This window comes from Puccinia triticina, chromosome 18A, assembly GCF_026914185.1.
Source record: "Puccinia triticina chromosome 18A, complete sequence".
NCBI lineage: Eukaryota > Fungi > Basidiomycota > Pucciniomycetes > Pucciniales > Pucciniaceae > Puccinia > Puccinia triticina.
Genome location: NC_070575.1, coordinates 3,643,878 through 3,707,500, shown reverse-complemented (window position 1 = coordinate 3,707,500; position 63,623 = coordinate 3,643,878). Strand labels below are relative to the sequence as shown.

Here is a 63,623-nt window from a genome sequence, read left to right as displayed (position 1 = left end):
ATCTTGATCTCATCATATATACAACCATAGCCCTGTCTGGTAGCCTTTGCTCAAACAGATAGAAAATAGAATTATTATTGCAAATTTCATACCACAAACTCTACAAACTCAACACAGTCTACATCAGCAACGCCTACCAATCATCAATCAACAGTCATTCCTGTTCCTTTGTCCACGGTTAAAGGCTACGCCTATGTCCTGGCCTTTGACAAGGCTCCAAACGACATAAACTCTTCCATCAATGCCTCAAACATTCCTCAAAATAGTCGTCGTCCTCGAGCTCTGGTTATCATGCGTCATCAAGCTAACCTTGTGGTTGGGGAGCCTGCTTCAATCAAGGATCCAAAAACTTATGGTGAAATACTAGGTCGGCTGGATAAAGAACACTGGCTAATGGCTGTAGAAGTTGAACTCAACAATATCATGCGTCACGAAGTCTGGGTAGTCGCTCCACTCATTCCAGGCTGTAAACCTTTGGATACAACCTGGTTTTTCAAACGTAAATTTGATGCCAACGGAGAGCTACTCAAATACAAGGCAAGGCTCTGTGTTTGTGTTTTTTGACAGATCGATGGTATCAACTACGATGCAACCTTTGCTCCAACGGGAAGACCAACGACACTCCGAATAGTACTTGGTCTTGGCACCATCTTTGATCTTCAAATTCATCAGATGGATGTTAAATGCGCATTCCTAAACAGTATTCCTGAAAAAGACCTTTTCATTAAAGTTCCTTCCAGAGTTGGAATAGAATTGCCTCCAGGTCATGGACTAAAACTTCAAAAATCACTCTACGGCTTGAAACAAAGCCCTCGGTGCTGGTATCAAGCCTTAAGCGATTTCTTTGTGTCTATCAACTTTCTGCCCTCCACCGTTGATCCTTTTCTGTTTGTTCATCAAGACAAATCAAGTTTCTGCTGTGTCTTCATTCACGTTGATGATCTAGTCATCATCAGAACCAACGTTCAATTCTTCAAGGACAAAATCACTTCGCGTTTTGAAATGGAGGATCTAGGAGAATGTAAATGGGTTCTGGGAATGAGGGTCACTTGAAATCTTTCAAACCACACCATCACTCTTTCTCAAGACCGGTACATTTGCAAGATCCTTGAAGAATTTGGAATGATGGATTGCAGACCAGTCACTTCCCCCCTTCCTACCAACGCCACTACCTGCCCTATCGACTCATTGCCACCCGCCGACTACTTTAACTACAGGAGAGCTGTGGGACTACTTAACTACAGCAATATCGAGAAAGCTTGCGTTTCCAGCGGTCCGAATTTGGACCGCCAACTTGACTTCAGCCACAGCTGACTTCAGCCAACAGAAGAATACAGCTTCTGTATCTCTCTGTCCCCCTCCTCTCTCTCTCTCCTCTCTCCATGCCCCCCCCCCCCCCCAAATCCGGTCAGCCGCTGTGCCTCCCCCCCCCCCCAAGCCACCAACCCACATTCCGGCCGCCGGAGTTTTTATCCAGCAACCGCCGAGTTTTTTTTCCAGCAGCCCCCGCCCGCCTGCCGTCCATCAATCGGCCTCACTAATCGACCCAAAATCTTTTGACCGGCCGATCGTGAGCTCCATTTCTCTTCCCCCTCCCCCATCGGCATCCTCTCCAGACTATCAGATCTGACAGTCCCCTCTCCCATCACAGGAGCCGCGACACCTAGCCGCCATTTGATTACCCAACAGAATCAACGGAACCCCCCTGTGGGTTCTCCGTTGGCCAGTACTCATTAGATATCATTTCCGCAACACCAAGGATACTGACCAGTCTCCAACTACACCCGCTGAATGCAGTAACCAGAATGGTATTTGTGAAACACTCGCAAGACGTCAAAGTGATCGTGGTAAAGCTTAGCCTCCGAGGACTCATGCTCGACGAGATCAACAGCACCATTGACCACAAGGTGTCTCCAGACTTGCTTGGCCGTTGGAATCGGCTGTACCGGACCACCCGGGATGTTGTGCGCGACCCCGCCTTATACGCCGACCGCGGCCGTCCCCTATCTTTCACCGCGGAGGAAAGAGATTTTATATTAGCCGCGCTGGACTTAGAACCAACGCTGTACTTGGATGAGATCCAATCCCACCTTGCAGCCATGACCGGGGAACTGCACCCGCTTTCTTCTATATCGGACGAATTGAGGAACCGGCTCAACTTTACAAAGAAAGTAGCCCGGACGGTTCACCCAAAGCAATGTCCTCACAAAAGGGCGGTATTTACGGCCACTATCGGCCCATACCCGTCAAACTACTTTGTTTTCATCGGTGCGTCTGTTATTTTCTGATGCTCACATATTCCCCACCAACGCAGCTGAAATTCCTGTTTGTTCCCAGATGAGTGTGGTGTGTCTCTTGGCACACACTCCCGCAACAAGGCGTGGGCTACCCGCGGACGTCGGACAAGTCGGATTCATCAAGAACACGATGCCACGCGCGTGTCGGTGTTGCCTGCGGTATCCCTTGATGGGATGCTCTGTGTGATGGCTCAAGAGGGGTCCATACGGCGAATAGACATTGAATATTTCCTGGAGGACGTCCTGGTAGGCCATATCATTCGAATGTCCCCTTATGCGCATCCGCACAAGCTAAACATTTGTCAATTTCTCGGGTTTTAGATGCCTGTCATGAATCCGTTCCCCGGCCGCAACAGTGTCCTTATCATGGACAACGCGGCGATCCATCACCGGGGTAGGATCGCCGACAAATGTATGGACAATCAGGTGTTGTTGGTGTACTTACCGCCTTATTCTCCGGATATGAATCCGATTGAGAAGGTTTTTTCGGCCCTCAAATCTCAACTGAAACGACAGCGATTACTCACGGGTACCAAGATTGACGCCGACATCATCAAGGCGTTCCTCCCCACGCTGGTGAACCCTGGCATGATGAGCAACCTCTTCAGGGGCAGTGGGTATCAACCCTAGATCCCAACGGCGGGGAACTGCACCTCCTTTGCTTGCTTCCTAATCTGCTACCCCCCTTGTTCAATGGTCAATTATTGCCTTGTATCCCATATCATTGAGTTGTCACATTAGTCTCAATAAATTTGGTAATCCACGGGCCCGAGGGGCCAGAACTCTCAACACATACTCTTACCCTGTTTTCCAGCGGCCTGGACCGCGCCGACGGCGCTGTGAACCAGCTCTAAGTGATGAGTGCACCAATGTGAATTTGCTTTCCCCCGCATGAGGGAGTGAGGGACTTGTCCGTTTTTGACAGGCCCCTTGGGAGTGAGGGACTTGTCCGTTTTTGCCTCGTTTATGAGGGGCCTGTCTGCCAGTCAAAAACGCGGGACTTACCCCAAATTCGCTTTCGCCCGCATGTGGGAGTGTGGGACTTGTCTGTTTTGCAGACATGCACTCGTAACTTCCGCGGGTGCAGTGCATGACAACATAAGAGAGAATTATGCGTGTATTCCCGATATCATCAATATATAAAAACAAGTCAATCATTGTTAAGCAAAAACAATCCGAGATATGATAAACTACTAGTAGTGAAGCAAGAAAATTCCAAGGCATCAAAAGAAATCAATCATGGGATCAAGATAAATATAAGAAAGAGCGTGTGTTGTGGCTGCTATGGGGCTGATCCGCAAGGAAAAAAAGGGCACATGCCTCCAAAAAAAACCTTGGGATACTCAGCAGCTCACAAATGCCCGGTGAGTTATTCATACCGACTCATTCGTTGTAGTGAGTAGGAATCAGGTCTTGAGCCCCAGATAGAAGCTGTCGCGCAATCGGGATTGGGAAGTTCATGGTTCTCAACTCGCGCAAGTCGGTCTCTGCGAAAAAACTCCAGTGGCTGACCAGCGCGATGTTGATTAAACCACGTGGGTTGGGGTTAGTTCGGCTGAAGTTGCAGTGATCGAGGAACTCCTCCATTCCAAGCGCGCGGCCGGCTGCATTAAGTCGTCCGGGTCCGTGCTTGCGAATCACCCTCGGCGGACTAGAATCAGATACCCAGCCGTCCAGAGAGTCAACTGGTGCGGCCGTATCGCCACGGGCGGGGGGGGCGGCCAGCTTCGCTGAGGTAGAACCTGAACCAGGGGCTTTACGAGTCGGAGATAAGCCACTGGGGCGAGGCGGGGACCGGCGATTGTTGAATTTGAGCCGGCTCATGGTGTGTGCCATGCCGTCTGTGGCAGGGCTCCGCGGAAGTTTGCAAACAGGTGATCGGTCTTGACCGCCTGAGATGTATTCTATATCTGTGCTCGCTTAAGAGCGCAGGCCCGAGGCCGAGGCGGAGTGAGAGCTTTCGAGCTCATCGGGTTCTGGGCCGAGATCCGCAGGGAACATGTCACTGACGGACAGGGAGGGGCCCTTTGACGGGAGGGAATTGAGGGGAGGCACAAGTTGATCCAATTCAGGGAGATCTTCGCGGCCAAGGGATGTGGGTGAGGCCAGGGGGATCCCCACGGGGCCCGAGGAGAGGACCCGTGGTTGAGATATAGGTGCCATATCTCCACTGTAAGGCTCGCCCCAATGAGTAGTCGAAGCAGGCGGGGCACACGTCGCTCTCTTTGTGTTCAGGGAAGGCGAGTCATCGGCGGTGAGTCGATCCGAGGGTGGAGCGTCAGTTCCTGAACCTGAGGGTGTTGCAGCGTGACTGGCAGGCATCACACGGGTTGGCAAAATGCGACCAGAAGATGAAACCCGCTTGGGGGTGACCTTCACAGGGTGCTCGTTTGTCTGGCCGGTATTTGTGGCCCCCTTCGCCGTGCGTGCATTAATAGGCATCCGGTTGGCGAGCTCTTCAAGGGTATATACTGGCTTTTTGGTTGTTGGGAAATCTTTGGTCGCCGGGGGAGTATCCATGTCAACGTGGGGGGCAGAGAAATAGAGCGCTCGGGCCCAAATCCAGAGGTTATTGGTGTATATCCCGATCAAGTTATGCATCGGATTCATCGGATCTTTGATGAATTTAGTCTCGCCATTCGCGCCATACTTCGTCACGATGTGTGCGGTTATTGCCCAACAAGCTTGATAATTTCGGCCAAGTCCACGTCTGACTTGGGCTGAATGTGTGGCCAAACATATCAGCTTCGGAGAAGGTTAGAATAAAACAAACCAAAGGTAAAAATAAACATACATTCATGACCAACCAATTGGCCTTGCGTTGCAGTGCTAACCGGGTCTCTTCTGGGGCATAATTCAGAGCCAGGTTTTCATCCTGAGCTCTTGCCTAGAATCCAAAAGAAAAACAAAAAACACATTAGCTTTGAAGCAATCAACGTAAAAATATGTTGGCGCAGGGACAAACCGCTGCAGCTTGCTTCTGCTGGGCCCCGGGATCATCCATAGTGATCCTAATGACCACATCGTTTGAAGGGTTGCGGACTACCTCGGCGACAAAAGCCTTGAATTCCTTCTCGGTCGAAATCGCCACGTTGGCCTTGACACCAAAAACTCGGTTGTTGCGGATGATGCACCTCCACTGCAGGGTACCTCCTTGTGCCTCCATAGTACGGAGGTGCAACGCAACGTAGGCGCGTTCGCCACCGACGCGGTTCATGACCTCCGACTTGAAGTTGGTCCACGAATGCGAGGTGATGCTGGTCGTCCAAGTAGGCCGATCCGTGGCGCTGTGGCCCAACTTGGACCATTCCGGGGTCGACGCCGCCGCCTTTCCCTTATGAGCCACCGCAAGCTGGTGGGCCACCGCGGGGGCAAATACCGCACATTCAAGGGCGATCGTTCTGACATTTTCTACCTTTTTCGGCGCAGTTGGTACGGGTTGGTTTGGCTGGGACTGAGGCACGGGTTGGTTTGGCTGGGACTGAGGCACGGGTTGGTTTGGCTGGGACTGAGAGGGGGCTTGCGAATCCCCAAACAAGACATACGATCGCGAGTCGCCGACATCGCCGAGGGACGGCCCCAAGTAGGATTCCTGTGATCCATTTGGATCATTAGGGAAAGGGAGGGGCGGAATGGTTGAGCTTTGGTGGGTATACATGGGTCCCTGCCGTGTACAACATGGCCGGATCAGCATGTGAAGGCGCAGGGAACACAAGTGTGAAAAATAAAAACATACAATAGATTTCTTTGCCGGGTCTGGATTTTGGGGCGGGCGGGTCCAAAACTTGGGTTGGTGGGAGACGGTTAGGCTGGATTGAAGATGTGGGACTGTCAGATCTGATAGTCTGGAGAGGATGCCGATGGGGGAGGGGGAAGAGAAATGGAGCTCACGATCGGCCGGTCAAAAGATTTTGGGTCAATTAGTGAGGCCGATTGATGGACGGCAGGCGGGCGGGGGCTGCTGGAAAAAAAACTTGGCGGTTGCTGGATAAAAACTCCGGCGGCCGGAATGTGGGTCGGTGGCTTGGGGGGGGGGGAGGCACAGCGGCTGACCGGATTCGGGGGGGGGGCATGGAGAGAGGAGAGAGAGAGAGGAGGGGGACAGAGAGATACAGAAGCTGTATTCTTCTGTTGGCTGAAGTCAAGTTGGCGGTCCAAAGTCGGACCGCTGGAAACGCAAGCTTTCTCGATATTGCTGTACACATTGCTGATCTTGCAAGTGTGGTTCCATCTAGGCCTAGCTTGCCTCAGCCTTTGAAACGCGGGGTCCGGGGGACCTGGCATGCAGGGCTCTTGGTAGGAGAGGTTTGTGTATACTAGGGGGTTCTAAACCACCTCCAGCAAGTCTTCCAGGTTGGAATGTCCAGGAAAAAATCCCCTTGCCAATAAAAACCTCCTGGGACCTGGAGTTTGAGTTCCCTCAAAAGGTTAAAAACATGAAATGGGACCCAGGATCACTCCCAGGAAATGGGAGTGGTTTATTTCATAACATTCTGTTGCGGCCAGGGTGCCAAAGTGCCATCAAGGCCCACAATAGTGCACCACCTTGCCGCACTTTTCATTCAGACCAAGAGTCCTAACTCTGCTGATAACCCCCACCGCTGGTTTGTACGCTTGATAACCAGTACAAAGCTGCCATTGAGAAGCTGTTGACAAAGAAGAGGAAGAAGCCCAAGTCCACATTTGTGTAGCAGCAGCCGCACAACACACCAAAGAGCGCAGGGGACATACAGACTATGTTGCACAGCAGCGTTAGTTCCATCCCTCCAAACTCCAGCTCAAACTAAGCCACAGGAGCAGTTGCTAACTCCGACTTGTCTCATCTCCATTATAGCAGTCAAAACAAGCAACAAGATCCCAAGGGCGCAAGCCACCATGGGAAGAGCTAACAGAGTGTAATGGCAAGGATAAGTATGACTATGGACATGGAAAGCCAAAAATGCGCGCAGAGGACAAGTGGAAATCTAAACAGATAAAATTCAATTTTTTCAGAGCTATGGGATTCTGTTTGTGATTGAATCTGTTCAAATATGTGGGTATTTGATAGAAAAGAGATTGAAGTATTTTTTTAAACACGTTGGATAGGATGATCTTTATAATAGGGACCCAACCGTCTTCCTCGAGTTGAATTTATAGTCTCAATCAGGTCATGGGAAGCGGCCCAGTCTTCTGCTTTGAGAAGTACCTTCAATTGCGTATTAAAGTATAGCTTCGACTGCGATTTTTCCAAAAAAAAACTTGTTTCGGCGTATGTCTTGGAGCCATGAGCCCAGTATAAGGCTCGTATTACTTTTTTTTTCGTCTTCTCTGACATTTGATCAACCACTTTCGACGCTGCGTTCGAAAGTTGTATCATCCTCGTTCGAAAAAGCCACTGTTTTCCGTAAATGTTGGTGTCGGCTTGATCCAATAAGAAGAGAGGTATCGGTTTTAAACGCGAGGCGCCGATAACATAATAGTCAAAAACGCGTGCAAGTTCGTGGAGCGTATCGGATACCTCATTGGCGCTGAGCTTGTTGTAAGCAAATTCTGGATTTCCGAATTGAAGGATATCACCAATTTCCATTAGGTCCAGGTCTTCACCATTCCTCAGAAGATTAGCTTGCCTCCCCTTCAGGTCGACAAGGGGCTGTTTCCACCAAATCGTGTCCTGGTTAACGCGCGTCATGTACCGTTGGAGACGATGGAGAAGAAGTAGTTTTTGGTCGAAATTTTCTCCGACGACGTTGTTTAATAAGTATTCTGTGACTTCGTTTTTCTCTAGGTGATTGAGACTATTCCAAAGCCCGCCCATTGATTGCCATTCCGCCATGGTTTCGGAGCATAGAGCGCTCGGGTGATTGGGGCTGAGGAGCCATACCGCTAGTTGGGTTGCCACTCTGTCCTGAGAAGTACTGCCGGGAAAGCGCTCGTGAGGCTGTTGACCGTGCACGAGTTGGCTTCTTGGTAGCTCCGGTGGTCCTCTGGGGGGCTTAGCTCGAGTCGGATGGACATGTTGAGAGTCTTGCATGTCTTTGAAGCCAACCACTTCACCTCAAAGCTGGCGATACGGAACTGTCCTAGAAGTAGGCGTGTCCGCGAAATTTGCTAGAGTGCCATGAGAGCTAAATGTACCGATGACATGGTGATACGAGGCGGCGATAATAATGCATGAAAGAAGCTTTGACGCCATTCTTAGAATGACGTCTTTGAAATCAAGGCAGGAGGGATTGTCAGTTTGTGACTGGGGATATGCTCGCTCCCATGTCGCGTATGTAGCCAAATGAACGTGGCAAGGAATGTAATTAGGGTGTTCAAAGTTGACTTGCATAAAATCATAACACCATAAAATCATAAAATTCTAAGCTGAAAAAAATATGTACACCCAAACACTCAAATTAGAGCAACCTTTCTAAAATGGTCCATGTAAAATCATCATTTGAAAGTTTTATGATTTTATAATTTTATGTAATGAAAATTTTATGATTTCAACTTTGAACACCTTACATTGCACTGCCAGCATAATTGGCTGGGTTGAAGTTATCCCAGTTAAACTGGGATGAACTCAACCAATTTAAACCCAGTTGATCTCAACTGATGAAATATAAATCCAAGGTACCCCCCTTGGGTTTATATTTCATCGGATGAGATCAACCCATTTTAAATTGGTTGAGTGCATCCCAGTTAAACTGGGATGACTTCATCTTAGCCAAATATGCTGGCAGTGTTGGTATGTCAGATTGATTTGCTGGAAAAGCGTCTCAAACGGCCCGTCATGGATGTGATCCAGTTGGGATAGGGTCAAAATCAAGGGCTGTAACCCACACTCCTCAAGCCCATTTTTTCCTTGTATTGTTTCTCGTCTAGTAAGCCCCATTTCATCTATCCTTTATCTTCTCCTTTTATCCCGTACAACTTGTCTCACCGGTTTCCCCTTTTGCCGTGGCGCGTCTTCTCCTGCGCCTCTACTCTTTCTACAGATCGCAGAGCATGTTACGGACTGTTGCGCGGCGTGAGATCAACATGCAGCAGATATCAGCAGATGTTTTTGCACAAATTGCATGGGCGGGCGGAGGATGCGGGGGTCGTCCATAGCCTCACGTGCCTCCATGCCCAGCGGGACAACTCCCAGGTTGAATTCTGCTGTAAATATTTACTGGAAAGTGTTAGCCGGCATGCAACCAGCAGGGTCCAAAGTTTCATCGATTTGAATATCATTTACCAACACAGTCTTTCCTGTTCGTCAAGCAAACAACTGCCAACTGGCAAGTCGGAGGACGCGTCGTGAGGGCGACTCTGATGGGCTGCAGACCAGCTCCACATATCTATCATTGTGCGTCTGCAGCATTCCATCCGGCGCACAAGCGATGTGTCTGGCTTGGCCCAGGAATGTGCGAGCCGCCCGGCATCCGGCGGGCGGCGATGGGCGCGTCGCAAAGCTCAAGCGCACCTCTTCTTCCACAGCTGCAAGATACATTGCATCTGTGAGCGGCACCGGCTAGCAGAAGAACCAAGCCCCCTGATCTCTTGTGCATCCCTCCCAAACCAGACGGTTCTGAGAGAGCAGTCCAGCCACCGTCGCGCCCGACGCAGCGGGACCCTGCTGAGCAGGGTCCCGCGGAAGAGGGCCGCTGTACGCCGGGCCCAGTCCAAGGCTGTGCCGACAGGTGGGGCCGGCGCCAGCCACGTCCTGAGAGACACGTGCTGGGTGCGTCGCCTCCCCCCTACGCCTCCCGAACCCCATTACGATTGCACCCGAGCACGAAGAGAGAGAGGGGATAAATACAGAAGGCTGTTGCGAGACAGCGCGTATACAACATTGCCATGGGCCCGGAACCACTCCACCCATCGTCTACATATTTACATCCTTCGCCTATAGACCCAAGACGCATACACCCGGGCAAGGCCCGGCCCACACCCCACAACCCAAAAAAAAAACCAAAGAACCAAAAACAGAAAACCAGAAACAGAAAACCAAAAACCAAAAACCAAAAACAGAAAACCAAAAACCAAAAACCAAAAACAGAAAACCAAAACAGAAAACCAAAACAGAAAACCAGAAAGAAAAGAAGAAAGAGGGGAAAGGCCATTGCAAGAAGAAGAGCATCTCAAGACCGAGCGGCGGAGTTCTTGCGGATGATCTTATTGATCCTAGTGCTCCAGGTAGCGGACGAGCTGGCATTAGCAGGAGGGATGTCAGCGGGAAGCGAGGGGCGACTGAGCGAGGAGTCGGACGAGGATAGGCGGGGAGGCAGGGTTGGATGATGCTGCTGGTGCTGCTGGTGCTGCTGATGTTGCTGTTGCTGCTGCTGTTGCTGTTGCTGCTGTTGCTGTTGCTGCTGCTGTTGCTGCTGCTGCTGCTGCTGTTGCTGTTGCTGCAACGACTGCAGCTGCAGCGGCTGGTAGTGTTGTTGCTGGTGGGAGTGGCGCAGCCTGGGGAGCCCAGCGAGTGCAGAAGCGATGCCCGCGGGGTCGCCGACGGCGGCCTCGGGCAGCGCGTCGGCAGCGCCAGCGGGAGCGATGGGGTCTGAAGACGCCGGGCCGGATGCGCCGCTGTTGGCGCTGCTCCTCGAGAGCGCGGAGGCGGGGTAGCGGGAGGTCGGCGTGGCGCGGTCCTCGCCCTCTTCGCCCTCTTCGCCCTCTTCGCCTGCAAAGCCGGCTCCCTGGAAGCGGGCGGGGAAGCGCGGGGCGTGCACGCGTCCCGGGCCCGGCGAGGCCTCGAAGGCCGACGAGCCGCGCGAGCTGAGCGAGACCGACGAGTCCGAGCGCGCGGCCCCGGCCCTCCTGCGCATCGGCGGCCGCGCCAGGCTCCTTCCGCTCCGGCCCTCCCCGTCGTCGTCGTCGTCGTCGATTCCGCTCTCGCCCGACCCCCCGCTCGGCACTGTGTCTCCTCTCGCACCGACGATCAGCCTCCGCGGCCCACAAAAGAAGAAAACAAGCTGGACTGACGGTCACTGACGGCCACGACGAGCGAGCCCGAGGCGTGAGATCTCGCGAGAAGGCGGCCGGCGTCAGCCTGGTTCAGCCGGACGGAAGGCGGCGGCAATGCGGGCAGAGCGGGCGCGTCGGAGGGGCCCGGGAGTCTGCCGGGCGTGCTGGCCGGGGCCTCAGCCGTGACGGTGTGGGAGCGTTTCCAGCGCGTGGGGGGCTTGTTGGCCAGCTCGGCGGGGATCGGGGTGGGCAGGCCCTCGACGCTGGCCCTCCATGTGCGCGAGTTGATGTTCCCAGCGGGCGGGTCGGCGAGGGTGGGTGGCGAGGGCACAGGCGGGGGGCCGGGGGGCAGGGCGGGCGGCTTGTTGTCTTCGGCCTGCAGGATCTTGAGGGCCCGGCGCTCGGCCTTGCAGTACAGCTCGGCACAGAGCTTGAGGAACTGGTCTGTCGTCGAGCTCTTGGGGCCGTTTTTGGCGAGGGAGGGGGGGACGAGGATGTCGGTGTATCGACGGGGGCGAGCGGAGTCGGAGGCGGAGGACTTGGTGGGGAGGAGGGAGGAGCGGAGGGTGGGAGGGGCGTCTCCGGAGGGTTTGCGGTGGATGAGCGTGACGAGACTGGCGAGGAGTGCGCAGTCGCGGACGGGGTCGAGCAGGTGCGGCAAGGTGGGGATGCCGTCCCTGGACGCGGGGGGCAAGGAGGCGCGCAGGGCGTAGGGCAGGCCGTACGCCTCGAACTGGTTGGAGGTCCATTCGGGCTTCGCGGAGCCGTCGGAGTCGCTGGCGATGAAGGAGATGTAGTCGCGGAAGGAGTCCAACTGGGTGCTGATGAACTCGTTCATCGCGCTCATCCAGGGCTCCTTGACCCCGAACAACGTCAGGTTCCCGAGGCCTTGTAGGGTCTTGGCCACCAGCGTCAGCGTCCGTTGCGACTTGCTGTCCGGCTGGAACTGGATCAGGTTGAATAGCCGCGGGTTGAGGATCGCGGGGACGAAGAAGCGCAGGAAGACGAAGGCGGAGATCGAGGTGAGGCGCATGTCCTGGTCGGCGTAGGCGTTGCCGACGAGCTCCTGGATCTTGACGAAGATCTTCCGGAGCCGGCCGGGACACTTGGAGCGGTTGATGTACATGGACTGCCAGATCTCGTTGGCGATCTTCGTCAGCTCCCGCGCGTTCTCGCCCACCATCTTCTCCTTCTGGTGCGCGGAGAGGGAGCCCTTGAGCTTGGCAGGGTCGATCTCCAGCTCGACCTTGGCCCCGCAGATCCGCCGGATCACCGCGCCCAGACTCGCCTCCAGGAACGTCCGGCCCACCAGGCGCATGTACGCCTCCAGCATCTTCGTCAGCAGCGTGTTCGCCCGGAAGAGGATGCTGGCGGTAGACTGGTCGCCGTTGATCTCGAGCGCCGCCAGCTGCGAGATCCGCTCGACCAGCCGCTCGTTCGCCTCGTAGATCCGGATCAGCAGCTCCGACAGCCGGTCGAGTTCGCCGACCGCCATGTGCGCGAGGTTGAGCACCAGCTCGATGTCGTTGTCGTTGTTCAAAAACTGGGCACCAGCAGTCCCAAGATCAGACTCCCCCCTCCATCCAGCACACAAAGAGAGAGAAAGAACACCAACATTCATCATCTTGGCGTACTCGGCCTCCGCCAAGACGACCTGCTCGATGACGGTGATCGACAGATTGAGCTCGCCGACGATCTGGGTCAGGTTGGCCGGAGGAGGCTCGGCGAGAGTGTCGTCGGCGTAGATGGGCAGCCAGAGCTGGAGCGGGGCGTTCTTGGCCAGGGCCCTGCAGTCCAGAGCCCTCCGGCCGACGAGGGAGATCTGGGCGGCGAGCCCGGGGGCCCGGCTGATCTGGTAGACATTCAGGACCAGCGGCGTCTTGAACGAGCCGATCTCACTGTCAGACCGCGCCCAATCAGCCTCACACACACACACATCAAACGAGAGGAGAAAGAGAGACCGACGCGAAGCGGAACGGCTCGCTCCAGAACGGGCTCGGGGTCCGCTTGACAGTCGAGCGGCCAAACACGTCGCCGTCCCACTGCAGCTCGACGAAGAAGAAGCAATCGGCAGCCGGCTGGCTGCCAGCGGGCGGGGCAGATTTCGCCGGCTCGAGATGTGGGGCAGCGGCAGCCGGGGTCGAGGAGGCTGGGGATTTGTCGTCGAGGGAGGACATGGAGGGGGGCGCCTGCAAGCTCTGGCGGTTGAGGCCCGGGCCGGAGGTGGGGGGTTGGTCGACAGGCTTGGGCGGGTTTCGGAGCGTCTGGGCGCGCAAGAAGGCGCCGGTGGAGTTGCGCCGCTCGTCCTTCGTCGGCCGGCCGGCTGCCGATGCGGTTTCAGAAGTGACGGAGGAGACGAGCCGGGGCTCGCCGAGCTTGCGGCCCTCGAGCAGCAGCACGTCGACGGCACGCCAGATGCGGACGCGCTCGGGCGCGCCTGTCGACCTGGCCGAGCCCACCGAGCCACGCTTGGTGCCAGGCGTCGAGGGGGAGCCCGGCCCGCTGGGGACTCTCCCTTTGCTCTTGGGTGCACGCGGATACAGGTGGCGGAAGTCGGCGGGTCTGCAGAAGCATTTGCAGATCACCAGCCAGGCCTCGAGCATGATGGAGGAGGGCATGCAGATGTAGATCGAGGTCTCCGGGGCCGTTGTTGCTGTCTCTGTGGTGGAGGCGCCGGCGAGGGACGCGGAGGCGTGGGGAGCGGTGCTGCACGCGCTGCTGGGGGCGAGAGAGGCCAGCGAGCCGTTGGTCGATGGCCGGAACAGCGAGGCCGTCGCGGGCAGCGAGGTGGAGGACGGGCACGTCGCCCCGGGCCCATGCGTGCTGTTCGCCACGCTTGCCCGGCGACCGGCGATGACGCCGCAGTGGGGGCGGCCGAAGATCGACTGATGGACGATCCGGACATCCGTCCGTCGGTAAGAAGGGAGATAGATCCGACTCACCACCACATCGGTCTGGATGAAGAGAGGGCCGGTTTGAGTGTGTGTGTGTGTGGGAGAGAGAGAGGGAGGGAAACTCACGTCGGTGTACAGCGTGAAATGGCCGTCCTCGGTGATCACTCCTTGCACCAGCTTCCATTCGCCCGAGCCGATGCCCGCCGAGTTCATAGCCGGGCCGGGGCCCAAGGCCAGCTGGCCGGAGACCGGGCCGGCTGAGGAGGGGCTCGGATCGCGGGGTTTCCTCTCTGGGGCGGCGGTTTTCTTGCGGGTGAGCTTGGCGGCCTCGGCGGCGAAGGGCAGTTTTTTGGGGGGCTTGGAGGTGGGGTCGGGGGGAGGGGCGAAGCGGGCCTGGTTGAGGGCGGAGATCTTGGCGGAGTCGATTGCGCTGCGGTCGGCGGCGAGGGCGTCGAGATGCTCGGCGAGGCTGTGGGGGTCCAGGTTAGGTCTGCGGGTGGTGAGGATGGAGGATGCGGATGCGGCGGCGGGCGACTCGAGCTGAGACGGCGCTCCTCCCGGGGGCTCTCTCTGCTTGGTGAGCCCGCTGATGAGCCCGAGCTTGCGGCGCTCCTTCTTGCCGAGCGAGAGCTTGGCCGGCTTGGGCTCGGGCGCAGGGTTCCGGGGGTGTGGGGCGAAGAAGTGCTTGGAGAGGCCGGCGATGCGGGTGGATGGGGGGACCGGCGTGCTGGGGGTGGGGTGGTCCTGGGTTTGGGCGGTGTGGTAGAGCCAGAGGTAGAAGGTGCCGGCCCATTTCCGGGGGGAGGGCGGGTCGGACTGGCTGGAGGCCGAGGTGCGGCTGGCGGTGGGGCTGCTGCTGCTGTGCTCGGTGATCGAGTGGAGCCGGGCGGCGGGGTCGGCGGCGAAGGGGGCGGAGACGGCGCGGCGGTCGGCTGGGTTTGGGACGGTGAGGGGCTTCGGCCGGGTGGTGCTGTGGGCTGGCTCTGGGCTCGGCGGGGCTGAGTTTGGGGTGGCCGGGGTCATCTGGAAGGGCCGGTCATGGGGAGTGGCTGGCTGTGTCTGCTCGGCGGGGCCCAGAACTTAGAAGTCAGTCTCGGTTCAGTCAGAGTCAGCCACGCCAGCCAGCCAGCGGCTCACTCACTGCCACTGCCACTGCCATCGACGGGTCGTCCTCGCCGAGCGTCTGACTGCAGGCCTGCCGGCGGAGTCGCTTGAGCCTCGCCCGGTGCCCCTCGAAGCCGTTGAGAGCACTCAGCTCCTGCATGTTCCTGCTAACAAAAGATCAGCATCCTCTTCGCCAGGAGTTGGATTTGAGGAGTGGGCGAAATTCAAATTGTACAAAATCAAATCAAATCAAATCCACCCGAGAGAGCACTCGCAAAACCGAAAACATCCAAATCGAGCACTCAGCGCCCATCACCCCATACATACACAACCCTCCCAGCCGCCAGCTGACACCCATCCAGCGCATTCCAAGCCTACATACACAAATGTACGCTGGATACTCAGCCCCACATATTCTCGCAACGAACACCCCACCATCGGCCAGCGTGTTTCGAGTGCCCACCAGGCCAACGCACCCCAGGCTGCACAGCGACCATGTCCCAATCCATCCCTGGTGGCAACACCGCGGCCCAAGCGATGTCTGCCAGAGGCCTGCCCGGCCCCACTGCGGCGACGGCCGGCACAGAGGCCAGGCCTCAGCCCGCGCGGAGAAAGCGGCCCGGCTGCGTCACACACATCTCTGGGAGTGCGGGTCGCGCTTGTCCTCAGGCGGGGTATGGCACACGGGGTTGAAGACAGACATACTCCTTCTGGAGTGATAGCAAGCTTGGCGTGGTCTATTTACCTCTCCGGTGGGCTCCTTGTACATACTACCATCATTGTCCAAACACAGTGGGCCGTGGTGGGGGCTGTTCAGAGCGACGGCGGGGGTTAGAGAGTCGCCCAACAACACTTGCATGGAAGAGAGACGTCCCTCCCGGTATCAGCCCCCGCGGCTGGCCCTTTCCCAGCCGCACATCTTCAGGTCGCAAGAGAGCAAGAAACGAAGGAGGCCGGGAGACTGCGCCCGATCCGTCGTCTCTGTCCAACGCGCCAAAAAAGACCGCTTACGCAGCCAAGGGGCGTCGAGATCCTCCGCTCGCGGGTCTCGAGGACGTCGGGATCGCCACATGAGCGTCTGCGCTTGCTCAGCTGGAGGAAGCGATCAACATTCGCACGCGCCCTTCTTGTTTCGGGGTCTTGTTCTGATCCGTGGGAGGGCGTGCATGGCCTACTCGAGCCGAGGCCCCACACCCCCGCTCTCCCTTAGTCTGGTCGATGGGGAGGGATGGACGCGGCTGGTCAGCGGCCAGAGCCCCGGCGAGGACACGGTCCGAGCAAGGCCATCGTTCGCCGCTGCGGGTTCAAGCCGCCCGGAACGCTCTAAGCCTCGCGATCGGACGGGCGGGGGCCCGACCCGGACCCATGGCGATTGGAATTCTGGCACGGAAACAATAAAAAATCAACTGATTGCGCACTTAAAATAACTAGGGAACTCGCGGCTGCGCCGCGGGAAATGAAATTGGATACAAACCCTCTGAAATAAATAGGACGGTTCACGTAGGGATTTTTTAACCCTGCTGATGTTATAAATCAGCAAGCCTTCCCAGCCCAATTGGCTGGGACCGTGGGATAAACTTTATTTTGGTCTTGCTGATTTTGGCCCTATGTGAACCGTCCTAATACCAGATCACCTCTTGCTTGAGAAATAATTAACAACACTAACTCAACAGTTTTTTTGTTCGCAATTATCATTGCAACAAATGATGTGAAAACTTGTGCAAGTACAATAGCAGCAGCAGCCAAGCACTGTTTTCAGCGCCCGCACAGCAGAAAACCGCGACGTGTGCTTTGAACTTCGCGCAGCGCAGTGATTTTATTGCGCTTATGCTGTAAAATAACGCAACAAAAGTGGTGCAGCAATTGGCGGCACATCTCTTCACTTTTCGCGGCTTTTGCTGTGAACAGTGGCTATAGCTTGGCGGGCTGCTGCGCTCTTTTGCGCTGAGACATAATTGCTGGAAGTAGCGGTATTGGCCCGGAGTTTTTTTCATCATTCCAACCACAGACCACAAGAAAAGGCCCATTTCATCCCAGAATTTGATCCAACCCAGCTTTCTCAGCAGAATCTGAGGCTTTTCAGTGCTCATTGCAACACATTTCCCCGCTGCTTTAGTGCTCATTTCATTGATCAAAATGATATTACTATTTCAGGGAGAGTTTCCTCTTTTGAGCACCCAGCGCAGCCGGTTTTCGCCATTTCAGCGCTTAGCGCAGCAAAAGAGTGCTACTGATCAGTGGTATTGAAGAGTTTTTTTGCTGCTAGAAAAATCAGCAAAAAGCGCAGCAGGCCAACCACTGTCAGATACGCTAGCAAAGCTGAAGGCTTTGGATGAGCAATAAGATTCAGCTATTCAACATTGTCTTACATTCCACAAGAATTGCCAACAAAATGTTGCCCAAAGTAAACACTTTAAACCCTCTGTTCCATTGCGGGTCAAGGCTAGGTTGCCCTGTTTCCAACTTTCCATGCAGATTCAGTCTATTTGACCCCTGATGCATCACCAATTATGGAAAATCCAGAGCAGCCTTTGGGCATTGAGCGCAACACCCAATACTTGTCTCTAATGACAATTGAACCAAGCTTTTGGTTATGGTAAAAGCTGTTCAGCGGTGATTCCTGGTCAAGATACTTTGTCATAGGCCTGTGAAGCAAATATATCATCTTTTTTTTGGATAATTGGATTCTCCTCTTTTTTGTCCTTCCTGCCCCTCGCTGCATCAATAAAAAAATCAGTCACTTTGGTTCTGATTATTTGGCTATGGTTATGTAGGCTCACCAAGAATTTGAAGGAGTACCTACCAATCAAAGACCAAGTGATTCAGGTTCTGAAAACTGATTGGGATCAAGCATGCAAGAATCATGATGAACCAGAACAGAATATGAAGGGAGCAACATAAAAATTACAGGAAGCAGTAATGAAACAAAAAAGCAAGACCAGCATGTTCAGAAATTGACATAGATTATAGAAAGCATGTCCTGTGAAATCAAAAATATGAGGATGAAGTGTGAAATCAATTGTGTTGAAGAGCAGATTTTTTTCCCCTGAGGACGTGTATCAATTTCTTGGGGGAAAGCATACACAAGCTGAGCTGCACCAAAATTGCCAAGCAGCATAGGAACTTACAGTAGAATATTAAAAACACCGCTTGTTTCCTTTGCAGGGCATGCGAGTGAAAAGCACCAACTTTTTCCCGCATTTGGGTATGCAGATGAAAAGCGCCTGACAGCTGAGAGGTGTGATGTCCCGGGTCTTGGAGCCTACATGTGTATGCCGGAATAGGCACCAGCCTTTTCCCTGCCTTTGCCGCTGTTGGAATTCTGCCCCGCGCACACCGCAGCAAGTGCGCACTCTCAATCGTGCCTCAGTTCATCCATTGACCCTCAACCCACTCTTTCTCTTCTTGTTTCCAATCTCTACAACTTGTTTCAACTCCTAGTTTCCGATCAAGCGTCTCAACCTCCTCCTCCGCCTCAAAACATGAAACAATCATCCCAACCACAACTCAGCCCGCAACAATCATCCTCACAACCACAACTCAACCGCTCATCTATTGAATATAAATAGCGCCGCTTTGTGCTCTTGAAATTGGTCCTCAGCAGATTCTCCCACTCAACAAAAAACCAACTACCCTCTCAGCTCAGCTTCCGCACCGCTCAAAAAACCGCCATCATTCCCGTCCTCAAAGTCTCCATCAGACTTCGCTTGCTACCTTCCCTTGTCCTATTTCTCTTGTCTCTCATCAACCTTCTCATCAAGTCTCACCAGCGTCGACATCAACTCAAATTCTATCCAAGCTCATCTGCGATCATTCTCGCTGCGCCAACGCTCTCACTCGACTTCATCAATTGGATTTTTCCAATTTGGTGAGAAAATATCACAATATCCACATTGCTCACTCCTCAAGTCCCTCGCTCAAGATTTCCTTATTGACCTTATCTTTTCCTCCGTCTCACCGCAGTGTCTACTACTTGTCCATCTTTGATCTTATTTACTTGAGTCTGTCTGCTCTTCTTCCACCAAAATCATCCTCTCATCGCGGTATGCTTTCTTCTCTTATTTGTTTGTTATCTTGGCTTAAATATTATTTCCTCCTCTGACAAATATTGTTCTTAGTTCTGGTTTTAGTCTCAGTAATCAATCCTGTTTTTCTTCAGCCGCTCTTGGCCACTTTGTTGCTTATCTTTACCTTTCCACATCCTTCTTATCACGGACCTCTGGCCCACTCACGTATTACTATTACAAGCCATCTAATGGCCTCTCTCGTGCCCGCTCTCGGGTTCTCATATTATTTCCAGCCGCTCTTGGCCATTGGTCTTTGTGTACCTACCTTACCGGTCTTATCGCAGCCGCTCTCGGCTGCCTACATATATATCATATCACTATAACCGGGCCCCCGCCCACTCAATAGGAAAGAGGAGCGAGAGAAGTGATTTTATGAACAATGGACACAAAGAGGAGAGATTGTAGCGCTTCAAATGGCGCAGAGAACAAAGCAAATGTGAGAGACAAAGAGAACAGAATAGAAAAAAGCTGAAGGTGCTGGGAGAGATGAGGTTTTAGGGAGCGAGAGAAGGGTATAAATAGAGCACTTCGGGCAGAGGACGGAGGTCAAGGCGCCGGAGTTTCAGACTCATTATGGTAGCCTTCAGGAGGCGAAATGCTGGAGTTTTTTTTTTGAAAACTGGGAAATCTCTGTAGGAGATCCACACCTTCTTCACATGGTATGAATGGGCTTTTTTGGCCTCACTGGTAAGCACTTCAAGTGTAGGAAATTGTTCCTGGGTGGGGGAGGGTAGTAACTAACATGTATGAAATTCCTGAGAGTGCACCAGAAGAGCCCCCCCCCCCCCCCCCCTCAGTAGCACACGTTGGCTTACTTTTGGTGCCGCCGGTTTTTTGTTTTTGCACCACCACCGCCCCCCCCCCCCCCCCCAGAGCAATGATAGACACTAAAAATATATGAAAAAATGGGAAATCACCTGAGTTTAGGCACAAAATGTATATGAATAGAGTCAAAAAAATGCATGAATTTTGGCGAAATTCTGGATTCTACATTACCCCCATTCATAGGGGGTTTCCTGGGTCCTATTCTGCTTTTTTCGCATCCAGGAGATTCTCACGGGTTTTGAAGATTCTCATATTTAGACTGGCAGCTATCATCATCACATATATACAAGTTTTGTGGATCAACTGGCAAGAACCGTGTGGGGAAATCAAAAAATAAGGCAGGTGGCCCGTGGATGAATGAGTGGCAGTGCGGTGGCAATGTAAATATGTACATGGAAAGTTAGGAATGCGGATGGCAAGTGGAAACCTAAGCATAGATAACATCCATTTTTGCAGAGCTATTTGATTTGGTTTGTGATGGAAAAGAATGTTTTTGAGACCTATTTGATTTGGTTTTTGATGGAAAAGAATGTGTTGAACTAGTTCGCTGCTGGATGGGAGAGAGCGTATGTATCTGAAAGAGCTACAGGTTTTTGGGAATTCAATTCAATGGTGGAGGTGGAGGTGAGCGGCCGAAAAAAGATTGAAATATTGATATGAATTTATTTTTCAATCCGTTGATTATTTTCTTGGAAGCATACCAATCTTCGGCGTTGAGAAGTTGGTCCCATTTCCCCGTGTTGTCCAGTTCCTCTCGAGCTCGTAGGGCGAACTGCTCAGCGTCTTGGGGTGCGAATCCATGGCCCCAGTACATGACTTTTAATATTTTTTTTTTCTGCTCGGGTGTCATTGTAGAAACCTTGCCCGACGCCCCCTTCCTCAATTCCGTAAGCCTCTTTTTAAACAAACCCTTCTTTCCTTTAACAATGCATTCGGGATCATCCAAAAAGCCGATATTGATCGCTGGGAGACGTGGTTGCTTTTTGAGAAGTTCGGTAGCAAGATGATCCAGTTCTTTGAACTTCGTGTTGGTGTTGTCGGATAGCGGGTCATTATTTCCAAATTTAAGGAGGTCGCCCATCTTGATCAGATAGATGTCTTCATTAGCCGGCAGATACGACTGTAAGGTGAGCTTTTTGGTCCACCACATCGGCTTGGTAGCGCGCCACAGGGACCACTCGAATCGAACTCGGGATTCTACTGACACTCTGAGGACGTCGTTTGCTATGTAATCTCTCAGTTCTCTTCGGGCATCTTTGCTAAGACCTGCGTAAATCCTGCCGTAATGTTCCCATCCCGCCTTGTTATCTTCGGATAAAGGTGTGCGATCCGCTTTGATAAGCCAGACCAATTCGTGAGTCGCCAATTGGTCCAGTTTAGTGCCCGCTTCAAACACGTCGTGAGGCATTTGCGTCACTTCCAGTTCCCCTTTCGGCGTCCCTAGTGGTCTGAAGTCAGCTGGATCAGGAAGCCGCTCAGGGTGTTTGAAGTCGATTAATCCAGAAAGGTGATGGAATACACTGGGCGTATAAAATTGAGGATTGTGCGCCACAGGTGCTGGAACTGGATGAAGGAAAGGTCTCCCGATTACATGATGATAAGACGCGGCAATGATAATGAAGGAAAGAAGCTTTAGTGCCATTTTGAGAATGCGATGTTCGAACGCAAGGAGGGTGGGGGTGGTGGTCAAGCCTGATGCGAGCCGCCCACGCTATTTATAATGCCAAATCAGGGCGCGTGCCGGGCGGAAACACCTTCGTGGTGATAGCTTGTATAACCCCCACATTCCGATAGATGCACACCAGACAAGTCTCAGGTTGGATTCAGCGTACGGAGGCTTAGCCGCCGCGACCTTGCGGGGTCTAGTTTCTTCCTCACACCTCATGCAACTCAGTACCGCATCATCTTCCTCGCGACTAGCTTGCAGTCGGTTAAATAGTTTCTCTCGATTGGAGTGCTGATGAGTTACACGATTTTTGCATGACTTTCGGCAATCAGAATTTCCGAAGCCCATACCACCCTAGCTTCACACTAGCCCCTCGTTTCAGAGTGAGGCGGGTGAAACATCGTCGGGCGCCTTTCGCGGACCGAACCCTGAAAGGAAAGCGGCGCTTTCAGGGGAATAAAATTGCCTCAACCCATCAGAATTTCTTGTTGACATGTGGAATTTAACAAAGGTCCCTCACTTCGGAGGGCTGTGGTAGGATGGCGCAGCCCGGGCTGATGGAAGTGCCCCTTGGGCGGAAAGCAAGCTTCCGCTCTGCAGGAAGAATCCACCAGGAAAAAAAAGTAGTCACTTGATGGCAAGTGACATGATTCAGCTTTGCTTTCAGCTCCAACACTGCTCCAATGCTGCTCCTCTCCACCAGCACATCTGGGGCTCACATGATAGGTGTCAGGATCAAAGCACTCAATGTGAAAAAACCAGATGATGCTCAGCTTTGGCCCTGGCCCAGCTGATGCTCAGCTTTTACCCTGGCTCAGCTGATGCTCAGTTTTTCCCCTGGCCCAGCTGATACTCAGCTTTGGAACTGGCGACCTGATAATTATCTTTGGCCCTGGCACAGCTGATGCTCAGCCTTGTCCATGGCTCAGCTGATGCTCAGCTTTGGCCCTAGCCTAGCTAGTTTTCAGCTCTGGTCCTGTCCAAGCTGATTCCCATCTTTTTCCCCAGCCAGGCTCAGCTGATACTCAGCAAGCTGAGCATCAGCTGGCCAGCTGGCCCAGGACTGGGCCAAAGCCAAGCATCATCTGGGACAGGACTAGGAGAAGGCTGAGCAAGGACTGGTACAAAGCTGAGCATCAGCTGCACCAGGACTAGTACAAAGCTGAGCATCACCTGGGCAAGGAATGGTCAAACGGCTTTATTCCAATTCTGAGAGTGAGCTGCGTGAAAAAGCTGAGTATGAGCTGGGCAGAAAAGCTGAGTATGAGCTGGGTACCAAAGCTGAGTATCAGCTGGACAGAACTGAGGATCAATTGGGCTCATCAAAAACTGAACAGGACCTCCTTGGTAAATTTTGGAAGTTGAGGAGATGGTTGGGAGATTGGGGTAGATAGTGGATAGATATTGGATAGATGGTGGGTAGCTGGCTGGAGCTGGTGTAATGTCACTTGTCATCAACTGACTATTTTATTTTCCTGGTGAATCTGAGAATACAAAATAGTGACTTTTTGGGGTGAGCAATAGGAGATTACGTGTAGTGAGCAATTGGAGAGTGTGTGGGTGGTGGGGATTTTTTGTCATTCCGACTTTGATTGTGCACCCAAATTAGGAGCCCACGCATGTGGGCATGCAGCATGACCAAAGGGGTCCACACATGCCATTTAGACACTGTCACTTGTCTCATCCATCCCAAATTCCAATCTTCTTCTACATATGTAGGAGCTTGGAAACCCTCTATAGATGTGGGTACATGAACAAAAATCCAAGATTTTCTCAAGCCATGCATACACGTTTCTTGCATATGCTGAGAGGTTTTTCTCCCATAGGCGGCTGGTTCACAATTGAAATTTGTAAAACTTAACCCGTTTTGAGGTGGTTATGTATGGAGGCCCGAAGCACCAATCTGGTCATTTGTTTTGATAACTTGTGATTTTTGAATCCCTCTGCCAAAAGGGACAGTTTTTCACTCCATGAATTACTGGAGTAAGCATATGGCTACTCCAAAAAATGTTCAATTCTTGGAGTGCGCAATCCTTGCACTGCTCACTGCAAAAAAAACTGTGTCAACTGTGAGCAGTTGACATGTGGTAACTCTAAGGAAGCTTGTGGTGTTACACCAGCCTTACTCAAGGTTTGAATCAACCCAAGCTTCAATGCACAGTCACTGTGCACCTTGCACAGTGACTGTGCCAACAAAGACACTTGTGCATTCAGGTGGAGTTAAAATGGCAGCTTGGCTTGAGTATCCTGCATGTCAACTGAAAGCAGTCGACCAAGTTTTTTTTGCAGTGACTAACATTTTGGAGTGCAATATATTGTGCACTCCTTTTTCAACTTCTTTGCTCTGGGAAAGCACTCCTATTTGGTTTGGTTTCCTTATCAGTACAGAATAATTTTGATTTTTTGGTTATTTTCTTGTTTTAGTTCTTCGCTGATTTGTCAAAGAAATTCATTTTCAAATATTTCTGGATCTTATTTGATGAACTCCAAGTTCTTGAGATGCAAAGTTGTGCACTCCAAAAATTTTGGAGTGCACAGGATCAACATTGGAGTGCATAAATTGTGCACTCCAACATTTTTGGAGTGCACAGGTGGTCCACTCCAACATTTACCACATTTCTGGAGTGAGCATTGGTCTACTCCAATATTTTGGAGTACATGTAGTAAAAGATGGTAGTGCATTTAGCCTGCCCCAAACTGTAAAACAACTGGGGCTTTTGAATATCACCCCTTTTTCTGATCTTCTTATTGAACCTAACCTAAAACTCTCAGGCTCTTATTTTACTTCCCTTAATTCTTCTACCTACTGACCTGGTTTACCTTGACCATCCTTGGTCTCTGGTAATCTCACTTCTTTCTCAGTTATCAGCTATTTTGCGCTCTCCTAGTCCTCCAATTTTAACCAAGTGGTCTGTCAGACCTGATAGTTTTTCTCTACCAGCACCCCATTCCACAATGAACAATTGTAGCACATTGTAGTGTAATATTTAGATTAGGGGTTTTCAAATTTGGCCAGATGTGACTTGCATGCACTTTTGCAATCTTGAACACCAATTTTCAAAAGTTCATGCAAGCCACACTGTACTACACCTCCTAAGCCTGCTTGAATGTTTTTTTGAAATTTGGTTTTCAATGAAAGCCTTTGACACCAACTTGCAAAAGTGCATGCAAGTTGTGCATGGCCAACTTTGAATCCCTTTACATTATCTGTATTTTTCAGAGCATTCTTCAGACAATTTTGCTCTTGAAGTATCCAAACTGCCAACCTCAGGTATGTGGCTCTGCATGGGGAGGAAGGGGCATGATGAGGATGAAGCCATCCATCTTAGCTCTCATATGCATGTATTTTTCTAGCTGCAGAAAATAGAATAACATCTGATCCAATTCATCAGGACAAATCTATTTTTCAAGTGCCTTGGCCAACAAAGGGTAGTTACATTACTCTATGTTATCCGACATTTTTGGGTATTGCAGGACAGCTGAAATATCATGCAGCTGCCTAGGAGTCCCAATGTCAAAACAGAATTTTGAGCCTGTGTCTCTAATGTGACAAAAGGACACAAGGAAAATGGGTGGGCAAATTTTGTATTTATTGGGATAAAGAACTACAAACAGAGAGAAGGGAAGAGAGAGAGGGAAAGAAGGAAAGAGAAAGATATGATCAGGAGGTGGTCTTTCTACTCTTTGTAAGAGGATCCTCAAAGTCAACTTGAACAACCTGGAAGAGTTGTAAGGACAGCTGTGCCATACCAAGAAGGGCTGCAGCCTTTCTGCGCACCAAGGAGACGTTGGGGGGACACAGAATAGTAGAACTAATCTGCTCTGATTTGTAGACTAAGTCTAGGTTTAACAGAGGAACCTTTGATCTTGGTGGAGTTGAGTCAAAACAGAAGGAAAAGGAGCAGTTAAGAGACACATAGTTTCACTCTGAGATAATCAAGGTTCAAGTAAAAGGTATACTTACTGTCAATATCCTTGGCGCCTGTGACAGTAGGTGTACGGGGAGCATGGTATCCTCTTGGGGGTTATCCTGGGTTATCTGTAGAGCTGGACGCTTTGCACCCGGGTACCTGCAGGCTATTTTGACCCAAACCAAACATCGGCACCCACACCCGCACCCGTTGGCAGGTACCAGCTCAATTGGGCAGGTACCCGCGCGGATACCCTTCAGCCAAAATGTACTTAGAAATCAAGAATCACATTATATTGCATCATATCATAGTTTTGGTGATAGTAGAGTGGTAGATCACTCCACTATCACCACATTGCCATCAGTGACACCCTTCTCCTTTCTCAGCGGTGGGCCAGCTATGCTAACCGTAGTGTTAGCGTGGCGTAGTGTAGTGGAATTCCGCTAAATTTTAGCGTAGCGTTAGCAAATTGCGCCTTCTCTGCGCTAACGCTACGCGCAAAGGGTGCGCAGCTAATTTAGCTGTTAGCGTAGCGTTAGCGCAGATGCGCGCAATTGTGCTAACGCTACACACGCAGGGCGCAAAAGAGCGCGCGCTACGGTGCGCCACAGTGCTTTTAGCTGAAAAAAGGTTCTTTTTTCCGCTAAAAGCGCTGTAGCGTAGTGACTGTAGCGGCGCGCTAACACTAACAAACAATTGGCGCGCTGTTAGCGCCGCTGAAAATCAGCACAGCGTAGCGTTGCTAACAGCAACACTGGGTCGCTACGCTACGCTACGCTATTTGAGCGCTACGCGTTAGCGTAGCGGCAAAAAGCGCCCCTCTATTTTGCATAGCGTTAGCGCGCTGTTAGCGCCGCTACGCTGCGCTAATTTTCAGCGGCGCTAACGGCGCGCCAATTCTTTGTTAGCGTTAGCGCGCCGCTACAGTCGCTACGCTACGCTGCGCTGCGCTACAGCGCTTTTAGCGGAAAAAAGCCATTTTTTCCCGCTAAAGGCGCTGTAGCGCAGCGTAGCGCGCGCTCTTTTGCGCCCTGCATGTGTAGCGTTAGCGCAATTGCGCCCATCTGCGCTAACGCTACGCTATCAGCTAAAATAGCTGCGCACCGCGTGCGCGTAGCGTTAGCGCATATGCGTGCAATTGCGCTAACGCTACGCTAAAAAATAGCGCATTTGCGCTGCGCTGCGCTACACTAACCGCTATGGTTAGCGTAGCGACCCAGTGTTGCTAACAGCGTGCTAACGCTGCTCAAAATGGGTGGGCGCTTTTTGCCGCTACACTAACGCTAAGTGGCCCACTGTTGCCTTTCTTCTGCTCTTATTCTTATTCTTCATCTTTTTGTTGTATTTGTTTAGCCACAGAGGTTGGATGTTGTTATGCTTTGAATAGAACACCACATTCCTCGACTCACTGACTTTGCATGTAGGCTGTGTCTCCTTGTTGAGACGTAATCTTGGCCAAAGCTGAATGTACACGCCGGGGGTACTTCCTGGCGAGGCGGTTCGTGGATACAACGGGTGACACCGGATTGGTGAAACCCATGCGGAATTCACCTCGCCCCCCGTCAGTATCACTATCACGTCGAATATGGGTGGACACGCCGGGATACCCAGTCGTCTCCACCCGCCAGGGATCTCCTCGTCATTCCGATGGGGAAACAGGTGAGATCCCCGTGGAGCCGACAGGAACACGGCGAGAGTGTTCCACTTGATTTTCTCGTCGTTTCCACCGACGAGGAATCCACAGCACCCATTGAATTCCCGGTGGTGCCGAAAAGAACACAACATCTGTGTTTGTCTTGAATTCCTCGTCGCTCCTTTGAGAAGAAACATGAGGAATCCACGGGTCCCTGGTGGAGCCAATGGGAAAACGCCCGTCGCCATTGTGTGATGCATGGGTGTTTCCGGATCTCTCCGCTAATCGTCCTCCACCTCCGAAGAGGCAGAATACCGGTCTTGGAACTAGCATGCCGGCTCCTCCTTTCTCCATGCCTCAATTTCTCTCGATGTGCCATATCCCCCTGGACTACCAACCGGTCCAGGACATGATTGCAAACCACAATATATTTCACTGGACATTGTTTGAAGGTACAAGCAACTGTGAGCTGCGTGACCTTGGCTTGAAGTGGGGTCCGGCGCAGGCAATCTTGAGAGGTATAAAGATAGCCTCTGCTATTTGTGAAGCTCAAGAAACTCAATTCTAGCCATATCTCTTGTTATATACTACATTTCTTATTTGTAGTAGATTTCTTTTTATTCCTGCAACTCCAAAATTGTCAAATCCTCTTCCTGAATGACTGGTTGAATTCCTCAGCTCCTTTTCCTGAATGAAGAATCTTCTCTGATTAGTAGATTTCCCTCATCTCATCACAATATTCTGCCCCTCTTCCTGAGTGATTGTTTGGATTTCAGTGCCAAATCTTATTTACATTAAATGTAACCAAGAGCACAAATGATGTGCTGCACTGGGGAGAGCCACCAATGAATGATAAGAGAAACAAATCATCAAAGAAAAGAATAAACTCAAAGAAAAATAAAACAGCCAAACATGCACATATAGATATTGAAAACAAAAACCAATGTAAAATTTTAATAAGAACAATGTGTGAATCCTAAACAATTTGATTGCAAGGCATGTCCCATGCGGTAAGAAGTACCATACAGCGGTAAAATCCAACCTTTATTTTTTCCAACACCTCATCTCTTGCTTTTACACAATGATATTCTTTTTACAGTACTCGGCCTGTGATTTTTGCATATTCTTTCTCATTCTTGGTTATTTCGTAAATGTTGAAGTACTTTTGATACTTGTACCGCCAGGCCATATGATGTTGTGAAAATGACTCTCCCACAAATCCAACTGGTTTGGGAACTGGGAATTTAGTAACATACTTGATTTTCAAAGCAACAAAATGTTGCTTTGATGCAATGAATGCAAAAGTAATAGGCCGGTTGTCATTTGGACCAACAAAGTCTGGGAAAAATGATTGGCACTCATGTATGGAGTAAAAAAATACTGGTCTCTGAAAGGCATTGGCAATAAGCCTTCCCATCCCAGGCATCCCCATCCAATAGTCTGGGCAACATGGATCAGAGGATGGCGCATCCAACATTTTTAGATGCTCTTCAACAGTATAATAAGGGTTTGCTTTTCTATAGAACTCTTGCCTTTGTGTCAATTCATGAATTAGCTCTTTGCGGATATTCATGTAATCCCCTTCTCCTCTTTCCAGACAGAATGACACTGCCCTGAACCCGCAGTGTCCATCTCCTTCAACATCAAAAATTTCCTCCACAAATGCTTGTATTGATAGAGGTAATTTCCATATGTAGTCATGCCACCTTGTGGGTTGATAAGGAGGAGGTCCAAATGTCTTGGTCTCTACCTTATTTCTTGCATTTGGAATAGATAAAAATTTTTGTGATGATGCCTCAGATAGTCTGGGGTCAATAGAGACGGAATCAGAGATGCTTTTTCTTCTCTTAGTTGAGCCTGATTGGATGTACTGCATAGACAAATTTGGATGATGTGATATGTATGGGCTTGCTGGATTTTTTCTAGGATCTTGGTAGAACATTTGATTGTTATACTGGGATCCACAAGGGCTATACTGCATATCAGATTTTGGATAAAGTGATCCATTATAGCATGGTGCATTTGACATGCTTGCGCTCATTCTTCTTTGGGCCAGGTTTGAGCCAAGTTCCTCATGGTACAGTGGAAAGCTGGGTGCATTTGACATGCTTGCACCCATTCTTCTTTGGGCCTGGGTTGAGCCAGGTTCCTGGGACAGTGGCAAGCTGGGTGCATTTGAAATGCTTGGACTCATTCTCCTTTGGGCCAGGGTTGAGCCAGGGTCCTGGTACAGTGACACATTGTGTGAATAGTTGCCCTGCGGGATATATTTATGGTGTTCAAAGTTGGTTTGCATAATTTTATGCATGCATAAATCATAAAATCATAAAAATATTTTGGTGAGGAAATTTTGTATCACATAATCAGACAGTCATATCCCCTGCAAAAAAGATTTTATGATTTTATGATTTATGCATGCATAAAATTGTGCAAACCAACTTTGAACACCATAATTGCATATGACTACCTGGATAATTTGAGTCATGCCTACTTGTTGTGGGTGCAGCGGGGGGAGCTTGGGGTTGCGGATAATGTGGATTCATTTTTGTTTGTGCTTTAGTAGGATCCACATTGAATTGATGGATTTGAGTGGCCGGTACTGAATATGATTTTTTCTCCTGAGGCTTGGGGAACTGATGAGTTAGGTTTGGTGTCACAATACTTTGGCCAGGTATTTGGGTGGGCTTCAGGGGTACTTGATGAGGTAAGCTAGGGGTCTTTTTTTTCTTGGCAGCTATTTTGGGTTTTGGATTTGGATGATGTGGTCTATGGAGCCATGTTTCCATTCCTTTTATAGTGGCTTCTTCCCAATCCTTGGATGTGATAGGCGCAAATGTCAACCTGGACTCAGTCCTGTGCTCCATTATTGATCTTAATGAGCAGGCATTGAGGATGTAGCCGTCATTTGAACTGTGCTGATGATTGACAACATATTTAGAGGTCTGGCCCTCTTGTCTACCTACTCTGGCTGATTTCTCAAGGGTCACCTGACACAGGGCATCATGGCAGTTATGTTGGAAATTGAGGCAACAAATTACATTCTGTGAGAAAACATAGTTTGGTCAGTTGTGTACAATATTTGATTTCAAGAACACTCATATTGGTTCCCTCACCTCAGCTCTTGCGTAAATAAATTTATTTGTGTCTCTGTATTCCCGCATTTGATAAAATACATTGACCCCAACAGACTGGTAAGCTTTTAGTTCTATGTAAAATGTTTTGGATGAATGTGCTGCTTGCCAAATTGATGCAACAGATGCAACAATTGGGTAAATCTTGCGCCTAGCAATCTACATGTGGCGCAGGGTTTGTAAATATGTGTTTGAAACCTTCATACTAAAAAATTCAAACTCACCAAGACAAAGCTTCCTTTCTGAACTATATCATGTTCATCTGTTTTAATACTTGAAACCAATATCCACTTTGTTGAGGGGTGATTTTCCAACAGGAACTTTGGTGGGGTAACTCCATTCTCTCCAGGCACCACACCATTGTACAATATTGGATATCTTATTGGTTCAGAAAGGTCTATTCCCATGAGTTTTTGTACTTCCTTGTTGAATTTGAATACATCTGTGACATGTTTTGAAGGCCTGAAATGGTAGTTTTTTGTGTGATTGTAGAGAAAAACTCCGGATAAGATAAGTCGCATTGCTTGATAATTGGAGAAAGTGTTTGCTATGTCCCTCCCTGGGGCTTGCCTATTTGAATGAATTGAAGCATTCCTCATTATACCATTGTAAGATTCAATTTTTTCAGATGAAAACAAGCTAGGCGGGCCAAACCTCCTGACTGATTCTGGTAGATGGAGGAGCATATGGAATTTTGCTTTATTGACCCACTGAGCAGTCATGCTCAACACATGATACAAGAATATATCAATGTGTTTTTGAAGATCTTCAATGTATTGTTCCATGTTGTCAATTTTTGTTTGGTAAACAAATGTACACAGGTAACACAAGGACATCCATAGATCCCTCTGCTGTCTGTTCATGAATGGGAAGAATACAAACGGGGCGGCTTGAATAACTATTTTCATGTGTTTTCCAATGAAACTTTTGTAGTGGGTGACCATGAAAACTGCTCTTAAGGAGGGAATATTGAGTGCATCTTGGTTGAAAGACTGCCAATTTCCTTCATAAGCAAAATGCCCATTCACACTCATATCACTGGTAGCAATATTAATTAAATGACCTAATTTTAACATTGTGTACAATGAGAACATTCAATAGTGAAAAAAACTTACTTAATTTCCTCAATGATTGGGTCTGCTAACTCCAAGCAACTAGCCACATTGGAGGTTGCCACAAATTGACAATTGTATTCCTGATTGGACCAGTGTGGAGGTAGGCCAGATAAAGTGAAATAGTAAGATATATGTTTGTTCCATTGTTTTGAACAATTACCAGAGGTGTCATCTGCATAGAGGGTAATGGGTACATGGCGTATTATGCAATTTTCGGCCTTTTCCCTCCATGGGTTGGGAAGATCAATTGGTAATTTTTGACCACTCTTGTCTTCTTCTATAAATAGAAATCAGTCATAGATAAAATGGTTCAAATTGGCATCTCATGCTTGTGATGGTGAATGATTTACTCACCATACAGATTCTTGCCACATTTTATTGGCCACTTTCTACCATCTTCCGCAACAATTTCAGATATTTCGGAATAGAACTTGTCAAAATCCAAAATATCCACAACCCGCTGGTTATCAGTGTCATTAAATTTAACATCTGCTGGAATAATTATATCAAAGCCTTCTCCTGTTTCATTGGGCTCATATTCAGGAACGCAACATTTTGCATATAATTTCCCCTTAGCCTTGTAAAAATAAGTGGGGATCACAACTTCGCCAGATTTCAGCTGTGTGGGCTCATATATGTAATAATGCTTTGGTCCATTGTAGACCATCTGTACCCGCACATCCCGCGGTAGATCTTCTCTCCACTTGTAGCTCTGACAAAGTCTATCAATTGGTTCCCCACATGGGTCATGTGGATAAAACTCCAGATGCTTGGTTACATATGGATTCAACAATTCCTAATAAAAGGGAAAACATGATTTCAGCATAATAATCAAGTATTTTAATGATAATTAATCACCCACATTGGCCAAGATTCCTTTTACACTAATGGTGAATATCTTATTATCCCACACGCTGATGGACTCCTGATTGACAAAATTCAGCAGGGTTCTTATTCTCTCTCTTGATTTCCGTACCGCATCCCAATATGGCAGAACCAACTTCTTCATCTTAAGGACAATCCTGAGTTGGAGGTATGTCACACGTGAAATGAGATTGTGCAAATATCCCATAATAAGGCATGCCATGAAATCCTGAAAAGTCAGATTGAGCAATTCAATGAGTCCTATGAAGCAATACCATGCACAATTAACTGGTCATACCTCTTCGTTTTTCAAAGGATCCCAATCAACAGCAGGTATTTGACCTGCCTGAGGGGTATTTTGTGCATCTGCACGATGTGCAATTATTGAATCTCCAAACATATCCCAAGAGAGAAATTCTTCTGAATAATCAGAAGGGGGATCATGGACTCCTGAAGATTCTGAGCCAAAACCAACATCATCATCATCTCTGATGTTGTACTCTGGCTGCATGACTTCTGGGATTTGCATTTCAGTGTTGAGTGAATCTTGAGCAGGCCAGGCATTGTCCCAATCCATATCTGGAGGCCTACACTGTGCCAAAGGACCAGTGTTTACCATATTTGACTGCCCAATTTTCAATTGGCTCAACAGCACATTCTGTCTGACAGCATTGAGGTGTGAAGCTGAGTTCAGGTGTTCTGTGACAAATTTCATTCTACGTCCATGACAGTAATGACATTGGTAGCTTGAAGTCCCTTGAGAATCTACAAATCTGGTGAAACCTGCAATTCCATTGAAAGAGATCAGAACCAATACAAGAAAAATGCATTAAAGTAGGCAGGCCTCACCTGCTATTTCGGCCATTTGGATTTTAATTTGTTACTGAAACTGATAAGAATGAAGATAATCCGAACAGAAGATCAAAAATTGATCTATTGTATGGGATTGCAAGTTGGATACAAATATTTTTGGATGTCTTATATATATTTCAGACCAATTTGGTGTGTTTGGGGATTGGATGTTACTCAGATAATATGAAATAAATAGATCAGATAAAAAGATTAAATAGATATGTTTTGTCTCTTTGGTATAGAGTGATAGAGACCTGTTTTGTCTATTTGGTATAGAGTGATAGAGACCCAAAAGTTATGGGTGATAGGTTGGATTCCAGGTGAAATTTCCTCGGCAGGAATATGTATTTGCAAAGGTAATAATTCTCAATCCAAGTCCGGCATAAGCAGGCTAAAGTGAGTGGAAACAATCTAATATTTGATCGGTCAACACGTACAATAAATCTAGCCCAGGGGAGGCATTTCAAGGCAACAGCGCGAGGATTGGTGATCCGTCGAAATCACGGGATTTTTAGATATGTCGAGATCGCAAGATGAAATTCAAATATTGTGAGACACCATCAGAAATTTTCATCGGGGATCAGTCTGACCATCATCACCCTCACCCACCAGAGTCCTCCTCCCACCAAACGACATCACCTCCAAAGAGACCAGCCAATCACCATAAAATCACAAAATCTGTGACTTGCAGTAAGTCCTTTCCCCCAATCCACGTCTTTGCCCCATCTAAAACCCTACTCATTTGACAAAAGTCTCTCAAATACCGAGCTGAAACATCATTTCATTTTTGATATCATGTCTGGGACGGCCTTGCCAATGAATGTTACTACTCGATTCCGTGCACGTTCCATCCCTTCTGCAGGTACAGGTAAGTCCCCACCCCCTTGAACACCACCGCAAACTTTCAGTATCCTGTATCAACTCCAAATTGATGTGGAAATCTGCAGGAGTAGTCGGCTCGATACGCCATTCAGCAGCAGTCAGCCCAGAAGGAAGTGCTGCGGCCCCTTACGGAGGCAGGAGTCCGAATCAAGTCGCATCAACCCCAAGAATCCATCCTGACCTGGATGGTGCGGCACGACTCGCTGAGCTAGCCCCTATGATTCACAGCGAAGATGAGGGTCGCAACGACGGGAATGATGAAGATTCAGCTGAACCCAAAACTGAACCTAACCCCACCAACCTTGGTACTGAGCATGCTCCAGAGGGCATGACAACTGACCAACTTGCGGATGATTTAGGCCTCTCCGTGATTCAGATCAAGCGGGTCAGAAGGGTAGCAAGTGTAATGCCTCCTCCAATTTTTAACCCAAGATTTATCGTTGGTCTGATATTTCATCTCTGCCCTTGCCCAGCTCCCAGAGTCCGATCTGGTGATGGCTACCCTGATGTACCTCGAATCGATCCAAGACCGACTAGAACCATCTGTAACCCAGAATGCAACTGGAAATGTCTCAGCCGCCCCTCCTGCTGATTGTGTTAATGCAATCAGGGGCTTTGTTTACCACCGAGATGTTTGAGTAAGTCCAATCAGTTACTTACACAAGTTGGACCAAATCTGATGCTCGGATTGAATGATTCAGGCTCTGATTCGCACTAAAACCCGCCAAAAGCTTCTCATGCCAGCTCTCCATTCATATGGTCGAACCCATACTGTCACGACCCGCGCGCTCATCCCCAATACCCCACTGGTATTAGTAAAGGTATGTATTTCGCTGCTTTTGTCCATGTCATTGCTAGTTGACATGTAAAATCAACTGTAGGCTGAAATAGACGCAATGGACAACAAATGGAAAGAGACCCACTTGCCACCGGGATATCTTGCTGAAGACGACAATGCCACAATAAGTGTCGCACTCCTACTCCGCGAATTGCTATGTCATTGCTAGTTGACATGTAAAATCAACTGTAGGCTGAAATAGACGCAATGGACAACGAATGGAAAGAGACCCACTTGCCACCGGGATATCTTGCTGAAGACAACAATGCCACAATAAGTGTCGCACTCCTAATCCGCGAATTGCTCAAGTACGAGAGAAGTGCACTGGCAAAGTTGGTACGTACCTAACCAAACATCAAATGTTGCACACAATGAATGATTAATCATTCTTCTGAATTTAGATTATGACTGGAGCCAGGCCAGGTCCCCGAGCCAACCCCGTAGCCATCCCACAAATCACCGATGTGGTTGTCAGTGTCAGTGCCATGAAATCCTTCATGCTGGTTGTATGCAGGCCAGTTTTAAGCTTATGGTCTAATTGTAACTGAATCAATCCACAGGTGTTGCGAGATTTTTCCCCCAGGCATGCACTCATGACCCGCGCCGATGTAGCACACTCAATCCACATCAGCTTGTTAGTGCACATGGCGTATCTTTGCCTGCACATGTTTATGCAGCGTCAACAAGATCGAACTACAACCGTGGCTCGATCACCTTGGGAGGTGATAGATCGACATCTGGAGAGCATGCGCCGCAAGTCGCACGACTACAAAGTAGCGTGAGTTCATACAAATTGCTTTGTTTGTGGGAACACATTCTGATCAAGCATTACTTATCAGGTATGGGCGGCTCATTTTGGCATACGACTCCCAACTTTTTGATGGCACAAAGACTGCGAGTGATCTTGCTGCAATCTCAGTTGCGCTCCCATCTGAGGATGAAGTGCAGGCCATCTTGGTGAGGAGAGGCCAGGAGGCCCCCCTCGACGAGGACGAAGAAGGCGCTATCCACACCTTTTAATTTTCCTCTTTCTTGTTACATTTATTATTAGTTTTTTTTCTTATTTCTTTTATCTGCTAGTTTTCTCTCTCTATCACGGCCATTAGATTTGCAATGCAGCGCGTGGTACCCCGGCGGTACCACATGCGGTGACATGTATGCCCAGCGGATTTAATCCGCTCCGCCAAGGCGAACTGGCCTAACCGAGCCACAGGCCGGCGAAAGGTGGATGCGATGGACTGATTAGCCACGTGGACTCCACCCTTCAAGCCATCGCTGCCATCCGTGGGCTCGACCCGCCCGTCGGGATCACGATGATTCCTCGGGGAGGCGACCACCTGGGGCTTGGTGATTGATCCGTCAGCCCAACCCTGCCGTCGCTATCACGAGGAGTCCTCGGGGATTCCACGGACAGCCAAAGGCTCTCGTGGAATCCTCGGGGCCATCACGAGGTGCCCCCGTGATCCACTTGGTGGAGAGCACGTGAACGTGTGGACCAGCAGCCGCTGGTCCAGCCTCGCGCGGGGGCACTACGGGGAATCCACGAGGATTCCTCGAGATATCCTCGTCGATCAAGGACTCCCCGGGTGTACGCTTGACATCAACTGTTGTGGCTAATTATTTTATGACAACAGGTCAGTTTTTTGTTTTCTGTATTTGCAAAAGATTGAGTTTTTCCTACCTGGGCAACACAGGAAATGAAGAGCCATCTGTAAGAGGCCATGGTGGGTATTTTGGCTTTGCTTCTGCTCAACCCACCACTGGAGCCCATTGATTGGTTTGCCATTGTTCAAATACAGGCCACCAGAGAGACGTGTGTCATGGCGCTTCAGCGGACCTTGCTATTGCAGCACCGAGTCCTGCTAGGACACCTGCTTGGGGCTGAAAGAGGATTTGGTTAGTTAACTTGGTGATTTTTAGAAATCAAGAGATGTTTTTACCTTTGCTGGTACTTTATTTGGATGTTTTGGGACTTTGGTCGGGTTTTGAGGTACCACTTGCGGCACATCTTGTGAGTGAGTTTGATTGCCTCATCAATCCAAGCCTTAGACCATCCGCACCGGGCACTAAGTTAGCCCGGATTAGGGCACTTAGTTCGACCCCGCAACCGCATTGGGTTGGATCAACCAGGGATCAACTTGACCCAGAGCTTGGTTTGGAGCTAGTGGGGTATAAATCTAGCCCCCACTAGTCCTTGGACTAACCTCTGAAATGCATATGCATCATGCTCAATGGCATGAACTCTATGTGTTTAGGTGCCAAACACATACCATACAGGCACCTAATCACATAATCTCCCACAGCCTCGGACCTCCCAATCTACACTGATGCGGCCGGCCACTCGGATTAGCCTACTCTGCCCGTAATCTGAGCTAGTTAGTCCAGACTAACTTAGCAACAGATGCGGATGCTCTTAGCCTGCTTAGGCCATTTGGCCAGCTTGAAGTATTCGTCCTTGAAATAGGGATGGAGAACTGAAAGTTTTGAAAAGATTACTGTGATGAAAGCAAAAAGATTAGATTGGAAGGAGAAAAACAACTCACCCATTGCTATTCTGTAAATGGGTGAACAGTTGGTGAGGGAATAGTACTTATTTGTAATGCAAAGCCCAGCCCGGCATGTGTTTTGTAATGCAGGAGGGTAAACTGGATCTTCTCTTGCAATTACAGCTGAAAGGCCCACTGTGATTTGAACAATGAAGATTACCACTTCGGCCACCCAAGGTGAGGCTTTTGTTGATACTTGAAGCATCATTTCATAAAACGGTTTAAGGACCTGCACCAGGTCCGCCGCCAAGTCAAAGTCTTGCTGGCTCACATGGTTTTTGCGAGGTTAAAAAAACTGTTTATAACACTGCCACATAATACTGCAATAAAACATATTTCAGTCTGCTTCATCCCTGCGGCATTGGTAAATAGACTTACATAGCATTCTTGCATCCGACATTGCTTGACAGCTGCAGGTATGTGGAGTTCCACCAAGTCAGGACATCCTGCTCAACGTTTTGAGGCTTCTGGCATCTATGTTCTTGACAAAGCTGAACAAATTTGGCCTTTGAGTTTGACGACTTCCTCAATTTGGTTGCAATGGCGCAGAACTGGATAAAATAAAAAAACATTCAGTTGGGGAGAACTTATCTGGGGTGTGGTTCTGGTTGTCTGAAGTCTGTGGATCTTCCAGCTGCATGTGAGATCCTGGCTTTGAAAATTTTCAAAGTTGGCTGACATAATCACACATTTTGTCAGGCTCGGTGATGCCAAGAGTATGAATACTCCTCTAGCTACGCCGGCGACAGAGCACGGTGCGATGTAGCGCGCGGCTAAAGCGCGGTAAAGTGCAAAATAACTTTAAAGTTATTTTTAATATACCCAAAAATGGGGTTAACAGAGGGGCCAGTGTTTGGACAGGAGAGGTCTAGCGTTCTATTACTCGCATCTCTCCTGTCCTTGTTAATCAACTGCGAGTAGAGTCCTTCCTCGGTCCAAGGGAGAGTTCTACTCTATGTATTGCGTTCAATTAGTTCTTCTTTGGCCGGGGGAGAAGCAGTAGTTGTTAGATGAAATGTCTGTCACATGTCACATGAAGAAATGAAACCTGAGTTCGAGCACATTCTAAGCGGCAGAAAAAACTAGAACCGAACCAACAAGAGCCAAAAAGTCAAAGTCCTGCAAGAACATCATCATACAGTCGAACCTCCTCAACCGCATACTTGTCTAAGGGCATAACCTCCTGTACCGCATACTGATTTTGGTCCACCGTAGTTGGTGCGGGCCAAATTTGCAAATTTCTGGGGAATACCGCATAACGGCATACCACATACTTTTTTTTGCAAAAAATAAGGAACATTATCTGTCTAAGTGCATATATTCTCACACAAAAAAAATTGTATCATGAGATATTTGATGGCTTCCCTTCATGCCTGTGACCCTAATGGATGGCAATTATACAAGAAAGCATTCATTTTGAAAGGGAAAGCAAGCCGTCACGGCTCTTGTATGTATGTACATAATGAAATTCCACATGGTCTCCAGTCGAGCCTGAGTCACCCTGAGTCACTTTATTCTGCCAAAGACCTCAGATCAAGCATTAAGCACTCCGTAAATAATCAAGTACCACATCATGCCTACCGAATCTGTTGATAGCTTTTTAGAGCTCTTGAAAGACAGTCCAGCTTTGATTCATCTTTCCTGCGTTGGCAATACACTCTATGCCCACGACTTGCCTCAACGACCAAGCGTGAACGATGCAACAAAGAACTTGGAAGACATTCGGTTAGACTTCATTGAAGCAAGCTTCAAAACAATGAAGGCTCAATACAAACAGAAACAGGATAAACTACGTTCAAAACTCAAGAATGGCGAACTGATAACAGAAGAGGAGGAGAAATGGATGGACGGTGAAGGGAACCTGGTCGATGGCGAGTTACTAATCAATAAGATATCTTCACTTCCGACATCCATTAGCAATTCTACTGCTCTTGAGTCGACCGAAGTCAGCACGTTTGTCAAAATACTTGATTTCTGCTGCAAGAACTTAGCTGCGATGGAAGAAAAGAAAGATAAAAATAAAAAGGACGAAAAACAAGAAGCAAAGAAGCAGAAGACAAATAACACCGCGGAAAAGCGATCCGGAAAGAATAAGGAAACAAGAAGCGATAACTCTGCCTCGAAAGAAGTTGCTATTTTGTCTAAGAAACGCAAAGCAGATGTCAAAACCACAACAAACTCTAAGATTAGTAATGCTAGCTATAATGAGAAGGTTGAAGTGCTTGATTGGCACTATAAAAACGGCAAGAACCAATCAAAGACTGCTCTACATTTTTGACCGTTTATCCGCATCTGAAGATAAAACAACCACTGATTTCGAAGTGGTTGAAGGACGAAGAAAATATAAGATCAAAGTTTTCTCAAACAAGCAACCCCGCCAGCAAAAGGATTCGCACAATCTCGCATCCTCAGGTGGAAGCTGCTCTGGTTGAATGGCTGAAGCAAGCAATGCATCTCAACTTAACAGTAACAGGCAAAATTATCAAAGAAAAATGGAGAGACTTCGCTCGTCTAGCCGGAATACTGTCCAACGATTGGCTCAATTTAAGCTCGGGATGGTTGGACTCTTTCAAGAATCGCCATCAAATCAGAGCGTACCGAAAACACGGCGAGGCTGCTTCGGTGGATATCAGTGTTGTTGAGAAGGAGATCGAGAGAATGAAGGAGATTACCTCAAAATTCCAGCTGAAGGATATTTTTAACATGGATGAGACAGGTCTCTTCTACTTGTATGTTTTTCTGTGTAGCTTGAATTGCTTAACATTTGTCTTGTGCATGCTGTTAACTCTTGTTATCTTTTTAGGATGCCACCAGATACCGGTCTCGCATTCAATAGAACTCACGGCGTTAAAGGTAACAAGACCCGGATGACCATTGCTCTCACATGCAATGCTGACGGAAGTGAGAAGACCGATCCACTTTTCATTGGAAAAGCAAAACGGCCTCGATGCTTTTTGAAGAAGGATGCGCGCGACTACGGGTACGATTATGCCTTCAATTCAAGTGCCTGGATGACATCGGAAATATTTGAAAACTGGTTAAAGAGGTGGAATGCTAAGCTCAAGGAAGAACAACGACACATTCTGCTCTTGCTAGACAACTTCAGCGGTCACACCATTCCAGAAGGCGGTGTATCAAACATCCGAGTTGAATTTTTTTCTCCGAACCTCACCAGTCATGTCCAACCACTAGATGCTGGAATCATCAAGTGTTTCAAGTCTTACTATCGCAAAAAAGCTATTTCACGAACGATCACAATTTTTTCTGATGAGACCGAGTCCATCAAGACTCCAGTGAAAGACATTTTCACTGTAAACCAGCTCACCGCAATGAAGATGGCCAAGAAGGCCTGGCAAAGTGTCTCGAGTCAAACAGTTAAAAACTGCTGGGGAAAAACTCAAATCACTGAGCAGCAATCTAATGGTTGTGCAGAAAAAATGTAAGCATCAATCAATTTAAATATCTTGATACATATCTTAACTGGAGACTGAATATGTTCTCTTTCCAGCACCAAAGAGATTGAACAAGCCGAATCGTTTATATCATCTCAGCTGAATACTTTAGAGTCGATCGGCCTAGTTCTACCGGCCAATCGCATGTCAATCGAGAATCTGCTTAACCCGGTGGGCGAGGATGATGTTGTCACAAAAATCTGGACAACTGAAGAGATTTTCGACTTCGTTAAAGCGCAAGAAGATGACAATAGCATTCCTGATTCCGACGATGAACGAGAAATCCCAACTGTGCGACCATCAAAAAAAGAAATGGCGAGTATAATCTCCAAGTCTCTTTCGTATTTGGATTGCGAAGATAATCCAGAAGCAAACAAGCTCAGCAATCTTTTAGAAAAATATCATCAAAAAATATTAAACGATCTTCATTTTAATGGTGTTCAAACCAGCATCACCAATTTTTTTAATCCCTTGTAGTAAACAAGCTCTTCTACCCGTCTTTTTCTCAACTTCATTACACTTAAATGCCTATTAGAAAACATAAAAAATAACATCTTCTTGTCTGATTGGTACCGTTCTATTAGAACCATAAAAAACAAGATTACTTGTCAAACCACATAATTTTATGTGGTTTGACAGGTTTTCTAAGGGCATACATATGCACTTAGACAGACAATTTCTAGTACCGCATAACCCCTCTAACCGCATAACAAATCCTTTCCACCGAGGGGTATGCGGTTAGAGAGGTCCGACTGTAACTCAAACCCGGTATCGATACAAGTGTCAATCGATAGCATCCGTGAACGTCAACTTATCCAGGGATAAGCATTCAGGGGGAGGAGGATAGTTTCCCAACCTCAAAGTCTCGCCATCTCAAACAGTCTGTCGTCACATTTAACTTGCACTCGCATAGGTAAAAAAACTCTTCAAATACACATTGTTATTTATATTCAATCAAACATTTTATTAACTTGTTTTGTGTACAGTTTTTTACTACTACTGGTTTTTTAAGAGCGTGCAATTAAATAAGATCTCGATAAACTACATGGTAGCGAGAGTCAATTAATTAGCACAGCCGCCAGAGATAGAAAAACAGATACAGACTATACGAAAAGATAATGTCGTCCGATTCCGATGATTCGATCTCACCGAGCAAAATTCGTATAAAGAAACTTAATCGAACGAATTATGCCGCCTGGTGTTATCATCTAGAACAGTATCTCAATGGACGAGGCGATGACTTTTTATTCGAAGAAAGTTACTACGAGAAGCCGCTGGCGAAAAAATACAAGAAGAAGAACTCAGGAGCTATCTCTCTTCTCTTGAGTACGGTGTGCGAGGATTTGCACCCAGAAATACGAGCACACAGTACCTTCTTAGACGCCTGGAACGCTCTAGCTAGAGCATGCGGTAAAGACTCGATCGTAGTTATCTGTGAAAAACTCTTCGAACTTCTATCCCTGGAATACGAACCATCCTCTTCGTTACAAACCCACATCTCGGCTTTCAAAAATCTCAACACGGAACTTCTCGTGCTCACGGCATCCAACAAAGAGCTCATGGAAATCTCCACTGGATTGTCAGCTGCCTTCTTTCTCCGAAGCATTAAGAACGACGAGAAACTATCGTCCCTGGTCCAAAATCTCTACGATGTCAAACAGTTTGATTTACAGACCGTTACCGATCGTATCGGAATTGAGCATATCCGAAGAGGAGGGGACAAAGACAGTATCAACATGACTGGTTCAAAAGGAAAAGGAAAGTCGAATGGAAGTTCTGGATCGTCTCGCGGCGGACGCGGTTCATCACGAGGACGTGGAGGCTTTCGTGGAGTAGCACCAACTTTTCACACGCATGCTAATCAGAACTCAACAATGGAGCAGCGATTAGCAAATCTTGAACGAGCTCTCAGTTCTGCACAAGGTTCTTCAACTCCGTCGATTCGCATGGTATATGATCATCAACAGCATGCATCGACTTCGCAATCGAATGACCAAGACGCTGGTGACTCTTGGTTCCATATTGACATAGATCCGGAAACGATCATGACTTCGGGTGCAGTTAAGGATACCGAACTCATCTTTGACACGGGGGCCACAGGATCAGCTGTATGTAATCTGAGCATGCTGTCTGACGCGAAGCCAATCCCACACAAGAAAATAGCCACTTTCTCCTCGCCATTATTCGCCACGCATTCTGGAACACTTAAGCTCGGCGACATGCATATTTCCCCAGTACTTTATGTTCCTGGAGCAAGCGTCAATGTTCTCTCATGTGCGCAAGCGGAGGATCACGGGCTGCGAGTGGTACACAAGGAAGGCCTTTTCTTACTGAAACGTGGGAGTTCCATCGTGAAATCATTCAAACGGCGCGGACGGCTATATATCGGACACAGCGAAGACACCTATGTCAATGCTGTTCAACACCATCAGATTTCACCATCTGATCGACAAGACTGGCACGTCCTATTAGGTCACCCCTCCGATCAATACCTGAAGATCACACTGGATAAGATCGGTATAAAAGTCACTCCCGATATCTTAAACGCTCAAAGGAATTGTGATGTGTGTCGTGCTGTCAAACTAAAAAGAGCCCCCCATGTTAATCACATTCCTTCCGCTACATTTCCTTTTCAAAAACTGCATTTCGACACAATGGAAATCAATACCCCATCGAAGTACAATCACAAGTATATACTGGGCATTGTGGATGATTTCAGTCGATACGTGAGAATTTTTGTGGTCAAATCTAAAACCAAAGTAGAAGGGAAATTGCTGGAATACTTTGAAGAAATTCATAATAAACTCAATCAATATCCAGCGTACCTACACCACGGGTGCACCAAAAGTTTTTGTCATGGTTACCAAAACCAAATTGATTGGATAGTGGTTTTCAGAACCAAATTGGTCTGAATCTGGTTTGTGGACAAATTCCGTTGCCAAAAAGGTCCCAAAAACCGTACCGTGAGAGAAGGAGCATCCAAATGGTTTCCAAAACCATTTCAAATGGTTCTGGAAATATTTTTCAAACCAAATTGGTTTCCAAAATATTTTTAAAACCACCTCAGGTGGTTCCAGAAATATTTTAAAAATATCTGAAAATGGTTAGTCCGACTCGTTCTTCAGGACGTCCGGACTCAATTAAAAAAAATATTCTGAAAACCAATCAAACTGGTTTTCCAAATATTTTGTTGCACCCGTGGTGTACACAGTGATCACGGCTCGGAATTCAGCTCTAAATCCTTCTTGTCTCATGTTCAATCTCTTGGAATGACACTCGAACGAGGCGCGCCATATTCTCCTCAAACAAATGGTGTTGCTGAACGATTCAATCAGTCACTGCTTGTGAAGATGCGCTGTCTCTTGGCACAATCAAATGTTCCATTATGTTACTGGCATGAAGCAGTGTTATATTCGACAGTACTCATTAACAATGCTCCTCACAAGACAATGAATTGGTCGACTCCTATGGAAATCCTAGTTGAAGCTAAATCGGCAATTGAACCTCAGCAAAAACTTACGGATCTCATACCGTTTGGAGCGCAGACTTTCGTACATAGAAAAGCCAACTCAAAAATTCAACCAGCAGGAGTGCGAATGACTTGTCTAGGCTTTGAACCATTCTCAGATGCGATGAGGTTCCTGGATTGCTCAACTGGTCGTGTCATACTCAGTCGTGACTACACTCAAGTTGCTCCTCCGAAGAAGGCAGATCTGTACTTATCAAAAAAGATTGCAAATGACTTACCAACTGCAACGAAGGACTCGTACAATACTTCTGATTATGTCACGTTGCCAGCGCTATCATTCAAACATAGTACCTCATCAAGTGAATCTACAAACGAGCCCATCAGTCGTTCAGACGCACATATGCCTCAACCAGCTTCGGTCTCAACTCCTGTTCGTCAAGCAACCGAAAAATCCAGAGCCGGCATACCTGGCCCATCATCCTCCGTAAATAATACGCCTCAATTTCCGGGTTCATTTCCTCCATCAACATCAACTGCATGCCAACCCACAACGAGTAAAAATCCACCAGTGCAAAAGTCTGGTCCCCCAAATACTCGCTTGTCCAACACTCAGTGGGTACCAACCCTAAAGGAATTGATCAAAATCCCGACTCAATCTTGGAGGCCAAATTGGGAGTATGTGGTTCGGAATCCGGGTGACAAGGCTCCCAAGGAAATTAGCAGTAAGATTTCCACGGATAACATTATTCCCTCTGGAAATGAGTCCAACGATGGTGACGATGAAGATGATCCAGAAGATACACATCAAGGAGAAGACGAACGAGTCAACTTCATTGCTCTAGTCGATCAGGTTGCTGTGGACAAAGCGCTGCAAGACGCCAATGAAAGGTCATTGTGGGAAGCCGCCATGTGCAAGGAGTTTGGTTCACTCACATTTCATGACACTGGCGAACTTATTCCCCCTCCGGCAGACGAGAAGATCATAGGAGGAATGTGGCTACTCTCTCAAAAACGAAACGAGTACAATGAAGTGTTGAAACCTCGTGCGCAACACGCGCATCTCGCAGCTGTCCTCGCAGTCATCAACCAAGTCAGATATCATCAACCTAAACCTAATCTGACAAATGCACTCGGTACCGCTCACCCGGTACTAGAAACACTATTGATCTCAATTCCTACTTCTCTCAAATCGATCATCAATCCTCCTAATCCTATCGACATCTGATCAAGACACTTCGTCGACTCTCCTCAGTCGACATCCTTCTTTCGCTCCGCGCTCACAAGTATCGGTCGAAGCCTTAACTCTGGACAGCCTGATTGGCTTCCAACTTGGTGATTAATAAACCCGCGATCTCGATTCTCTAGCAGTCCGAATCTCATTGATACTAATCCTCAATCCTTTTCTACAGTTCTTTATTTGTCTTAGATCGTGTCACTTTCCCTTTTCTTATTCAGATTGTCACCTATATCAATAGGTTTTGTTCATCATCTATTGTCAACTAATCAACTCCGTTTCCTTGCTAATTTCTCATTTTTTATCTCACAGTTTCATCCCAGTTCTTTTCCAAATCACTCTCCAATTGTCCATCAGATTCTTTTATACTGTCTCCAGGGTTGGTTCTTTATATCACTTGTCTCTATCTTCTTTTGTGTGTGATTCAATATCTTACTCCTTGTCTTTTAGCTCTGGTTTTGGTTCTCAGAAATAAACTTCAGATTTGAACACGATTAACAGTCGAAAATCGAAGACTACCAGTTTATGTCCAACAAGGAATCGAGTGTCGCTCTTCCGCCTCCACCTCGACAATCTTCTTCCGAAACCAAACCAGAACCTGCGATGTCTACCGCTGCTAATCGGATGGACAAAATTCCGTCATCCGTTCTCAAGACAGTAATCGAGGGTATCCCTCTTTTAACCATGGACAACTATACTCATTGGAGAATTCGTATCATCAACTTCTTGGATGTCGTCAAATTAAAAAAGGCTCTCACCACAAACGAAGACAAGTTAACACCGGAAGAGAACGACGTCCTCAAGGCAATCATAGTCGCAAAACTCAAACCCTCCGTTCAAGCAAATGTTGTTGACTCTGTGAATGAACCGGACACCAAGAAAACGTGGAACTCAATAGTGAAGTTCTTTGCCTCAACTCAAGCATTCAATAAAGCTCGAGTCTTTCAAGCCTTTCTTCGGTCTCCGTATACTCCTGACGATATTCCTGGATTTATAACCAACATGAAAATGTTTCAATCTCAACTTGTCGAGGTCGGCTGGAACTTCACTGACAACGCCATTGGACACATGGTCATTCACAAGTTTCCTCCAAGTATGAATGACATCGTGAATCAAATTACTCACTCAGATAAAGATCCTACTATCGAAGTTGTCATCGAGCATCTCAGAATTCACGAATCAAACGTTGAAATTCAAGAAAACAAAAGCGGATCCAAGTCGAATCCAATCACCTTGTACACCGACGACTCCAAGAGATGCCGTAAGAACGCTCACAACATGGCGTCGGATCATGCCAAAGAGAATTGCTGGTATTTATATCCCAACAAACAAACATAATACTTGGCGAAGAAAGCAGCTGCAGCGTTAAAAAGCGAATCCTTGGTCAGTAGCTTTCACACCTCTCTGTCAACTTCTCCGTATCAATTCATTCTAGACTCGGGATCCTCAGCTCACATGATTTCGAATTCTCAACTATTTCATACACTAGAACTCAAAGAGCTAGGTTGCGTTCAGACAAGCTCTTCTCAAGATAAACTGAAAATTCGAGGCATCGGTTCTGTCCGATTAAAAAACAAATACGATGAAATCTTCCTCAATCAGGTACTCTTTATCCCCGACATTGTTGTAAATCTTCTATTGGTTTGCTGTTTGATCCTAGATGACTACATAGTCAATCTCAATAAAAATTCCTTCAAGATACTTAAAAATGGCGAAACTAAGATGACCGGCAACTATGTTGGAAATCTACCGTGCCTTTACTTTGAGAATATTGAGCATTTGAGTCTTCTCTCTTCCTCTGAGTTCATCCATAAATCTCTCGGACACGTGAGCTATCACCGATTGAGAAAGAAGCTAGGAATTCCTCTCAAGATAATCAACAGTTGCGAATCATGCGCTGTTGCTAAAATCACCAAAGCCTCTTACAACTCGGTTCACAGTCCAGCTTCCAATCCATTCAAAGAAGTTCACCTGGACCTCATTGGACCAATATGGCCTCCGTCACACGAGGGACACAAATATATCCTGACAGTGGTGGACAGCTGTACCCGTTTCTGTGCCGCCATTCCAATGAAGCACAAGAGCGATACTCCAGAGACCTTAACATTTCTCCTGGATGTAGAAGCAAAAAGATTTGGGTACCATCCTTCAATTATACATTCCGATCGAGGCTCAGAATTCTTAAATGCCTGTCTCAGAGAGTATTGCAAAGTACATCTGATAAAACAACGAACATCAGACTCTTATACTCCACAACAGAACGGTCTTGCGGAACGCTTCAACAGGACAATTCTCGAATCCCTAAGAACAATACTTGAAGACTCGAAAATTCCTCGAAAATACTGGAACGAAATCGCTCAAGTCAGCTCTTTGACCCTGAATCAAATACCCGCACACCGGTCAAAGAAATCCCCTTTCGAGTTGTTCAAGAATCGATCCATTCCTATCAGCTACTTTCGTCCCATCGGTAATTGACTTTCTTTTCTCATCCAACCTGAACAATCCCGTTCAAAACTCAAACCTAAAGGAAAACTGGGCAGGTTGATTGGCTACGTCGATGAACTTTGATCATATTGAATTCTCTCTGACAACGGAAAAATCATTGACACTAAGGATGTCAAATTTCTTGACTATGAAGCTCCGACGTCAACAAATACAGACTGGGATATAGAAGTGGCTGATGAATCAGGAACTGAAAACATTGATTGCGTCAATGAGAACAAGACGAGTGAAGAGGATGATTCTGAAACCGATGATGATGAAGTTGCATCAAGTTTAAATCCTGGATTGTCGACAACCAGAACTCTACGCGATTGAACGTCAAGAATAAAACCCACCAAATACTCATACTTATTGACAGATCCAACAAGCTTCAAGAACGCTATGAAATCAGCAGAAAAGGAAAATGGAGTAAAGCGGCAGAAGAGGAACTGTCAAACATCGAACATCATGAAGTATGGGAAGATGAGTTTGATACTCCGAACTCGTTCCTTCGAACTCTGTGGATCTTCAAAACAAAACCGTCAACTCTATCCTCTAACAAAAGGAAAAAGGCCAGACTCTGTATTCAAGGTTTTCTACAGAAGGAAGGCGAAGATTACGGCGACACCTTCGCTCCAACGGGTAAATTCACCACATTGTTGATTGTTCTAATGTTCGCGATCGACAAAAAACTCCCTATTCGACAATTTGACGTAAAAAGTGCGTTTCTATACGCTCCCTTGAAAGAAGAACTATACATAAAGACTCCCGAAGGATCAACAAGAAAAGCCCCTTTTCTGAAACTCAAGAAGTCTCTGTATGGCCTCAAGCAAGCCCCGGCAAACTGGTATGAGACATTAACGTCATGGTTTAAAGAAATCAAATACACTCAATCCGCATCCGATCCTTGCTTGTTCATACATCAAGACAAAATCTCGTTCATCTTCTTTCATGTCGATGATTTGATTGTAGTGGGAAACGTTGACATCTTTGAAATTTTTTTTCTTCTACGGTTTCCAAATTCCTCGGCGCATGAGCCGGACACTCTCTTGGGCATGGATGTATTCAAAGACTCTGATTTGATATCATTATCTCAAGAAAAATTAATTGACAAGGGTCTGAATCTTCTTGGACTTTCTGATTGCAGACCAGTAAACACACCACTTTCAGTCGCCGTACAACTCAAACCAGCCTCGACTGAAGAAAAACAAGAGTTCGCAAAATTGAATATGAATTACAGAACATACACCGGTATACTGAATTACCTGTTGTGTCGCACCCGTCCTGACCTGGCCCCAGCCGTGTCAATTCTGTCGAGTTTCAACAATGATCCGGGAATAAAACATTGGAAGGAGGTCCTTCACTGCTGGAAGTATGTGAAGGGCACGCGAAACTTACATCTGAAACTTTGGCCTGATCCATGCCAACCCAACTCTCTTCAACATTTCACCGACGCAACGTGGGTAGACAATCTAGATACTTGTCTCTCCAGGAGTGGATCTATATGTTTTTGGAAGAGCTGTCCCGTTGCCTGAAATAGCAAGAGACAGCGGAATATCACTCTGTCGTCGACCGAAGCCGAACTCAATGCTCTAGCAGACGGAGTACAAGAAAACCAATGGATCAAATACTGAGTTGAAGAAATATGGAATGAAAACTTGAATCCAACTACGTTTCACATCGACAATCAAGGCCTATCCGAAAAACTGAAGAATTTTGGATCTAACTCAAAAACAAAACACATTGACATCAAGATGAAATGGTTACGTGATCTAAAGGACAGAAATGAAATTATAGTGACTTTAATTCCATCCGAAAAAATGATCGCCAACACTCTCACTAAAGCAAGCAGTGGAGAATCTCTCAGTAGGCTTCGTGAAAAGTGTTTTATGGTTCATTATTTGCCAAGTTGAGGGGGGTGTTGAAACCTTGTGCGCAACGCGCGCATCTCGCAGCTGTCCTCGCAGTCATCAACCGAGTCAGATATCATCAACCTAAACCTAATCTGACAAATGCACTCGGTACCGCTCACCCGGTACTAGAAACACTATTGATCTCAATTCCTACTTCTCTCAAATCGATCATCAATCCTCCTAATCCTATCGACATCTGATCAAGAAACTTCGTCGACTCTCCTCAGTCGACATCCTTCTTTCGCTCCGCGCTCACAAGTATCGGTCGAAGCCTTAACTCTGGACAGCCTGATTGGCTTCCAACTTGGTGATTAATAAACCCGCGATCTCGATTCTCTAGCAGTCCGAATCTCATTGATACTAATCCTCAATCCTTTTCTACAGTTCTTTATTTGTCTTAGATCGTGTCACTTTCCCTTTTCTTATTCAGATTGTCACCTATATCAATAGGGTTTGTTCATCATCTATCGTCAACTAATCAACTTCGTTTCCTTGCTAATTTCTCATTTTTTATCTCACAGTTTCATCCCAGTTCTTTTCCAAATCACTCTCCAATTGTCCATCAGATTCTTTTATACTGTCTCCAGGGTTGGTTCTTTATATCACTTGTCTCTATCTTCTTTTGTGTGTGATTCAATATCTTACTCCTTGTCTTTTAGCTCTGGTTTTGGTTCTCAGAAATAAACTTCAGATTCGAACATAAAGCCCAATGGGTCACATTCGGTAATCATCAAGAATATCAGAAACATTATTGGGACACTTATGCTTCGGTTGGTCGGAATGAGTCCTTGAAAATTTTGTTGTCATTAGCAATCAACAAACGCATGCATGTATGTCAATTTGATGTTGAAACAGCTTTCTTGTACGGAGAAATTGATGCTCCCGTGTATGTTTGTCAGGTGAAAGGGTTCGAAGAGCCTGGGAAGGAGAATTGGGTTTGGAAGCTCAAGAAATCGTTGTATGGGACGAAGCAGGCACCTCGCTGCTGGAAAGCTCATCTGGTAAAAACTCTTCACTCAATCGGCATATTCCCGCTAAATGCTGATTATTCCGTCTTTGCCAACAAAAATAAGACGTTGCTTCTACATATGCATGTAGATGACGGGTTAATCGTAGGGGAGTCGGAATCTCTAGTCAATGCATTTCTTGATGATCTTCAAAAAACATATAAACTCAAGATTACAACTTGACCAACACAACATCTAGGATATACTCTCAAGTGGTTGGACAAAGGAGAACTAATTATTCATCATTCGAATATGATTGAGAAGATAATCAAAGATTTTGGCATGAAAAACTCGAAAAGTGTAAAAACTCCTGCACCGCCTAACATTCATGAGCTACTCGTCAAGCCAGATACTCCGTTTGATGTTTCAACCATGCAAAGAGTTGTTGGAAGTCTCAATCATGTTGCACTACACACGAGGCCGGATATCCAATTCACAGTAAATCAACTAGCTTGATACACGTCTAAGCCAACTTGCACTCACTGGCTTCTTGTTAAGCATTTATTGCGGTATCTTCAAGGCACCAAATCGCTAGGTCTCCACATTTGCAAGACAAAGCCCTCTTCGTCACATTCCTCGCATCTTGTTGGCTGGGCGGATGCGGACTATGCCAATATCATGCCGTCTCGAAAGTCAATATCTGGATACTTTGTTGAATTCCTTGGCAACCCAATATGCTGGCTTACCAAGAAACAACCGGTGGTCGCGCAATCAACTACCGAAGCCGAGTATATATCCATCAATGTATGCGCCAAGCAAATCAGATGGCTTTCCAATTTGATTCAAGAAATGAACATCAAGATTACAGCTCCAGTGATTTTAAATGACAACTCTGGAGCAAATCATATCAGTCAAGAAGTACAGCTAAATCCAAATACCAAACACATCGACGTTCGTTTCCAATATGTTCGTGACCAAGTCCAGAAAAAGCGATTGATTGTAAAGCAAGTCTCAACAGATGACATGGCTGTGGACATACTAACGAAATCTCTGGGACCGAATAAGATTGGTGCAGCTATTCAACAACTTCACATGGTAAATGTGAAAGACATTTAGGGGGAGTGTTAGATGAAATGTCTGTCACATGTCACATGAAGAAATGAAACCTGAGTTCAAGCACATTCTAAGCGGCAGAAAAAACTAGAACCAAACCAACAAGAGCCAAAAAGTCGAAGTCCTGCAAGAACATCATCATAACTCAAACCCGGTATCGATACAAGTGTCAATCGATAGCATCCGTGAACGTCAACTTATACAGGGATAAGCATTCAGGGGGAGGAGGATAGTTTCCCAACCTCAAAGTCTCGCCATCTCAAACAGTCTGTCGTCACATTTAACTTGCACTCGCATAGGTAAAAAAACTCTTCAAATACACATTGTTATTTATATTCAATCAAACATTTTATTAACTTGTTTTGTGTACAGTTTTTTACTACTACTGGTTTTTTAAGAGCGTGCAATTAAATAAGATCTTGATAAACTACAGTAGTTTACTTCTTTGCTCTTCTCCTCCGGCCGTTTCCAATCGATCAGTTCTTCTGATTCTCTTTAGAACAAGGGAACAGGAGAGTATCTGACACTCGTTCTCTTGGCTTGAGAACGTTTTCGCTTTTCGTTCTCTTGTCATTAGAACGAGCTTTACTTCATGGTTTTTATTCTTTCTCCGGCCGATACCTGCGGCCAGAGTTTTGTGCACTCTCTCCTCAATTCTATCAATCGTTCAAGGGGAGGTTTATTGCATATTCTTATGCGCGGCGCTCTGCGCCGTACTCAATGCTCACCTGTCGTAGTCGCTAAGGCTGAATGAGTATAGCGACTACTTAGCGCTCTGTGCTGCAAATAGTATGTGCAGTTTTAGTAACATATAAAAAATAGTCAGCTGGGCTCTACCTTATTATAGTAGCCCGGCTGACATTCCCTCTCACCAAGATAAGTTACTCGTAACTTAGCTGAGCTATTTTCGCTTAGAAACTCTGTAATTGCGTAGGTGAATAGCTCCATCCGGGATATTATTTTCCGGTAGCCATTCATCTTTATCTGCTGATTGGTTTCTATATCTTACAAGGTAAAACCTAGTGTCTTTACCTAAAACTCTCTCCTTTTTGTCTTTGAGGATTTTATGTACTTTAAGTTGCTCTTTAGGAGATGGTTCTTCTATGGGTACAGGTACTGGTATGGAAGTTGGTTCATTTTCCCTCTGAACATATCTTTTTATGAGGCTTACCGGAAACACCGGGTGTTTCCTGCTAAATTCTTCTGTAAGAATTACTTCTACTGCACTTTTACCATGTAAGTTTTTAATCACAAAGGGACCTACAAAGGCGGGTTTAAGCTTCCTACAACCTCCCAAGTTGTTAAAATTTACAGTAGATAGAAGTACTTTTTCTCCTATATTGAATTCTGGTTCTTTATGACTCTTGTCCCAGCGCATCTTACTGTACTCAGCTGCTTCTTGGACACATTTGGCCGCATGTTTATTTGTGGCTTCTAGCATTTGCTTAAAGTCCAAGGCCGTAGGGTGCGCCAACGGTAATTTGTCATTAAGCGTGTCTTTTGGTAATCTGGGAATCCAACCCCTCTCTAGGATATATGGCGCTTCTTTGGTAGTGGAGTGCTTACTACTATTGTAGGCCATTTCTAGGGCGGGGAGTAAATTAACCCAATCATGTGTATACCCATCTTTATTTTTAAATTCTAGCCCAAAGGCGCAAAACCTTCTTAAAAGATCTTCCAATGTCTGGATCATTCTTTCGGCTAGACCATCCGTCTGTGGATGATATGCAGTTGAGAAGGCTAATTTAGTGCCTAACATATCATGGAGATTTCTCCAAAATTCAGATGTAAACTTTGGGTCTCTGTCACTGATAATTATTTTTGGGATACCTACGTCCGCCATGATTCTATTCCAGAATAGCATAGCTATTTCCATAGCAGTGTCATCTTTGTGATGCGGAATAAACCTAGCTCTCCTGGAAAATCTATCTACAATCACTAGGACTGAGTTATAAGAGAAGGCTCCTCCCGGAGGTAATCCTGTCACAAAGTCCATGTTAATGATTTACCACCTAGTTTTGGGTTCAGCTATGGTCTGCAATAATCCAAATCTCTTTCCAGTCTGTTTGTTAGCTTTTTGGCATGTTACACAGGATTTGACATATGCTTTGGTTTGATTTTTCCAATCAACCCACCAGGCTGTCTGTTTAATCCTTTCTAAGGTTCTATCTTTGGAGAAGTGACCTGCGCCAGCATTATCATGACACTCATACAACATATTTTTAATATGACTTTCTTTACTCAGGACTATCACACTGGAATGTCTATGTCTGAAGTATATTATGCCATCCAGCAGAGTAAATTGTCCTGCTTTGTATGGTGTCAAAAGGTATTCCGGTAAGCTAGCAATCAATTCTGGAGCACTGTTTTCATTATCCAGGATATTGATTAGCTTAAGAAATTCTAAATCTTCACTATAGTTGATTCTAACTTCTTCAAAGAATGCGTCATCAATGTCACATACGTGAATTCCCAAAATGGGGAATACATCCTCATCTTCCGGATCATAGGCAGGATTATCTGGAGTATTAGGCAAGGCCCATCTACTTAGCCCATCCGCATTAGTATGCTTAGCTCCCGCCCTATGGATAATGGTCATGTGTCCCCTATACTGTTGTATTGCAATCTGCCATCTGAGCATGTGACGGTTGGGTGTCTTCATGTTCATTAGGGTTCTTACTGCTATACAATCTGTCACTACAATGATCTTACAACCTTCTAGATAATAATGTAGTTTCTCTAAAGCCCATACAAGACATAAACATTCCATCTGACTGGCTCCATATCTCATTTCTGTCTTCCGAACTTGTCTGGAAATGAACAGGACAGGTTTTTCCACAGGGATCCCATCAGTTATGAACTCCTGATGTAAAGCTGCTCCGATACCCTCAAAACAAGAATCTATGGATAGTATAAAGGGCAAAGAATAGTCTGGTTGCGCAAGTACGGGAGCTGTAGTGATGAGCCTTTTTAGTTGCTCATATTGCTCTACTCTCCCGTACGTCATCTCAAAGAAGACATCTTTGCTACATAACTCGTATAGACTTTTGGAGATGTTTGCAAATCTAGGGATATGCTGCCTGTAATAACTACAAAATCCTAGAAATGATTGCATTTCTGTCATAGTCTGTGGCATAGGTTTAAGCAGAACTGCGGCTACTCTGTTCTGATCTATGGCTAGAGATAATCCGGAGACTATATGGCCTAAAGCCTTAAGCTCTTGAAACCCAAAGTTGCATTTCTTTATGGACATTTTCAATCCTGCTGTAATAGCTGTACGGAGAACCAATCTTATTTTTTCTAAATGATCCTCCCAGTTCGCAGAATATATGATAATGTCATCTATGTATACCATCATCCAACTTTGCCGAATAAAGGATCCGAATATCGTGTCCATCATGCGCTGAAAATGCAAAGGAGCATTTTTTATACCAAATGGCATTCTCAAATATTTGTATACTCCTAGATGACAGATTATGCGCATGAATTGCCTGCTTTCTTCTTTGATGGGTATTTGATGGAACCCTTTGAGCACATCCATTGTGGTAATGTATTTAGCTTTCGCCAAATTATGTAGAGAATGATCTATTCTCGGAATAGGATAATTGTCTGCTTTAGTGTAATTATTGAGGGCTCTATTAAAGTCTCCTACCATGCGGGACTTTTTGTTATGCCATGCTATAATTACGGGCGTAGTTATTTCCACTTGTTCATTATGGCTTACTTTCCTCAGGACTTTAAGCTCCAATAATTCTTTGATGTGGATTTCTAGAGCTTCACAAGACTTAGGGCTCAAAGGATAAGCGGCTCTCCTCAGCGCCGGAGGATAAGGTGGTTGGCACGTAAGTTCTATCTCAATATTGTGTCCAGAGATATTCCCTATGGGTTCTTCTTTTGTGCAGAAAGCTTCTTCATGCTCGAAGCAGATATTTACTACATCTGACTGTTGCTCAGGTGTTAATGTACTACTAATAGCTGCTTGAGACATATATTCTTGACGGAAGTTGGTCAACTCCCTCTTCTCACGGTCTTTTCCCAGAGGGTTCTGAAAGCTGATGTTACATATCTCAAACTTTCTCTTCCAATCACCACCTATTGTGTAGTATCTGTTTTTGCTCTGAATTACATCTATTCCATACAAGCAGAAAGCATCATTTCCTATAATAAGGTAATCACACACGGCATCTTCTAGAACCACAAATTCTATGTGTAATTGTAAAGATCCTTTTGTGTGCGGAAAAATAAGAGGTAATTTAACTATCCCTATGGGATTAAGGGCCGCATTACAACTACTAAATTTAGCTTTAGGTGTGGGGAGGAGGTTATTTCTCCACTCAGGATAACAAGAGTCTAGCAAATTGGTACTAGTGCAAGAACAAAATGCTCCAATGTCCAGGAGAGCTCTAATTTCTCTCCCTTCAAAGACAACTGTTGTATAGCTAGTTTTTCCTAAAGTGTAACTCATGCCTTCCTCTGGTTTGTTCGTCATAAGTTTGGCGTCTGATACGTGCCTAATTCCTAGTGAGGAATTCCATTTTTGTGGCAAGTTGGAATCTCCCTGTATCACCGTAATATGCAAGGGATCTCCTAGATCAGCTTGTATCACATTGCATTTGGCATTAATTTTGGGTTCATCCAAGTCATCACTAATTCCAGGTTCCATTCCAACAATGTCAAATTGGGAGCCCGTATCAGATATGTCATCATCCTCAGACTCTACTTCTATATTGTTGATGCGTTTGCGGGGTTTCGGGCAATCAGGTCTCTTATGGCCTTTCTCTCCGCAATTGTAGCACTCAATACTAGCCGTTTTTCTAGGAGGTATTTCTGTACTCCTTTTTTCTGCAGCCGTGGTTTCTCTAGGCGCTAGATTACGCCTTTCCTCGTATGTCTTGGGTTTCCTGTCCAATTTCTTAGCCACAATAATTATTTCTATGGTGGCTACCAATTCAGACAAGTCTACGTCTGCATCTTTCAACCTGCACATTACATCATGTTCTAAGTAATTAGGGCACTTTTTCAAGATTTTCTTAGTGACAAATTTCTGAGCTGGTTGGTTATAGATACAATCAATCCTTTTCTTCTGACTCAGACACCATTTGTATGGGTCATCTTTAGTAGGATCAAAGAAATCATTCTCATATGCAGCTAGCATTTTATCCTCCCAGACATCTGTACCAAACTGTTTGTGTATCAGTTTTTTCCACTCTTCCCAGCTTACTTTTCCAACAGATTTCTTTTTTCTGACGAACCAGTCCAAAGCTACTCCTTCAAATAACCTTGGTAATCTGGCAGTTACTACTTCATCCGTAGCTTCGTAACACTCAAGGAGATGATCTACATAATCTATGAAGTGGATATGATCATATTCTCCTTCTCCAGAGAATTTAGGCCATTCTTTCATTGGAGGCATCAATTTGCATTTGGTCACTGGATCTAAACTATTCATGAAAGAAGTAGTCTGTCTTGGTTGGTCCTGGTAAGGTTGGGAATCACTGGCCGCGTTTGGGCGTGACGACCTGGTTGGTTCCTCTTCTTTAGGAGGTAGAGACCTTTCTTGATGTTGGAACACTCTGTTCCTGTTATTTAGTAAAGGATTGTTAAACCTAACTTCCTCCGTCTGAGCAGATTCGGGGTTAAGAATCAGATGCGGGGGGGTCTGTATTCCTGCTAAATTTTGTTTAAGAGTCTTTATCTCTTGTTTCAGAGAGCTGATTTGCTCCGCCGTGGAGATGTTAATTTTATTTACCATCTCTTTCATGTTATCTTCCTGATGACTCACTAAGTCTATCAAAATTTGTAACTGGGCGGATTGATGTTCCTCACGCTCTCTGTTCACTTTGATAACCTCAGTTTTCAAAGTAGACAACATTTGGCTTTTAAAGTCTGCCATATCAATGTCAATATCCGTAGGTTTGTCTTGTAGACTCTGATTTGTACCAGTCATATTCTCAAGGCTTTGTGTTATCTCACTCATTTTATTCTTAATTTCTCCAATATCTTGGCGAAACTCAGGGATTTTAACAAAATGTTCTTGAGACATGTCTATTGCACGACTGACAGCAGATTCAAGAGTGTTAATAATAGAAGTGTGACATTCCACAATTTTCTTGTTTGTAAACTTATACTGGTTACTAGAGTTACTATGCAATGTAGACAAATTTCCATACAAGTTATCAAACATATGGAAAATGAAATCTCCATCAACTACATCTGGTCGTAGGCTTGTTCCAAGGTGTTCGCTGCCTTCATGACTTGAGCCCAACGGCCGCGGTGTGGTGGACAATCTGGTACACGCGTAGGATCAAGCTTTTTTCCGCGCATGGCGCGCGCCAGAGGACGTCAGGATTCAAGACATCAAGACTTCAATTTTCCGGCCCTCAAGGCTTCCTCAAGATTCAATGGCGCCGCGTGGCGCGCATCCTCAAGACGTTTCAGGTTTTCTTTTCCTTCTTTCTTTTTGTTTCTGTTTTTATGTCTTTGTTCCCTTTCTATTTCACTTTCATCATGTTTTGTTATTTTCCTCTTTCATTCTGCGCGCGTTGGATAGGGTTTGGATGAGGAGGGTTGGTTTTTGTCTTGTTTCCTTTTGTTTTGTTTTGTGTCTGCTGTTTTGTTTGTTGTAGCGCGCGCGTGCGCGCTAGGTTGTGATGAGATGTCTGCTACATGTCACCAACTCCAAGGTTTGAGTTCAGTTTGAACTCAGGCTTTGGAGCGGCATGGACTCACTCTGAACCATAAAATTCTCAGTTATCCATCAACATTCTAAGTTTAAGTCTTGGCAATTGTCTGCCCGCAAGTCTGAAGTCTTTAAGTTCTTTACCCCGCAAAACGCCGATCTCCTCCACCTTACTGGTTTAGATCACAACCCCCGCCGGCAGTATCCCCGGCTTTCTCTCAAAAACAAAACCCGCCGACGCGCATCTCCAGCCGTCGTAAAATCAACTCCCCCCCCACGCTTACACGAATCTCTCAGCGCTCACTCACGGCCAATCACCCCGGAGGGCATACGCAGCCTATTCTTAGCTTTTTCTTTTCCCCTCCCCGAACTGCTGCCGGCCTAGCACCGGCCAGAGTTCCATAGCGGTCTTTTTGGAGATGGTTGCTTTGAGTGGTTGGAGGAGCTTTTCGTTTTTTCAAAGTCCTCGCTGGAGGGTCGATCTGTTTCAACACCGTCCAGGGGTTCCAACCCTCCATGAAGGACTCTAACTCCTTTCGAGTGAGAAACTTCTGAGCCGCTTTTTGGCTCTCTTGAGCTCTGCGTAGACCGGCTTTGAGCTCCTCCGGAGATCCTTGAGCCTGGAGAGAGATGCATTTTCTCCAGTTGGCTCGGTGGACGTACACCAAGTTCTGGATCATCTTGACTTGCTCTTCCTCCAGCTCTTTGGCCGTTTTCACCGGAGCTTTGGCTTTCGAGGTGCTCGGAGCTGGGTCCGTGTTCTTCTTGAACCGAAGCGGGACCTCTAAGTCCGCCGGATCCTCCTCCAACTGATCCTCCGATGATAGATCCTCCGATGGCGGACCCTTTGCGGCTGCCTCTTTTCGGAGTGGCAAGGGGTCCTTCGAGGTCAGGTCTGGAAGATCTGGTAGACATTGTATCAGTGTTTTGTTTGTTTTATAAGGGGTCAGATTCTGGTAAAAATTTGACTAACTTTCAACTTCCGGTTCGGAGTCGCTGACGTCAATGTCCGCTAAGTTCTCGGCGGGAGCTGAGTCTATTTCAGCTGCGGAGAACGGAGGGATCAGTCAGTGATGCGGTTTTTCTGCAGTCAATTTTGCAGGAGAAAGTTACTTACGGGTATCTCTCGGGTGGCATATAGTGCCGGCGACGTAGTTTGGTTTCGGAGCGGGCACTGTTATTATCCAAGCAGCAAAAGTGTTAGTGCTCTGGCGGTGCGGAATAGAAGCGGGATGAAACTTACTAGTAGGTTTCTTCAACGGAACGTCTACTTCGAGCTTTGGCGCAGCCGCGGCTGCGAGATTCTTTTCGGATTGGGTTTTTCAAACCACTGTAGACAAGGGATCCGGATTTTAGCGGGTCTTGCTAAGGGTAAGTCAAAGAAAAGGTCGGAATTTTTAGCTCACTTTTTCGTTCTTGACAAGCTTTGGCTTTGCGGGCGTAATGTTCTCGCAAGAAAAGCTGAAATCGAATTTGGCCTTTGATGCTTTCTTTCTGCTCGCGTTCGATTCGGTCGGTCGGTAGCAATTTTGAGTTGCTCTTCGTATGAAAGCAGCTCCCAAGCGGTCGGGACGTAGTTCCGGTCGCGTTCTTCTTTCTGTTCTTTAAGGTAACGGAGGTAATACTGAATTAGTTCGTCGTTCTTCTGCAAATCCACTGAAACAGAAGGACGAAGTTAGAAAAAATACGGATTTATAGAGATTCCTGAAAAGGAAAATGGTGGTTACGCGCTAAGAAACACGTGTATAGAGCGCTGGGGAGCGCAAGGTGAGCTGCGCTAAGAGTAGCGGCTTTAAGTTAGCGAAGTAGAGCTGTTTGATAGCTCGTAGTAGCGCAAGGTTAAGTGCGCTGAATATCGCGACTTAGGCTGCGAGAGGTATAGCGGCTTCTGCTGCGCAGGGTAGCGCGGGTAGTGCGCTATGAAGAGCGGGTAGGGAGCGGTAATAAACCTAATAAATTAAGTTTTAACAGGCAATATTGCCTACTGCGCTCGACGCGCGGGGGTTTAGACTTAACGTAAGAGTTAAGCAAGCTTAAGTAAGCTTTAAGAGTGAGTTTGTTTTGGTTTATTTCGTTGGATAGACGAAAAAAAAACTATGTAGATTATGGGGTTATGGGTTAAAACAGGTTTTGTTCCCGGCCAGACCCCCAATTGTCAGGCTCGGTGATGCCAAGAGTATGAATACTCCTCTAGCTACGCCGGCGACAGAGCACGGTGCGATGTAGCGCGCGGCTAAAGCGCGGTAAAGTGCAAAATAACTTTAAAGTTATTTTTAATATACCCAAAAATGGGGTTAACGGAGGGGCCAGGAGCGCCTGGGGTGGTTAAGTGCCCTCCGGAAGATCTTACAGGGCCTGCGCAAACTATGCGCAGGGGTGGTGTGACCTGTGACGTCTGGGGCCCAGTTAAGGGGGTGTTTCGAACATGCAAGACGTTCCCAGGAGATGGTAGGGGATATATATCCCGATAGAGAAAGAAAAAACAGTGGACTTACTCGGAGAGAAAGTCCACGATAAAAAAACAACAAATGACTCTGGAAAAAACCGAGATCAAAGGACGGTCAGGCTGGCGGACTAGTCGGGTAGACGAGGGCGAGGCTGGCGGTACGGCGAAATGGTTTGTATGAATCTGGGGAGGCTTCTACTCGCTCAGAAGCCTCCCTTTATATATTCTTGAGGCGACCGGTGGGGTCGCCTTTATATTTTCAAATTCCTCGCGGCTCTTCAACCGCGGGAAAGACTTGTTCGGACAGGAGAGGTCTAGCGTTCTATTACTCGCATCTCTCCTGTCCTTGTTAATCAACTGCGAGTAGAGTCCTTCCTCGGTCCGAGGGAGAGTTCTACTCTATGTATTGCTTTCAATTAGTTCTTCTTTGGCCGGGGGAGAAGCAGTAGTTTACTTCTTTGCTCTTCTCCTCCGGCCGTTTCCAATCGATCAGTTCTTCTGATTCTCTTTAGAACAAGGGAACAGGAGAGTATCTGACACTCGTTCTCTTGGCTTGAGAACGTTTTCGCTTTTCGTTCTCTTGTCATTAGAACGAGCTTTACTTCATGGTTTTTATTCTTTCTCCGGCCGATACCTGCGGCCAGAGTTTTGTGCACTCTCTCCTCAATTCTATCAATCGTTCAAGGGGAGGTTTATTGCATATTCTTATGCGCGGCGCTCTGCGCCGTACTCAATGCTCACCTGTCGTAGTCGCTAAGGCTGAATGAGTATAGCGACTACTTAGCGCTCTGTGCTGCAAATAGTATGTGCAGTTTTAGTAACATATAAAAAATAGTCAGCTGGGCTCTACCTTATTATAGTAGCCCGGCTGACACATTTACATGTGCTTTGGAGCGCTCAGGCGCGCCTACGCGGTGCTGCTGCGCATGTGCGTCACAAACCACAAACTCTGTGAAGGAGCAGAGATATTGTAAACTAGGGTCAAAATTGGATGAGAAATGAGAATCTGAAGTCAAAACATCCTTAATTATTAAGGTTAAAAAGATATGAACACATTTACATATAAAATGCAGATAAAATTAGAGATGGCGCTTGGGTACCCGTTTGCGGGTACCTGGCACCCGCCAGCAGGTACCTGGAACACCCGCTCAGCACCCCCCAGCAGGTACCCGGAACACCCGCTCAGCACCCGCCGGCGGGTGCCGGGTGTTCAGTTTTTGGGGAGGAAAAAAATGGGTCCTCCAAGTTTGGCTGAACTTGGATTCAGGCCCGCGACAAGCCCTCGTGCCCGCCGCGCCCATACAACTAGAATGAGAAGATGAAAAACAACAAAACAAGAAAAGAAAACCACTTCCACGCCAAAACCAAAGAGACAACCAATCAAACAAACCAACCCTCCTCCAACTCAACCTTTCCAACGCGCGCAAGTAAGAAACAGAAAAGAAAAGAAAGAGAAAGAAAGAACATGAAGAAATGTGAAAGGAATAAAAAGAAACAAAACACACAAAGAGGAAGGGTAGAAAGGGAAACCGCAAGAATCTGCCAAAGTCTTGATCCTGAAACGCCGGGGCTTGATGAGCGCCTAGCCGCATATTGAAGTTATTTCTGACTGATGCGTGCCTCCACCAAGTTGTCCACCCCGGTCATCAATATAATGATCAATGGCTGGGAGGAATTCCTCCTGGTCATTGATGTAATGATCAATGGCTGGGAGGACTCCCTCCCGGTCATCAATGAGCTTGCTGACTGTGGGAATCCCCCCCGGTCAGCGAGTGTATGCATTGCTGACCGGCAAGGATTTCTCACCAGCAGTGAGTGTATCAGAGCGGGTACCCGCCCCTTCACCCGGCACCCGCCAGCAGGTACCCGGTATAGCTGCTGAGCACACGCCGGCGGGTGCCGGGTGCGGGTGCGGGTCCCGCGGTGGGTACCCTGGTGCAAGAGGTCATCTCTAGATAAAATGCAGTTTTAGGTCAACTGTGTTGACTCTAAGGCTGAAAAGCATCCTACATAGCCTCACCTGGTGAGTTTTTTTTATGATTGCAAAGTTGAATCAAAAATGATATTCTATACTTTGTTCAACAGGATCACAAGGTTGATTTCTTTGCCATAGATTTGGGCAAGATTCTCAGCCTCAGGTTTCTCCTGAAAATCAATATGGACTGTTCAAGATATAAATGGATTCTCCTTCATATATCCAGACTGGTAGCTATCACAACTCTTACTATTGAACTATGTGAAAAGATAACTTCAAGAGATGTGAGAGTTGAACCCACAACCTTGCATACTGAAGAAATTGAACCCCCAACCTCAACTTTCATGAGTGATGCTCTAACAATTGACACAGCGGGCAA

At 47.0% G+C, this 63,623-nt stretch overlaps 5 protein-coding genes across 5 annotated transcripts; 2 read left to right on the top strand and 3 right to left on the bottom strand.

Moving 5' to 3' along the window:
• Positions 1-7,615: 7,615 nt before the first annotated feature.
• PtA15_18A400 (uncharacterized protein) lies at positions 7,616-8,307 on the bottom strand (the record flags this gene model as incomplete). Its single annotated transcript, XM_053164936.1, has 2 exons — positions 7,616-7,671; positions 7,734-8,307. The coding sequence occupies 2 exons, from the start codon at positions 8,305-8,307 to the stop codon at positions 7,616-7,618; spliced, it is 630 nt and encodes a 209-aa protein (XP_053028895.1).
• Positions 8,308-10,384: 2,077 nt separating this feature from the next.
• PtA15_18A399 (uncharacterized protein) lies at positions 10,385-15,124 on the bottom strand (the record flags this gene model as incomplete). Its single annotated transcript, XM_053164933.1, has 8 exons — positions 10,385-10,451; positions 10,812-11,101; positions 11,236-11,476; positions 11,588-11,745; positions 11,818-12,750; positions 12,823-13,105; positions 13,173-14,161; positions 14,228-15,124. The coding sequence occupies 8 exons, from the start codon at positions 15,122-15,124 to the stop codon at positions 10,385-10,387; spliced, it is 3,858 nt and encodes a 1,285-aa protein (XP_053028894.1).
• A 576-nt stretch (positions 15,125-15,700) lies between these two features.
• Positions 15,701-16,632, top strand: PtA15_18A398 (uncharacterized protein; the record flags this gene model as incomplete). Its single annotated transcript, XM_053164932.1, has 2 exons — positions 15,701-15,879; positions 15,999-16,632. The coding sequence occupies 2 exons, from the start codon at positions 15,701-15,703 to the stop codon at positions 16,630-16,632; spliced, it is 813 nt and encodes a 270-aa protein (XP_053028893.1).
• Positions 16,633-20,698: 4,066 nt separating this feature from the next.
• Positions 20,699-21,739, bottom strand: PtA15_18A397 (uncharacterized protein; the record flags this gene model as incomplete). The annotated part of the gene is made up of 1 exon (XM_053164931.1): positions 20,699-21,739. One exon carries the CDS (start codon positions 21,737-21,739, stop codon positions 20,699-20,701), a length of 1,041 nt encoding a protein of 346 aa, XP_053028892.1.
• Positions 21,740-33,802: 12,063 nt separating this feature from the next.
• On the top strand, positions 33,803-35,158 carry PtA15_18A396 (uncharacterized protein; the record flags this gene model as incomplete). Its single annotated transcript, XM_053164930.1, has 6 exons — positions 33,803-33,949; positions 34,038-34,137; positions 34,217-34,554; positions 34,625-34,783; positions 34,853-34,972; positions 35,033-35,158. 6 exons carry the CDS (start codon positions 33,803-33,805, stop codon positions 35,156-35,158), a joined length of 990 nt encoding a protein of 329 aa, XP_053028891.1.
• Between the last annotated feature and the right edge of the window lie 28,465 nt (positions 35,159-63,623).